Raw genomic sequence first — 72,089 nt, forward strand, 5'->3', positions numbered from 1 at the left:
TAGTGGTACAATTTTTAACACGCTTTTTTCTTCAAAAACTGTGTATACCATTTTAAAATAATTTGAAAGAAACAGCATCTGTTACTTTCCTCAGAAACTTATCTTTCCAAATTTATAGCATACATTGATTTTTTTTTTTTTTTTATGAACAGCCACTTTCTTTAGATTCCTGTAAGCTTTTATGAGCATCACCAATTCAGTTTCCTTGGGGTTCTGATCTAAATGTTTTCATTTCTGTGCTATACTGGATATGATAATCTCAACTTATGCAATGTGGGGTATATGTGTGTGATATCAAATGTATTACATCACAATTTCTATATATTTTGTGATGCCAAATAACACATTACCAAATCGAATGGCACATATATTTTAACATTAATCCAAAATTAACACTCTGGAAGGATTATTAGTGAATATTATACAGGAGACCTGTATTTTGTGGATAAACATGACATTTATCATGGCTCAAACAAATTTCTATGCCTATTTTGAGGAAATTAAATCCTTACTTCAGATTACCTGTAAATAAATTAACAAAAAATTTTCAAAATGTTCTCCATTTATTTGTCAGGGTTTCAATGAATAATGTCTCCTGGTTGTAATTTCAACATCATCAGACGTAAAACCTGTGAGGTATTGAAGAAAAGTAAAAGCTCATTTGGAGGCCAGGTATCGTGGCTCATGCCTGTAATCCCTGAACTTTGGGAGGCTGAGGTGGGCAGATCACCTGAGGTCAGGAGTTCAAGACCAGCCTGGCCAACATGGTGAAACCACAACTCTATTAAAAAAAAAAAAAAAGCACAAAAATTAGCTGGGCATGGTGGCAGGTGCCTGTAATCCCAGCTACCCAGGAGGCTGAGGCAGGAGAATCTCTTGCACCTGGGAGGAGGTTGCAGTGAGCCGAGATCACGCCATTGCACTCCAGCCTGGGCAACAAGAACGAAACTCCGTCTCAAACAAACAAACAAAACAAAACAAAATAAAATAAAACAAAACAAAAACTCATTTGGAAATATTTTATAGTAAGATTACAAAGAAATGTATTTTTTATGAAAGAAACTATTTTCTAGTATAAAAACTATTGAAGATGCTTAATGTCTCAACCTTGAATTTACATGATTTTTAAATATTCTTGAGTAATGATTTTTAAATTAAAAAACCTCTCAATTTTAAAAATATGATTGTTTAAAGAGCTACTAAAATTGACTGATTATATTATTTTTATGAAAGGGTATATTAGTCTGTTTTTATGCTGCCATTAAAGACATACACAAGACTGGGTAATTTGTGAAAAAAAGAGGTTTAATGGACTCACAGTTTCATGTGCCTGGGAAGGCCTCACAATCATGGCAGAAGGCAAAGAGGGAACAAAGGCATGTCTTACATGGCTGCAGGCAAGACAGCTTGTATAGGGGAACTCCCCTTTATAAAGCCATCAGATCTTGTGAGACTTATTCACTATCGTGAGAACAACAAGGGAAAGACCTGCTCCCATGCTTCAATTACCTCCCACCAGGTCCCTCCCATGACAGGTGGGAATTATGGGAGCTACAATTCAAGATGAGATTTGGGTGGGGACACAGTCAAACCATATCAAGGGTCATGAAATCTTGTGAGTGTTTTGTTTAAATAACCATCATTTTAATGCTGTGCCATTGATGCTACATATAGAAAAGAAAGATCTGGATTTTATAACAGTAGAAATTTTGTACCTAAATTACTATTCTATTTTAAAGTATTATTTCCAATATACAAGCATAAAAACTGAGAATTTAAATGCAATTAGTAGGAAAAAAACATTAAAGCCGTGCAACTAAATAGTATGAACTTTTTGGTATCATCTCAATGTGTTAGGGTGTGACAATGGCAAATATGTAGAATCTTTATATTTACAAATTCTATATTTGCAAACCAAGAAATAGTTCTTGAGTAATGCATTCATTAATTTTATATGTCAACTTGAAGGGTGGGTAAAGCAAATTGCCTCCATAATATTTGTGGGTGTTATCCAATCCACCGAAGGCCTACATGGTACAAAAAGGCGCTTCTTCCCCAAGCAAAAGGGAATTCTCCAGCAGACTTCATCTGCATCATCAGCTTTCCTGAGTCTCCAGCCTTCTAGCCTTCGGACCAGAGCTAAAATGACAGCTTTTCTGGGTCTCTAGGCTGCTGGTCCACACTGCAGATTTGGGACTCCAGACTCCTTCATCATGTGAGTCAATTCTGCAGAGATAGATGATAGATGATAGATAGATAGATGATAGACAGATGATAGATAGATAGATAGATAGATAGACAGACAGACAGACAGACAGACAGATATTCCATTGGTTCTGTTTCTCTGGAGAACATGGACTAAAACAGCCATTTATTCCATCCAACACTATTTTAAGTGCTATTAGGTATCCTAGAAGATTGGTCAGGGAGAGACTTGAGAAGCAACATCCTGCCTATGCTTTGAATATGGCATACACTGTTGTGATTTTTTAATGAAAGAAAAATTTTATTGCTAGACTCAGACACAAAGAAAGAATCTGAGAAACTGTTAGAAACATATGTCAGCCCTGCTTTTTTTTTTTTTTTTTATCTACAACCATTGTTAACAGTGAGTAGAATATTCTCTTCCACCCTCCAGCACTTTTCTCCTTTAGATATGATTCCTGTGAGCCTTTCAGGGCTTCTGGGTCAGTAGAACTCTGCTAATCAAAGGGCTACTGAAGCCTCCATTGTGAAGATGAGCACAAAATTACAGCAGAAACCCATCTCTCTATTACTCTTGAATGTGGCAGCTCCGGAATCCCAGTGCCCAGAGCTCATATTTGGAGTACCTTTGGACATATTTTAGTTCATCAGAAGTCTTCGTTTGTAATGTTAGTTTAGATGAATTGGTAAAACTGAAAGTGTATGAAATTGTAATATTTTGCTTCTCATACCATCATTTATCTTCATCCCCAAATTCTAAAACACTTATCTTTCATGGGAAAAGTAGACTTTCATGCTAATGATTTTGAGATGTAAATGTGCAAGAGCACATGGGATCAAGTATTATATCCTAAGAGAGGTGTTCCTTGATTCCTAGTAGGTAAAAGTCATACTTCTCTTGCACATGTTCATCCCCATTCTGCTTTATTTTTGTTTTTAGCATTCCCTGTTCATTGAATTACATATTTATCTATTTGTTTAATAGATAAGAGGGTTTAATTGTACCCTCCTTCACTATACTCCCTGTTTTAAAATGAAAGAGACTTTACTTGTTTTCTATCAAATTCTACTTCCTGCACAGCAGACAGTAGATGATCAATAAAAAGGTCTTCAATATTCCTGAATGGAGAAGTTAATTATTAAATGAATTAACTGGAAATTTTTGCCTAAATTTTTTTCTCCTGTTGACTACCTCAATTTCCAAGTGCAATTCCTCAGACAGCCGTAAAAGAAGAATCTTCTTACATTTTTATTCAGATTAAAATAAGGTACATTTGTCTTAATTAATGGATGTTCCAGTTTCCTTGTGAAATGGTCTCAGATAAATTGTAAATAATAAAATATGCTAAAATTTCAAGTAAAGAACATTTTCCATATAGTTATTTTAAATATAATTTTCTTATTCTGGTATCATCATTGTGTAATACACCAACAGTATATGTGCCTAGGATCATTTATCACAGACTGTTCTTAGGAAAGCCTTATGTGTCTGACAATTAGATATAATTAATCAACAAGAATTGAAGAATAGCTGCAGCTTAATCACTTAGAGCTGAACCAGTCAAAATCCAAAAAGAAGTGACCATCTTCCTTCCACATAAGGTCTTTTCTACTTCATAAATAACCCTGACCCTCTTGTAATTCATCATCATTCATAATCTCAGCAATGAGCAATGGGTATTGTGTTCAGTGCACAGGATGATACAAAGATGTATGAAATGTGTTTCCTGGTTTTAGAAGATTAAAATTTGCCTTATATATTTAAAGCATTAAAATAGTCATAGTGTATATAATAGCAAAAGATGCAAATAACTTTATTGATCTTAAAACACAGGCGTACTTAGAAATAGCTCAATGCATGGCTTGTCAAACCATTTCTGACTCTCCTTGATGTTGTTCCAAAGCGTTGAAGTTCATTTGGGGATTTCTTTTACATCAGTGCTGAATTTCTGCTCCAGATATATCATGTGTGACTTATCACTGTTAATGTATGAGTAATCTCAGGCTTTTGCTCTCCCTATTCATGAAAGAGGAATTGTTTTTTCCTGCTGAGTTTGTTTCCATTCCCCTAATTTTTGAGAAAATACACTGCCAGACTAATTATTTTTTAGTTTTAGTTTTGTTGGTTTTTTTTTTTTTTTTTTTGCTTCTTTGTGGGATTTAAAACTTGGATAAAACAGAAATGAAGATAGGAAGGAATTGGTTGGGTTCGGAGTTAAGGAGAAAAAATCTGAAAGCAGCTGAGAGAAACGGAACAGCCATATGTACACTTCACAGTGTTTGAGAAATGCACACAATAAATTTGGGAGTATCTTTAAATTTTATTATGCACCGTGTTTCTTTTGTTATGACACTGCTCTGAGTTTAGAACATGTTCAGGAAAGCATATAGCCATTGCTATGTTTATTTTTCCTTTCCATAAGTATTTATTCAATGTTCATTCTCTTGGAAGTACAGTCTAATTGCATGTTCATTTATATGTAAGAAGCCAAGTGAAAACCTCAGCCATCCTTGAGCTTATGTTCTAGGAATAGAAGACCGGCCAGAAGAACATGTTTATGTACATACTTGTTTTATAATTACATATATACACATATATTTACATCTTATATGTATATATAACATTTTATATATGTGTGTGTTATTTATATAGTGATAATTGTGAAGAAAACAAATGATCAGGAAAGAATACTTGGACAAGAGTAGCTATCCCTGGGATATGAAAAAAATATATGATCAACAATATTCCAGGCAGATAGACCTCTTAATGCAAAGGATTTCAGGCCAAAACAAGCATGGTGCATTAAAGCCTTAGGAAGTAGGCCAATTCAGGAAGCAGAGGCATGGAGTGTAAGGAGAACCTGTTTAAGGTAAAAGAAGTAAGGAGAGACATATTGTCTAGAAATTTGTGGGTCACAGGAAAAATCAAGGTTTGTTTATATGTTTGTTAATTTGGTTGATTGTTTCCTGGAAGTCATGTAAAACCTTTAGATTTCAGGGATGGTCTATCCAGGAGAGTCAAGTTTTAGCTGAGGCCAGAATGGTAAGATTGCACCACTTATAAAGATATGGGGAAGAAAATTCCTGGAAAATATCCTGATGTAGAAATGATCTCTGTTTTTTGAGGGTCACAAAAATTAAATCTTTACAGCTTGGATTTCAGTGGACTTGAAAGAGATAGGGACTTATAAACAAACACAGAAGCCAAAACCTTTGGAGGGATCTAAGCATGGTATTATAAATTTTTGGAAATTACTTGCCCAACTGTAGGTTAGTGTTAAGTGTTCTAAACATGTTTAAGGTAGGCCAGCCTAAGTTGTGATATTCAGTAGGTTAATTATATTGAATTCATTTCACTAATGAATCAGCAGACAACCTCATCATAAGTTGAGCAGCATCTGTATGGTATGCCACTGAATGTATGCATCACAAAGTACGTATCCATTCTAATGTTGTTGAAGGATATTTGGATTGTTTTAAGTTTCTGGCTGTTAATTATAATGCCACTGTGAAAATCTATGTACCTGTTGGTCTTTATATGTACAGTTTCATGCTTCGTGTATACCTTGAGGTGAAACTGCTGGGTCATAGAGAATGCAGATATACAGCAAAGCAGATATGGAAAAATGGCTATCCAAATAGTTGTATCATTTTACCTACCCAAAAGTAGCATATGAAAATTTTCTTTCTTCATACGTTTCCAACACTTAAAATTGTCCATCTTCTAAAGTTTAGCCATGCTGGATGTGAAACAGCATAGTTTCATTTGTACAGCCTTAAAAAATGTTATTGGTCACTCTAGCTATTCATTTTGTGAAATGCCTGCTCAAATTATATTGCCCATTTTTAGAGTGGGGAAGGGGGGTTAAGTGTATTTCCATTATTAATTTGAGTGAGTTCATTTTATATATTCTGGATATTAGTACTCTAGATAAAACAATTGCAATTTTTTAGAAGTGTCATCATTTTATATTTAGATAAATAATCCACCTGCGATTGATTTTTGGGAATGCTTTGAGGTAAGAGTCAAATTCAGTCCTCCTCCCATTGGTATGTCCAACTGGCCCACAATTTATCCAGCTTAATTTACTGAAAACTTTTTCCCACTTCTCTGCCACATCATATTTTACTGATTTAGTATAACATTGCTTTTTCTGCAACGTAGGAAATGAATGGTAGGTGAGCCAAGAGTGGGGAAATGGGAAAATGTTGGGGAAGATAAGAACAAATGTTTAAACGTGACAGAGTTTTAGCAATAGAGATGGAGAGAATGAAATTCAAAAAATGTTTTGGAAGTTAAAGATTTCCTGACATACTGAATATGGGTTTCTGGGGAAAGAGACAAATCAAGGATAACTGTGGTTTTGGCTTAAGTAACGGAAAATACGGTGTGCCATTTTGAGTTGAGGAGTGTAAACAATGCTTCATATGGATTTCAGCTTCACAATTGGGGATCTTAGTAAAGTTTTCCCACAAGAAAAATAAAGTTATGATTTTCAAAACTTCAAAGATTTTTCCATACTTTTAAACATCTAAATTAAAACTAATTAATTCTGTCTTTCTAGGGAAAACAGTTTTCTAGGTATTTGGAAAGCATTTGATTGCATGGGTAGTATAGTAATAACACCAAAGTACTTAGAAGGAAAGACACATCAGTTGCAATTTTAATAATGTAGAAAATACTAAATGTTAAGTCAATATTATAATTTATCTTAAGAATGCTCTATTTTCTAAGGATTACATTTATATTGTTTGAACCTACATCATTTTCATATTATAAAGAAAAAAATACATGTATAATGATAATATTTTGAGTAATTATTTTCACCTATTCAATACATTGCTTAAAGTCAAATTGAATTACATATTTTCTTAAGTGTCTCTATCTGTATTTAAAATTATCCTTTCACTTTTGTTTCTAATTTAACTGTAGTTGTGTAAAGACAAACACACAAAAGTTTAGAAAAATCTCTTGAGAAAAATCATAGAAATTTGAATACTGTCCTCTTTTATTTTGATTACAAAGTGCTTTCCAGCCATGATAATTGACCTTTACTCATAAAATTGATCCCTGGCACAGTAAATTGAGTCATTTATGTAAGAGTAGCTGTTTAAGTTAAGTAGGCTTTTAAGTCCACATATTTTCTAAATACCAGCCTGAGTTCAAGGTGCTTTAGAAGAATAAAAAAAGTATTTTCTTAAAAAAAGGAGGTTCTTTGACCATTTTAGTGCTTAAGAAAGCAAAACACACTACAATTTCGACTTTGTGCACCAAAAGTTCCTTTTGCAAGAAGCTTTTAAAAGAAATGAATTGGAAAATAAAGTTCCATCTGCTAACTCATCCCTTTGACATATAGAGTATTTGGTAGAATCCTGAAAAATAGATTCAAAACAGCTTATGTATAAACTGAAGGCAATAATATGAAACCAATTCTGTTTTTATTTCAAGAAAGATCAAAAGAAAGGAAGCATGTATCTTACACTGCAAAAAATCAGGATATAAGATGACTGCTGTTTATAAATTTGATCATTTTGGGGAGACATTTAGTCAAAGAAAGTAGTAATCTACTCTCTTTAAGAAGTGGTCATTAGTGTATGCTTGGATTGCTTTCCCCTTGATATATGGAGGTTTTCATGAAAATGATTCAGAAGCTAAAGCATTATATAGATAGTAAAGATATGACTAAGAAAGTGATAAAAAATGTTTTTTTTTTTAAATTATGAAAGCTCTCTTTACCCCAAGTAACATGAATACTAACCAAAGATGTCTTTGTGGTATCTATTTTCTGTTTTGGTTTTTATTTATTCTTCTTTTTATTATTTAGTCAAGTGCATTTATTTATTTGTTGTTATTTTTTAATGAAACAGAAACCTAAATTTCTTGAGACTCAACATTTTCTCATTGTAGAGCTTCAAACATGTGAAACATAATAGGTAAAGGATTAACAGAATGATTGTAGTATCAAAATAATGAATATTTTCATTGTGATCTACCAGAGAGGAGTGAGTGGCACACATATTCAGAAAGCATTTTGATTTTTAGTTCAGGATAATTGCTAAAAGCAAAAATACTATTATAGGTGGGCATGGCAAAATACTCCAACATTCCAGGTCACAGGTTTATTTTACAGAATTAATCTAAATATTAAAATATGGGCACAATTCATGATGATTATCAATAAACAGCCATCACCACCTTATTTATAAATATTTATTTGACTTTGTAACTCAGTCAAACCATTAAATTTAGCATCTTAAATCTAGCGCAAACTTGGCTCCAAGGGAGGGTTACTAACTTGGGAATCATATAAAGTCACTATTCCCCTCTCCAAGTGATTCTGGCACCCCTTCTTGTGAAGGCTGAATGTAACTTTTCCATCTTTCTCCATGAAGCACCCTGTCAATCTGAGTTGGTAGACAAGGTGAAGGTGTATGCCATCCAGGAGCAGAGCAATGCCTCCACGTCATCATCTCAAATAACTGCAAAATTAGTCTTCCAGAAATTCTTTCTCTGGCTGGTTTCTACTAGTCATCCTTTTTTTTTTCTTTTTCTTTTTCTTTCTTTTTTTTCTTTTTTTTTTTTTTGAGACAGAGTCTCGCTCTGTCGCCGAGGCTGGAGTGCAGTGGCGTGATCTTGGCTCACTGCAAGCTCCACCTCCTGGGTTCACGCCATTCCCCTGCCTCAGGCTCCCCAGTAGCTGGGGCTACAGGCACCAGCCACCACGCCCAGCTAATTTTTTGTATTTTTAGTAAAGATGGGGTTTCACCGTGTTAGCCAGATTGGTCTCGATCTCCTGACCTTGTGATCCACCGGCCTCGGCCTCCCAAAGTGTTGGGATTACAGGCGTGAGCCACCGCACCTGGCTACTAGTCATCCTTAAGGTTATTATCTTGTCTCTCCTCATCTTCACAGTATGAACTCATAATTTTTCCATGTGGTTGATGCTCCTTTTGATACAACTAAAGAGGAAACAACAAGCTTATTTTGTCACATATAAAACATCTAACAATACTGTCCTATTTCGCAGAGAGAAACTTCTTGCTCTCACTTAGATAATGATAAATATTCTTTACCACAACAACACAAAGCAACAACAATAACAAAAAATTAGTGGTCCAGGTTTAGTAGTGTCCAAATGTAAATATAATGAGCCTTTTCTTGAAAGTGATTAGCATGTGGTCTCCACTGCAGAGAAAGCTCTCATTTGTACAAACCCATGTCTAAAATACACCTTCTCTCACTTGTATAAACATGAATTTTGTTACTAAGTTTTTAGTTTTAGGTAGTTTTTAGTTTTAGTTTCTGGTTAAAATCTACATGAGAATATTTTTCATTAAAAAAAGAAGTTTCGAGTTAAGTGCTGCAAGAATTTTCAACAAAGATTTAAACAAATCAGCAGACATTGTGTGTATTTTTGACAGAGTGTTTTATCCTCAAAGTTATTTTATATTATATGCTAAAATTTAAATAGACATCCTTAAGATACCAATGCTTATTCATGATTTTTGGTATTGCAGTGAGCCGAGATCGCGCCACCGCATGCCAGCCTGGGTGACAGAGCGAGACTCCGTCTCAAAAAAAAAAAAATGGAGGTCTGAACCACATTCGAGGAAGCAGTGGGTCTGGTCAATTAAATGTAGAGTAAAGCTTCAGGTCATTTCTAATTCACTAGTATTCTAAGCAATCCTGAAAACACATTTAATCTTCCACGTAGCATGATGTTTATTACACCCACATTTTTTAAAAAAATGTGAATCACTCTAACTGTGAGTGATGATGGCTTTAAAATACACCAGGTAAACTTCTGCATTGTAGTTACTTCCATACTTTTCAATTTACTATTAAAATCACTTTTTCATATCCTAAATATACATTAAATAGTGCAGGCAGACAGAGGGACCAGAAATTCATGGAAGAAGCTTTCCCAGAATGAAAACCAGTTTAAAATAGATCATTGCAGCCAAATCCTCTCATGGTTAATTAAGAATGGACAGAACGTAAGCACACAGTAAAGAAAATTTACAAAAGAAACTATGGACATTTGAATGCATTGGTGTTTTCTCTCCTAATCGAAGGCAATAATGACGATGACAGTAATGCTAATAGTAGTAATTATTCTATTAATGGCAACTACTACTAAACTGAATGATTACTATGTGCCAGATGTTAAGTGTCCCATTTTACAAATATTATCCCTTAATTCTCAGAAGCCTACATGGATGTATTATAATACCTGTTCAAGATTAGAAAAATTCGTTCTTAGGAATATTCTGATATGATTTTCCTGTATAATACATTTAGTGTATGGTATAGCTGGTATTCATACATGAGGTTCTCTGAGTCCAGAGTTCATACATTCAGTGACCTTACAGAAATAAGTGATGTTGAAATCCAGGGTTTTTGACAGCCTTTGGGTGATTTTTGCTATTATTGTTTGTTCCTCTGTGTATAACGCTGCAGAAGTAATGCTGCATCTCTAGCAACTAAGGACTAAAATTTTAAAGTATTTTTTCCAATTACCTCAGTGAGATGACATTTGTAAAGATGCTGTATTATTTCATTTTAGCCTCTCAGAAAGGTACTAATCAAAAGATATTGCATAAGTCCATATTGATGTTGAATTCATTCCCCTCATTCTCACTTATGAGTGAAGATGGGGATATGAGCAAGCTGTCATGGGTCAGGAATGGCAGACAGAATTATTCCAGTCAAGCATAAGCTACTCTGGAGTGACATCAATCTTAAATACACATTTACTGGTGCCTGAATCTGTGGAAATTCTTAGAGTTTGGTCAATAACTAGGATATCTGGCAATGTTCTACTCTGACTTGCATTTACTTTGAAAACTGTTTTCTTAAACATACAATGATATACTATTTGTATAATTCATATAGCATAAATAGGTACTATAGACATTTGGTACAGCAGGAGTGACGTTTCTAAAATATAGAAGTGATTGTATTAAACCTCTGGTTAAAATACTTAAATGGCTTCTATCAGTTGGAAAATACAATTGAAGACTGTTAGCAATGAAAATGTGGCCTTTGGATTTGTTTAACAATTATTTATTGATACCTATGGGGTCAACTGTGGTAGTTTAAGGAGCAACTATTTATTGATTTCATATAAGTCCAGAACTACACTGCTGAGAGGCAGCTGCAATGGTTTGATGACATCACAAGACACAAGTCCAGGTGCTTTTCATCTTTCAGCCCTGTTTTTCAGTGTGCAGTCCTTCATCCCCAAGCTTATCACCTCATGGTGACAAGATAACTGTACTTCTCCTGGCTCGTGTCTTTGTAACAGTCATAAAGAAGAAAAAGGAAAATAAGACAAAAGCTGATTAGGGAAACAATATAGCAGACTATATAGAAGAATCAAGATTATTTCATTAGCCATCTCTAGTGTTAGGGGGTCTGGAAATAGATCTTTAGCTGGGCACCCTAGGAACCAAAAAATAACCAAAGTTCTACCTTTAAGGAAGATTAGGAAAACAGATATTCGCTTAGCATCTAGCAGTGCCTACCTAATAGCAAAAAAATCGGTTGGTCATTGGGGTTACAAATGATAACAATTGCCGTTGCCTAAAGTACTTTATGCAATCTAGACTATATCAACTATCCTATCTCTTGTCCTGACATGCCACTATATTTATTCTGTACTTCAGTGTAACTGAACAATTAATTCCCTGAAAATTCTGTATACTTTCTCAATCGTCTTGCCTTCACAGTTGTAACTTTTACTTGCAATGCCCTGTGTTCTTGATATGCTTGCATAGTTTCTCCTTTTCAAACATTTTCTCCTCTAACAAATATTCCTCTGTGCCACATTATATTGTCAACATTCATATATACTTATATTATGGTGAGCGAGTGATTACTATAACTGGGAATTTAAGACATATACAATTTGTGGCCACAAGGAAAGTGTTGATAAAAGTTGCTTTCAATGTTTAAGTAATATGTGACCAAAAAACTATATAATGATGTACAATGTGGTACGTGAAAATAAAATCTTTGTCTTGGTTAAATTATTATTACTTCAGTCACCATAGGAAATGTAATAGTGAACATTTGAATATGTAGTCTTTTAAATGTCACATGCTTTCAATGATGACATGAAGTTACCAAGTGATGCTGGATAATTTTCTGTGATTTTGAGTATATTAATACAAGCCTATAAGCAACATTAGTGTAACACTTCAGTGTTTCCAATTTGCTGTTATGCACTATCTTACTCAATCTTCAAAAGAATCAATTACGGCAATATGATAAAAATCATTATCCCTCCTTTACAGACGAGAAATATGTGTAGTTCAGAGAAGATCGTGTATGTGGCAAGGGCCAAACAATTAGCGAGTGGTAAATTAAGTATAGATCATTTGATTTTGAATACAATGTTCAGTTTACTAAATAATTCTCACTTTTGTTATGACTATCTCGATTTTTCTATAAATTTTTTTTTCTCCTGAGTGTTTTGGCTCCTTTTGTTTACTAACAAAGTGTTCATGAGTTACAATTACTCTTAAATGGCATGTAAACCCTAAATATCATTAACATAATTTGTTTACTATGTACTACTCATTATTGAGGTCAAAATTGCTTATTCCTAAGTTGGATAACCAAATTGTTTTAGTTTGTGTAAGACTTTCTCGCTTTTAAAACTGAAGCTCCCATGTTTTAGGAGGCTCTCAGTCCTGAGAAAATCAGAGTATTTGATCATCCTGCCCATATTGTGAGAAACAGAACATGTTAAGCTTTATGTTTTTTTGTCTACTCTTAGTTTTGAATTAGTTAGAAATACAGATGCCTCAATCAGCAACTTAAGAATCTTGAAAGAATAGAAACTTGTTGACACATTTTAAGAGAGAGCACAATTATTCATTTTATGTCATTAGACACATAAAATTTAACAAATATTTATATTCCAGGAACTGTTGGACTTTAATTTTATGTATCTTCTATATCAAAGTATCATCAAATTAGTTTGCATTTATAGTGCTTATACAAAGGATAAAAAGGTTTCCTATGATTTTGAAAGAATTGTTATGACAGTTACAAGTACCACTGATGTCTAAACTTGAGAATAAAAGTATTTGGATTTAAGTGTTTTTGAAAGAACCTGTATGTGTTGAAGTGTTTACCACTTTATCATTTAAAGTGATAAACTGTGTTTAATACAAGAAGTAAATTCTACTCAACACTATGAAATGATAAAGAATCATCACCTCACTTATAGAATTATTTTGAGCATAACAACACAAAACAAGACAGAACTGTAAAATAAACCTCATAAATAAAACCCAAAGTAATATTTTATTATAATAAATTGGACTATTTTGTTAGCATTTTTATTAACACATAGTAAAGACAGAACTTTGCTTTTGGACAAGATGTAATAGATCACAGTAGACCAGCGTTTCCTCTACAATAGCTAGAAAAATATTTTGAAAGAAATGAAATAGCTATGGAAGCAATAAGAATAAAGTAAAATTCCAAAAAGAAGAAAATCCTCCTATTTTGAGTAAAAGATGGTCAGGCATTTCCTTCTTGGATTCAGATGCTGATTTTGTATGGAGACTGGGTACCAGACCTGACCCAGGAAAACTCTAAGACAGAAATAGAAATCAGCAGAAGATTGGTGGTGGAGTGGAGGTGAATTCTCGAATGATAGGTTGAAACTAGAGAATCCCGAAACAAAGAGCTGTGTCCATGGAGTATTTGCTTCATTCTGAGCTGCAATGGATTTTCTAAGTGGAGAATTAAAATGAACCAATCTCGTGACTTATGAAACAAAGTCCTGATGGAATACTGGGGCATATCTCAAAAATGTGGCCAGTTTCCCCTCAAATCATTTGCTGAATATTGAAAAGACGGGATGCAAGAAAGATAAAGACATAAGATGAAAACATCCCAGGGGAAGCACTAAATGTCTCACAGGTTTCTGGGGCTAAGATGGTAGGGGACCACCAAATTTTCCATTGAATCCACGACAATGCCACATATCTGGCATGACGAAGAACCAGCAGTGGATTATCCCTAAGCTGCATCCCAGTTTAACTGAGCACAGCTTTTGGTTGAACCGATGATATTAAACAGCCATCCATAATTTGACTCACACAGGGAAGGGGGATTCTTTCTGGTGGAATAAACCATATCTGGATCTATAAGGTAGATTCATGCATAAATGCAATTTAAAAATACATAAGTTATTTGAAGACATAAGAAAATGTGACTGGGCAGGAGCACTGATAAGAACAAATACACAGGTAAATGTAAAAGAACACTGTTAAAACGGCAAAAAAAAAAAAAATCTTGTGGAGTTATGTGCTTAGAACACAGGCAAAAATAAAGTACATGACAAGAAAGGTACAGATACGGGAAGGTGCAAATGGAGTTTTCAATTTCCAGCAGTATATCCTTTAGTAACGCATTTAAATAGAAGAACTGGTTATAACCTTTCTGAGTACGTTTATGATCACAATTGACTGACTTTATCTTCATAATTACTTGACAGTTTGGCAATGTATAGCTACATACATAGATAATAATTTCTTGAACCTTAAAAACATGAATCTAGACTTTTAATCAGAAATAAAAATATGATCCCTATGTAAATTTCTTTATACTGTGGATAATAATTTCTTAATTGTAAAATGTTTATGAAGTCCTCTTCATAAGTTATGGTATGTCCTTGCATGTGTATATATATTTCTATATAGTTGTGGATCTATTTTTATACATCTATCATTCCCAAGGAGGTAGGACTTCATATCTGAAAACAAATGTCTGTATTTAAATTTCAGAAATGTCTCAGTGTTCACTTTCTTGTCCATGTAGAAGATAATTAATTGAAATGCATTTTAAAGATGGGGATCCTTAGCAACTTTCTAGCAACATGCCACTTTAAAATCTACTGCATGATTGAATTATTTGCCTCGTGCATGTTGTGGTATTAACCAAATTCCAACTCGTGTCATAGTTATTTTCCGGTTTTGTTTTGTTTTGTTTCTTGCTAATATATAGTCAACCTCTTAGGGACAAGGATTGTTTTTACTTCAGCTTGTGTCATCCCTGTAGGGTCTTCATCCAAATAATTACTCAACAAATACTTGCTGAATAAATGAAATTGTTTTCAAAAGGATAATATATCCCTAACTAGTGTAAACTATAAGCCAAATTGTAGTTATCTGATGATTGGGATAAAAGAACACGCCACAAAATGTAGATAAAAGAAAGAGAACAAATGTGTTTGTACAAATGCTATTCTTATGGCAAGATCATGTGATCTATTTTGGCTGAACATAGAGACTTAGTTAAGAAGCCTTTGTTAATCTGCAATTATGAATTAATTCTGGAATTCTAGTAATTTAATGCACAAAAAAAGTGTTTTATGTCTTGTTTACAGTACATAGCTAATGTTGGTCAGGGTGAGAGGCAAGGTTTCTCACCATACAGTCATTCATGGAATCAGACTAATGAAGCCTTTAACATCTGATAACACCATGTGGCCTTGTGACCTTCTCTTTCATTATAGCAAATGAAAAGAGGGCATAGTACACCTATTGTTCTATATGCAGTCCAAATATGACTGTGCTCTTTCTGCTTAGAGCTCATTGGCCAAAAGAAGCTGCATTGCCTCTCCTGAATGCATAGGCTGGAAAGTACAGGAGGATGTATAGCAATTTAGATAATAGCAATTATCATTTCTATTGGAGTTGTGACTATGGCCCAGAAATCACTTATTGGGTACAATGTACATTATTCACACAATAGAGACCTTAAAATCTCTGACTTCATCACTATGAAATTGATGTATGTAACACAATTGCACTTGTACTCCATAAATGTATACAAATAAAAATAAATAAAGCTAAAGTTGGGAAAAACAATAAATGCATTTTTATGATGTGTGTATATTGTTGTGGAGGGAATATGTGCATCAAAAAATATGTTCTGGAAATATTGTGTGATCTGATTAGGAATATAGTAGATACTAAAATATATAAGGTGAGCTGCCTGCCTTCAAGGGATTTTAACTCTAATTGTAAAAAAAGTAAAGTTGTTTAATACTATATCTTTGTTAATTACCTTGTCATTTAAGTAGTTCAGGATATTTGAGGGTCAAAAGTAACTTTGTTTAGATTATATTAATTGTGCTAAATGTGTTAATTTGCAGATAATTTGTATTTTATGGTATTATTTCCTCCCCATATAAGAACACAGGATTACTTAAGTTCAGATTCCGATTTGTCTTTGATGTGCTCTCATTTTCATTATATATGGTCTCTACTTTCCTGTTAAATTTATATATACATATTTCATTAAGTTGCTTAATTTTATTTTGTTCTTGCTTGTTATTTTGAATACAATAATTTTCTCATATCTTTTTCTAGGCATTTACTACTAAATTTGAGACAATTTGTGATTTCTTTGTTATTTTTATTTTCAGTCACTTTATCACGTTATCTTACTTGTTTCAGTAGTTTAGATGAGAAGGTGGGGATTGTAGTTACAAATCGTACCATCAATAAGAAAAATAATTTTATCTCTTTTTCCAATGTTTATTTATTTATTTCTTGAGTTTCTACATTTGTTAACTACCCAAGAAAATGTTACATAATATAGTAAGAGTTCAGCTTCCATTGACTTCCTTATTTTAAATGGTTTTTAGAATTTTGTTCTGTAGAATAATGTTTATTCAAGGTTTTGGTAAATTGTGTTATTCATTTTCTTTATATTTCTCTGACACTCATACTTTTCACTGGGAACTAATTTTGATATTACCAAATGTTTTATTGGAACCTACCAATAGAATTTTTTACTTTTTTCTCCTCAAATGTCTGAAGGAAAAAAGTGATAAAATTTCTAATATTAAGTGATGCTTTGATTAATAAAATAATCCCTGCTCAGTAATTCTACATTAATCAGAGGGAAAGAAGCTGTGTACATATTGTCGTTTTCCTCTTCACAGTTTCTCACATCTACATAACTTCTTGATACACTTCTTCTCATCCTTCTGCATGGCCCTTTTAATTTACAGATCTCCATTTCTTTTGGGTTGGTTATTGGAATATGATTGTGTTCTTTTTGTGGTATCATTTTTCCTTGTTTTTTTTTTGTGTGTGTACATGTGTGTTTCTTATTCTCTTGCACTGCTATATTTGTATTTGAAGAAGCAGTCACCTCCTCCAGTCTTTACTGATTGGCTTTGAGAGAGAAATACCTTCACCAATCATCCCAGCTAGGGAACCTGAATTCTTTTCTATGAATTCTTCTTCCCTCCAGGATGAAGGAGGAGCTTTTAAAATTTTATGTATTCCCTTGATCCTACAAAGCCAGGCTGGACACTGAAAGCCTCCCATTTGTTTTCCCTAGGGTGATGCCCTAAAATGCTAGTTTGTGTGCCTTCATTCAATTCTGCAGAGTCAAGCTGCCTGTTTGCACAAGACACAAGGTTGCCAGCATGGAGGAAGGAGTGGGTCAGCATGGGGACCATTAGACTTATCATTATATCAGTTAGTGGGGAATCCAAAGGCAAGACATTCCATGCAGCGCATGGGGGGTTCCTGATGAAGTCTGCAGAGTATTTAGCATAGTATGTCCTTTCTTCCCTGTTCCCAGCTCTCCCAATAACTCAGCCATGGTGATCAGCTTAGTCTTCTGAGTGGAGCAAAAGACAAGTGGGCCCCTAGGGCAGGATCCTGCATGGTGGGGGAGCCAGGCGTTCACTTACTACATTGTCCTTTTCACATGTCAGATAAGGTGTGGCTGAAGGTGGTCTCTCTTGTTACTTAGCTGTGCCACCTTGTGAGAGAAAGGGTAATAAGGTAAAGTAAAACTGTTCTTCTCACGCTCTTCAATGCATGTGTTCTTAAAATTTTGCTCCAATGATGAGTTGGAACTTCTTCCCTGGACTTCTATGTTCCCACAAAACTACTCTTGTTCGTGGATTGTTGTCAAAGTAAATTCTTCTATAGGAGGAAAAGATGGTAGAAAGTTTGTATCCTGTCATCTTGTTGATGTCATTCTACCATGGCGGACTTAAGAAAATGGTTGTTAATTTCTGGAAGTTAAAACAATGTTTTAATCTGTGTGCTTATATTAAAAACAGGGCAACAAAATTATTTTTAATATTTTATGCATTTATTTTAATTAGTTCAATTTTCCATATTGGTAAGGATGATTTTTAAATGAAAAAGATGAGGATTATTTTCAGACATATCCTAACAAAAAATACTTTATTTCTCCAGTCTGGGTAAAAGCTACCTTACACCATCATTGAGAGGACTAAAAGAACATTTAAACATTTTTAAAAAATACATTGTATCATAAATTTGTTATTATATTCATATTAATCTTGTGCAAACATGCTATTAAAATCATGTCTTTATATTATTCCTCATCATATTTCAACTAAACATGCACAAAAAACTGTTGCTTCTACTTCTAAAATTGTTTTATTGGCCAGGTGTGATGGCTCACACCTATAATCCCAGAACTTTGGGAGGCTGGGGTGGGCAGATCACTAGAGGCCTATTATTCCCATTGGAAAAACGAAAGTAATGAATTAATTATCAATTAGTTATATCTTATTCTTTGAAACAATGTTTTAAAAGCCCTATGTATTAAAATATTAATTATTAAAGTTATTCATTATGAGATAAACTAAAATATGCAAGGCATTCTAATGATATGAAATTCAAGTCCAACTTTAATATATTCATTTCCAAAATATGGAAGGTTGTCAGAGAAAGCTAGAAATTAATCAAAGCAGTCTTTGAGCTTTTAAACTTCATCAAATACAATATGAAATCAAAACATACTATTTCTGCACATTTTCTCAGTAAAAAAATGAATTATTTGGCTTTCACTTACAATCATGCATACATAATTTCAATCTGCTTATTGTTTTTATTTAGCGCTTTGCACAAGAAAAGTAAAGATGTTGCTGAGCTCTAAGAAGCATGTCAGCACAGCTATCCATTTGCTCTTAGGACTACACTGCTATGCTAAGTTGATTTTTACTACTTTTGCATTTTAGAATATAAAAAACAATACTGCATTCCTAGTCTCAAAGCAACATTTAGCTGAAATAAGCAGCATGTTGAGACACTTGATCTGCACTTATTTAAAAAAGTAAAAATGCAGAATTATAAAAATCCAATGAATACTAATACAATTGCTGTCAGGAATGAGAAGGAAAATATTGCAAACATTCTTATAAGAAGCTTGAATGGCAAGACAAATACCACCAAAAAAGAAGAAAATGTATTTAAACACACGCTAAATGGTTTATTGGATGATAAACAGATAGAAAAATTATTTTGTGTAAAACAAAATCTAAAGAATGTTTAATATCAAAGTGCATAGAATTATATACAAATATTCTAAGATACTGTGTAAAACTTTTGTGGTTTTGATTTCCATATCCAGAGGTATCATATGATGAAGCTGCAAGATAATAGATCCTTGCATCCAATTTAGTTGTATTGAACTGCAAAAAAAAATGCATTCAATTTTAGGCACCTCATTTCTAACAAAATATAAAAAGCCAGACAGATTTCTGAGAAGGCCAACAATAATGTTCAGGGATCCGGAGAGGGTATATTTAATGAGATAATGTTCACAGTAGTCTCTCTCACATCTCCAGAACATGATTAGATGTATACTCATCATAGATTCTGTATAAGCATACAGCTTTTTGATTTGTTTTTTAAAAAAAGGAAGTTTGCTTAAAATAAGATGGTTTTCTTAGAATTTTCTAACCAGAAGGAAACAATAATCACCTTAACCAACACCCTCATTTAAAAATGAGGCTTCAGGTCTGAAGTTGTCATCCTAATCTGGTCCCTGGAGCCCGTCAGTGTCAGAGCCAATATTAGAACACACATTCTTGACAATAAAAGCCTTTTTTCCAATTTGCCACACACTTCAAGTATCTGTAGCTAGTATCATTTTACAGAATTGGAAGTACCACATTAAAATTTCCCACTATATTTAGGATATTCTTACTATTAATGTACACGGGTTTTGTGTAAAACAAGCTGATTTTACTTTTTGCCCTATAACTTAGATGTTTGACCTTGGACTAATTATTTAAGCTTTCATTTTCTGTAAAATGAGATTATTAATAGTAGCAACTTCTTGGGGCTGTCTTGAGTATCACATGAGAAAATTAAAGTAACTTGTTTAACTCAGAACCTGGAGCATGGCATAGGTTTTATCATGGACTATAATTATGAGTTGTGAAGGAGAAGCATACACAGGAGGGTAAAAAGTACTTTTTACCTTCCAGAAATTCTCCTCACTGAATAACTTTACAAAATAAACCACAACTGGGCAATTCACAGCAAAGTCACTAAAAACCATGAATAAAAAATAATTTTATTAAATACTTTGCCTTCAAATGAGTGACAAGAAGAAGACTAGCAACTGGTTTCTCAAGAGACTCCATGGAAGCCAGTTGACACTGAGATGACATTTTCAAATAACAAAGGAATGGCTAGTTATTAGAATTCTACATCCAATAAAATATTATTCAAAATAAAATTAAGTGTATTCATTTGCAAAAAAGCAAAAACAAACACAGTAACCATTGGCAAACAAATAAATGGCAGGGGTGAGTAATAGGGTTGCAGAGGGCTTTTCAGTCAGAAAGAAAATAATCCCAGAAGGATGAAATGTAAGTAATAAAGTATAACAGAATACTCAATTATTTTGCTTCATGTAAATTACTATTTACCTTTTAAATTTATAATAGTAATAATTTTGTGATTTAAAATATATTGTAAATTGAAATGCATTACAATATTAAATATAAGTGAAGAAAAATAAATAAGGTTATTAATGTTTTATAGACTATGTGAGAAAAGAGGTATTCAAAAAAGTATCTTGTAATATCCACACAATCACTAAAGGAATAATAAAAGTATGCATGCCTAGAAATTTGATGGAAAGGTAAAGAGAATAAAAGAAATAAAAAGCAAGAAAACAGATAGCAAGCAATTAGTTAGATAAAAGATTTACAATCACCTAGAGCAATAATTAAATGTCAAGTATAAATAAACTAAAGAGTTCACGTAAAAAGCAAAAATTAGCAAACTGTATACATTAAGCAAAAGTCAAGGATACACTCTTTACAATAGGCAAAACTTAAATATGAGGACAGAACATTTGAAAGTAAAAGTAAGCAAAAATGGTAGCATGCAAAAGGCAATCAAGACAAAGTTATCATAAAAATATTTATATCAGAAAACTAGATTTAAAGGCAAGATTTATTACTCTCATTGTAGATGAATATTTTGTAAAAATACAAATTGATTTATTCACTAGAAGTTACATATAACCTAAATTCCTATACACATAAAAGGATAGCTTCAAAATATTTAAACACTGACATATCAAGAAGAGGTAGGCAAAACTATAGTGCAAACTGAAATTTTAACAGAATTTTCTCAGCAATGACAAAACAAACAAAGCTATCCGTAGAGACATAGAAATTTTGAACAGAATGATTAACCAATTTAGATGAACTGAGAGTCATTCATATTTCACCCATATTCTTTATAAGCAGACACAAATCATTTTCCAAATTAAACATATATTGAGTTGCAAAGTAAGTCCCAACAACTGTTAAGTGATTAAAAGTATTAAGAGTTTGTTCTCTGCCTACAGAAGAACTCAGCTAGAAACCAGTAATAAGAAGATAGGTAGAAAAATCTCAATGCTTGAAAATAAAGCATTACACTTCTCAATGGTCTATAATCAAAGTCAAAATAACAAAGTTTTTTTTGTACTAAATGATAATGAAAATAAATGATATCAAGACATATTCTACGAAAGGAAAGCAGTGCTTTAAAGGAAATTAATATCCATAAAAACCTATATTAGAAGAGTGGAAATCAGGGATCCAAGTATCCATCTTAATTAACTAGAATAATAAAGGAATTAATAAGAATGGAAATCAATGAAATAGAGGAAAAAAACAGAAAATCAATAAAGCTAGAAGTTGTTTGTTTCAAAAGATTAGGAAAAAATGCCTGTCATAACTGAATAAAAAAAATTACAAACTACCAATATGAATGTAAACAAGCAGCACTTCAGGGCCTATAGCTAGTATAAGGATACCAAAGAACACTTACTAACAACTTTAAAAACTGATTTGAAATCCTAGATGAAATGGACAAAGATTTTTAAAAGCACAACTTCATAAAACATACAAGAATAAATTAAAAAATCTGAATTCTTCTACATGTATTTAAAAAATTAAATTTGTAACTAAAAATCCAGTCAGAAAGAAATTTGTTGGCTCAAATAATTTCCCCTGTGAATTAGTTAAAACATTGCAGAAAAAATTTCAGTAATCTTAAATATTTCCAGTTATTCGGAAAAATTGGGAAAGTCACAACTCATTTTATGAGGCCAGCAGAAATTTAGTTTAAAAATCTGGCAATGAAAAACACAAGAAAATAATTTAAGGTATATCTATATGGGAAAAATAATATTTGAAGCATCCACATGACATGCATAAAATACCAATTTCATATTCATTGATGAAACAATGAAAGAGGAGAATATCTTCCTATCTTTAGAATTATTTGAGTTCTTAACCAAGGCTTCCGTGTGTTAAAGGATACACTAATAGAGTAAAAAGGCAGTCGATACATCAATGAAAAACATTGACCAGTTGCCAATGACAGACCCATAACCAGAACATAAAAAGAATTCAACGTATCTTAGACAAGATATGTAGACAACTTCATTGAAAAAATAAACGATAACTCAGTTAAAAAAAAAGTGGAGAAATACCTTCAACAGGTAAAAGAGAATGTTCAAATAGTCAACAAGCAAGTGATAAGGGAAATGGAAATTAAAAGCAATGTGATACAAATACACATCAGCATCAGCAAAATGGTTAACATAAAACATCTGCCATCACCTACACATAGTGAGAATGTAAGCAACTAGATTCCCATACACTTCTACAGAAAGTACCAATTGGCTTAACCATTTTGAAAGAAAGAAAATATGGCAGCATTTACTGAAAGGAGATAAGCATTTTCTGTGAATCAGAAATTCTCATATTTGCATCATGGGACACATACAGTAGGATTTATAGCAGTGTTATTCCTATAAGGTAGAAACTGAGAACATCTAAAAATGTCCAACAACAGCAGGGTGGATTGATTTTAATATATTTAATAAAATAGGATTATACACAAGAAAACACTAAACTCCTGCAACTGCAAAAACATGTTTGAATCACAGACATAATGATGAAAGAAAGAAGACAGACAGACACACGAAGAAATGCAAATAGTATCTTTTTTTTTGAGTGTGTGTGTGTGTGTGTGTGTGTGTGTATGTGTATGTGTGTGTTTAAGCTATAAAACAGGGACAATTCCTGAACAGGATTCAGGATCATAATTACCTTTAGAGTGAAATATCAGGGGGCTTCTAGCTGTTGGCACTGTTCTAATTTTTGGCATGGGTAGTGGTTGCACAGTTGTGTTCATGTTTGCTACACTTAAAAATTTTGCATTTTATAGTATTCATTTTATTATATGTAGGATACATTTTAACAAAAAACACTGTAAAAATGTGAATGTAAGTGCATGCTATTCTCTTCAATGTTCTCTGGATTCTTGCTTCCTAAAACATTTGTCATTTTCAGCTTCTTTTGACCTTTTGATACCCCACTTCTCATAGTTTATAGTTTGGAGTCTTTTTCTGCCAACTTTCCAGCAGGCACTTAAATTATCTGTTCGATGGCTACTGCCAGAGAATTTCTGCTCATGATATTCCCCTGAAAACATGACTCTTTTCATTTGCTTTGAAGAACACATCTCTCATCTCTTCTGCTCAAAAGCTTTTTAAAAATGCTTTTCCAAGAAATTCATGACTACCATCATTATTTTGATGTGAAACAGCTAACATCTGTGGCTTGGGAAAAATAATGAAACATGCTTCTGAAAGAGCTTCTTCCATGTGTTATATAAGTTGTTATCTCAGTGCTTGTACTTAGAAATAATATGTTCTAATTATTTTCTTCTGATTTATGCCAAAAACAGAGAGAAAGAAGGAAGCATTAACCTCCTTTTTCATAGTTCACTCTTGTTAATGATGTCAACTGAACTTCAAAAATTGGATATTGGTTTATTTGGGACTATTACATTTTTTTTAGGGTTTATGAAGCATCTGAGGTTTTCTTCAGCAAAATGTGAAACTCAAATCTTCCATATATTCTTTAGATGGATGGATAATTTAGTCTATTATCTTCTAAGATATATTCAATAGTCATTCAGCAACTGTTTTAAACATTCCTGCTAAAAAATTTTAGCTATTTTGGAAGTACTATTAATAATTCAGAAAATTAGTAATTAGAAATTTCTTTCCTACATTGAGCCCTAAATTTCTGCCTTTTCAGTGTTAAAAGATAAGCTCCAAATTACAGAATTTTCCTTCATTGATGTTCACTGATATATTCCAAATACCTAGATAGTCTTTGCCATATAGTAGGTCCTAAATAAATATTTTTGAATGAATAAATGTATCTTCCATAGACCTGCAAGTATTTGAGCACAGCTCTATGTTCTTTTTTAGTGTTTGTGTGTATTTCATTGCAAATTTTAGATTTTTCAATCTTTTCTTCGAAAACATTCTTTTCATATCTCTCACCATCTTGTTCACTGTAATAGTACATATTTATGTCAACTTGGAGGGTGTTTTTAGAAGATATTAATATTTAAATTGGTGAATTTTAAGTAAGAACATTGCCCTCCATAATGGGGTGAGCTTTATCAATCAGTTGAAGGCCGAAATAGAACAAAAGTCTAGCCTCCCAGAGAAAGAGGAAGTTCTTCATCAGACTGCCTTCAGATTTCATCTGCACCACTGGCTCTCCTGGTCTTGAGCCTGTTGGCGAAAACTACAGATTCAGACTTGCCAGGCTCCATAATTGTGTGAGCCAACTCTTTATAATAAATATCCCTCTTTCTCTCTCTCCTGCTTGCCCTCTTTCCCCATCCTTCTCTTTCTCTTCCCATGCTCTCTCTCTCTCTCTCTCTCTCTCTCCAGCAATAACTCCAGGTTGCACATCTGCAGGTCTTGCATCCATTGTTTGAATCCAGATGCAGAAGCTGTGGACATGGAAGTCTGACTGTATATAACTATTGATCTCATCACTTCCTATTTATGCTGTCATTTTTTTGTTCTTGTACAAGTTCCAAATATGTGCTGAGCATTGTTTTAGGGGTTAAAGAAACAAAAGCTACCCTGATGTACCTTACATTCCAGAAACTCATATCAAGTGGCATATTCTTTATGCCTAGGTATCAAGGTCACCACCTAGACAAATACTAGTTCCATTCTTTAATTTTCCATCATTTTCTGGTTTTATATGTCATTAAAATTCTAGGGACCTCCCTGACCTCTGAAACTCTAGAGTAAATATCTATAACCTGAGAAAATCATCAAGTCTCCGAATTGATTCTGCTCATTATGAGGAGGCTTAAGGTTTTCTGATCCTGCTTCCCTGTTAAGTATTGACATCTTCATATGCCATTTCAGTTAAAAATTTGATGTAACTCAGCACCTTCTTTCTTTTCCCAAAGTACAATAATGTAGCCAAATGTTTAATATATTAATGTTTTGAAGAATCCCAGTTTCACATAACGCAGCTTATTGCCTTCTACTGTTTCTTTCTTCTCCATATCATCCCTTCCAGATTACCAATGGAAGCTCCATTTTTAAAAATTTGTCTCCCTATCATGCACTTTGACATATCCCCTCAAGAAACTTCTTGAAATTTGCTGTACCAAGAGCTTCTTAGGAGCAAAAGATCAGGATAGCTTTCAAAAATTATAGAGGTATTTTTCCCAATAAAGACTATTTTCTCCTTTAAATAAACTCAGGTTCAAATTACATAATTTACTCAGCTCATTAAATGCATACTTATGCTTTTTTTGTTTTTAAAGCTCTTACTAGGTTGAGGGCACTGTGAGTGTATAATCTATATTTTAAACTACATTGAAGCAATAATGTTTAATAGAAGATAAGTAGTAACACTATTAAACTGTTATAACTGAATTAATAACATTAAATTCTTAAAATTTCATTTTATTGTTTTTATGTTTACTCTATGACATTTGATAACGACTTTGAATATATATGCAGTTTTTAAATTTTTTTAAATTTTAAAACTTCCTTAAGAAACTATTATTTCTTCCAAAGTTCATTTGAAGTCACTCTATTTTAATTATGTGTTGGGATTTGAGGGTACTATTTTATAAATAGAGATTATTTATATTACAGAATCTTATAAATGAATTATTTCAATTTTATTTTACTGCATAGATGGTATAAACATTATACTTTAGTTTGGTTAATTAATCCACCATGGCATAAGCCCTATAAGCATTTTGCAGTTCAGCAAGTAGACACATCTGAAATTCAAATGGCTGTTTCTGTTTGCCAAGAACAATATTTACTACAGTTACAAGACAATCACTTAAATTTTACCTAAATTATTTACAGCTGTTAATAACCCATCTACCAAATATACTGAATAAAATGTATTCATAGTCTTAAATATTATCATGTAAGCCACACTTTGCTTCCTGGGAGGTATGTAAGAAAGAAGGCAGAATTAAGTAAGATGAACATTATTCCCCCTCAAAAAAACGCCTCAAAAAATGTGAAGAGAAAATTATTAAGAAGCTTTTCCTGTCCTGTTAAATGAAGACGCTTCATCAAATGTAGGAGCCTAGAATGTCATGTCTTTTGACTGAACAGAGATCATTCTAATAAGATAGAATAGGATTGCAGAAAATAATGAGAAGCCTCTCAGTGAGGATCATGCTGGAAAAAGCTGACACGAAATCACTTGCCAGAGGACATGTATGGGAGACTAATTTCTATGGCACCCTCATTAAGGGAATAAAACCAGAAAGGAATCATATACACAGAAATATTTCAACTTTTAACGGTCTCTTCAAATTCAAATCAAAATTATTTCAAAATTGAAATTTCAGATAGTCCAGTAAATTCACCAATAGATGAATAACTATGCTTTTATTGGCCATGTCAGAGAATATGTAGTTTTAGTTTTGAGTAGGTTCAAATACAAAGAAAGTCTTCACATCAAAGAATCCTATTCTATTTATTTGTTAATAAATGACCGTTGAATAATCTTTATTAGTTATTTGGTCTCCTAGACACCAGGGATACAAAGGAATGTAAACAGTGGTCACTGCAGCCAGAGACCTTGGAGTAAATTAGGAAAAAGGGGCAAAACATTACTTATGACAGCACGGCAGGATAAGGGAGATAATAAGGATGCACAGAATACAATGGGGAATGGCAGGGGAAAAAGCTATTTGATTAATTTAATAACAATTAGTTTTTTTAGATGAAGAAAAAAATGCCATATAGAGGAAAAGCTATATGCAAGAATAGCAAGATGGTAAACATCGTTTTACAGAATTATAGACACATCAATCAACTGAGCATGTGTTACACGGGAAAATGTGAAAGATGGATTTTGAAAAGGAATTAAAGAGGACATAAAAGATCTTTATAAGTACAGTAAGAAGCATGGATTTAATCCTGTTTGTAAAAGAAGGAGCCTTTGAAGAAATTCGGGAAGAGTGATTCATGCCAGCTTTTACATTAGTAAGATCACTTGGGCCACAATGCAGAACATGAACTGGATGACAATAGGAACAGGGTCGTAAGGCAGCTCAAGTGAGAAATCACCAAAGCCTGGACTAAAGTAGTGGTAATGGGAATAGAGAGAAATATGATGATTGCTCACAGTAAACAATTAGAATGGCAGGATTTAGTAATTATTTGGATACGTGTGGAAGGGGAGAGACAGAAGCTATGGATAACCCTAAGTTAATAGCATTGACAACCCAGTTGAAGTGTAATGCTAACGTCCAAAAGAAAGAAAAATTACAATAAGGAATGTATTGGGAGAAAAATATAAAGTTACTTTGGACATGCTGAGATTGAGATGCAAGTGGCAATGTTCAGTAGACACTGGCCATAGTTTCTGGAACTCAAAAAAACGATGTGGACTAGAGATAATAATTTACGAGTTCTCCATACATTGCTCATTGTTGACATCATTGAAGTTAGGGACTTTTATTAGAGGAAGAGGTAGAAATGAAAGCATTTTAGAACCTTGGTGAATGCTACAATTTAAGAGATGTGAACTGGAAAAAAAATTATAAGAGATCTAAAGAAAAATGTGGAATGAAAACATAATGGTATCGTAGAATTCAGGGAAGGCCGGGCGCGGTGGCTCACGCTTGTAATCCCAGCACTTTGGGAGGCCGAGGCGGGCGGATCACGAGGTCAGGAGATCGAGACCACGGTGAAACCCCGTCTCTACTAAAAAAATACAAAAAATTAGCCGGGCGCGGTGGCGGGCGCCTGTAGTCCCAGCTACTCGGAGGCTGAGGCAGGAGAATGGCGTGAACCCGGGAGGCGGAGCTTGCAGTGAGCCGAGATTGCGCCACTGCACTCCAGCCCGGGCGACAGAGCGAGACTCTGTCTAAAAAAAAAAAAAAAAAAAAAACATTCAATAAAATCATGCTGCATCTCAATGAATAAGATATGGGCTAAAATGTCTCTATTGAATTTAACCATAATCAGTTTTTGATGAAGTTCATGAACCAATTTTATTGCCGAGGAAGTATTAAAAGCCAGACTGTGACGGGATTATGAAAAATAGTGAATATTTAGAAGTAACACATATAAATTGCATTTTTCAAAACATGTCAGGGAAAGAAATTCATAGGATAATAAAATAGCGGTCAAAATATGCTGAGTTATGCTGCAATAACAAAGAACCCTGTTATCACTCTGCTTAAAACAACTAAAGTTTATTTCTTCTTTAGGTTTCATGTCCCTCTCAGGTCACCATAGGATTCTGATCTATATAGTTCTCCCCCAGAATTGTCTTCCTCCACTCCAACAGAATCTTCAAAATTTGGAATTCTATATGGAAGAAAAAAGAACATAAAAACTGTGTACTAAATATTAAAGGCTTCTGCCCAGAAGTGACAAACGTCACTTCTACTCTTGTATCATGACGAAAGTCGGTCATATGTTCATGCCTGCATTTGAAGAGATCGAAGTGCAGTTTACACACTTCCGAGAATGAAATTAAAAATTGGAACATTTATGAAAACTACAGAAACTATTGTGGTTTATTCTGGTAGGAAAAAATATTTTATTTACTCTCTTTCCTTAATTTATGAGGCCTAATTACTTTACAAGTCCAATTTAATCATGGCATCAAAATAAACACTAGTTTTCCGGATGAAAGATCTTTTTTCTTAAAATGATAAATGAGAGCATTTAGAGCGGCCACGGCTGTGTCTACGCTTGTTTTGGAGATCTATGAATTTAGAAAGACATGTTATTTGCCCCAGAAACATAACCCAATAAATAATGGAGGAACAGAACTTGAATAACCACAATAAACAATAAACTACAAACTCATTTGGAAAAGGGAAGAATGCAACATGCATCGGAAATCAATTCTTCTTTGCCACTGTCTTCCATAGCCACAACTGAAATGGGCATCAGAAAATATTCTTTCCTTAGATACTGAAAATCGTTCTCAGATTACTTTCTATTCATAGATAGTTGGGGCCAAGAGTGATTGTACGTCTCAAACAGCAATAGTCATTTATAGTCCAGGCTGATTGTTCTTTTGACAGTACGTTCTCTTTACAAACTTAGTTGGCTTCTTATCAATTTGATTCAGTCAAATTTATGTGTTAATATTCACAAATACCTTGAGCTTATCAGACTCTGTAGGTGCACATTCTTATTCTCTGTGCCCTGAGGCATGATTCCCATTTGAAATATTCACTGGATGTCATAATCTTCCTTGGACTTTTTTTTTTTCATGATATACTTCATCCAGTTAGTAATTTGAAGTAGGACTGTCAATGTCATTTTTAAAATTTTTATTTTTGTCCTGAGGCAATACAATGGATTGAAAATGGTTAGTATTTTCTTAACCTGTAAGTCTTAGTTTCATTTACATTTCATTTGTTTTTTTTTTTTAAGTCTCTCAATATTTTCCCCTACTGTTTAGTATCTCAAAACAGTTGTCTTTTTAACATTGCAAAGCTCCACATTTCTGGATATGGTTTATTTCTTTTTATTTGTGCTTGAAAACTGGCCAACGTATTTTGAGGTCTTACATTTTTTGTAATACATTGCTAAATGTAGTGAACAGTAACCGACACACTCTATTTCCTTCTGTTTTCAACCTTTTACTTTAGCACTACACATCAATTAGATATATGGTCTGCCTTCCAAGTTACAACTAGCAATGTTTTATCAAAAGTTTTGCCACTATGTAATGTGGAACATATCTTTTTAGTCTTAAATAACAGCTTTCTCTTTGCTGACCATAGGATAATGAGACAGTATATAGTATGTTAAAGTTTTATTATTTAGCACCCAAATTCTAAAACTTCACTTTTATATTAAACAAGATGAAAGAAGTTAGGCTTTGTAAAAGCAAACCCAAAACTTCAGAGCTTAAAAATAAAGACATATTTTCCATTCACATCACATTATTTTCATCTCAAGTCAGCAGTGATGTCTATTCAATATCTTCAAGGCTAATGGATCCAGGCTGGCAAACATCTACTTTTTAGACTACCTGTTGCATTGCAGCAGTATCAAAAACGGGAAAGTCTGTGCTGGTGCACACAGGCTTCTGTACAAAAGTGAGATACATCATATTCCTCATTTTTCTTCTTTTTAAAAAAGACTTTTTGTTTGAATTAATTTTAGATTTATAAAATTGTTGCAAAAATAGTACAGAGTTTCCATATCCCTTACCTAACGTCTCCTAATAGTAACATATTACATAATTACAGTGCAATGATAAAAAAAGATACATTATATTTTATTGGCAATACTACTGCATGCCTGGAATGAGGAGAATCTTAGCATTGGTGAACTGCCCTATTGGCTACCACAGGCAATATCTAGAGGCATTGGTGGATTAGAACATCATTTTTACTGTTATTCTTAAGATAGAAGCGACTGAATATGTCTGTTTCCTGAGGAGAATTATCCACAAGTGTGAGAAATTATAAACACCAGGAAGAATGATATTAATTTTGTTGGAGCATTGTTGCTGAGGCGAATAAAGAAGATAGAACCTATGCAGAGGCAAAGCCATTATCCCTGAAAAATAAATGGGATATTTTTATCTCTTTTGTCAAGGGAAAAATAAAGTCATACTGGTATAGATAAGGTTAAATTTGAAAGTGAGGAATATCATATCTGAGAACCAGGACTTTCTCAGGGAAGCTGAAAGTCATTGCAAAGATACTAGGGTACACACAATATATTCAAAATACCTTCTGCAGTTTAGGTTAACCCAAAATTATAATAGGAGAAACTATTACTTGAAATCATTTATATTTTATAACACAAGCAGTTGTTTCATCTCACAGCGAAAACTGAGAAGGTAAAAATACATATAGTATAAAAGCTTTTAGCCAAAACAGACTTCAATTTTTCAGAGAATCTGTTTACAAAGTGTTTTTCACTTTACTGCTAGACTCCCTGAGAGAGATACCACTATAGTTATTCTAAGTTTTATATTAAAGATTGAGGAAAAGAGAAGAAAATGGCAAACAAAAGAGAGAACAAAATTTGCACTGAGCGAAAGAATTCCTGAGTGATTCTTCTCCACTGTTACGAGTATAGTGCTTAGGAAAAATTTTACAAATCCACAGAGCAGCAAAAATTGCATAGTATTTTTATTATTTATTATATTTTAGGTGATGGATAACTTTTATTTTCTAAACATTTTCTGCTTAGTTTTTATTTTAGTGAGGAAAATGATCATCTTGGATCACTTTAAAGTTTCATAGCACGTAAACGTTTTATAAGATTTGCAAGATCCGAATGATAATGATTAAAAGCTTGGAAGTCACTTCCTACTTTATTTATCATTTACAATGTCACTTTCTTGACAAGTGTTTTTAAGTGCCAAATATGGGACTTTGGTAAAACGCTGGTCTTCTTTGTAGCATTTACACTCCGGAAGGGAGGATAAAGCATGCACTTATATACTTTATCACTTGCACCTCAAATTTGGAATATAGAAACACAGTTATATATCTCACATACATATTTTACATGTCTGGAGTAGCAGAAGTTCAATACATCTCTTCCTGAATATCCTACCCATTTTCCCTCCTCCTGCAAATAAGTTATCCAAAAAACAACTTGGATTATTCAATCCAAGATATTCATTTTTGCTTTCAAGTTCTCCCCAAAAATAAATAAATAAAATAAACAAAAAAACATGAAAGATCTGCTGACTTCACTAGGTGGCTTTCATTCTACTGCACTTTTTCTGCCACTCACATGGTTTCTAAGTTGCAAGCAGATAATTTCTATTTCTTGGAATGATGAGCTTCCTTCTGGAATAGTAATACACTCTTTGAATATAGTGAAGAGAGGCAAAGAGCTTTCATCTTGGTATTCTCAGCTGTTGTCACTTTCAATAGTTCCATCAGCTACAACTATTTAATCACTGGTGATAGTACAATCACCTATTATAATTTGTGAGAATTATCTCACTCATTCAGTCAAAAGAACTTCCTAGGTACTCTTTAGCTTACACACTTATATGTTCAGAAATTATTCAGAAGCACACATTCTTCCATGGCCACAGCCTTTATTTAGAACTATTTCAAACTATCAGGATGGTTCTGATCACACTAAAGCTCAAAGAGAAATAGGTCATCAGTTTAAATTGAATTTGCTCCCAGGAAACTTTTTGGCTCCAAATGTCCCACAGCTTCCTCTGAGGGAAAGCTCATATTTCAAGTCTTACCAGAAACGGAATTCTTCAGTAGGCCACCAACAATAAATGTGTTACTCTATTTTTTCAGTAAAATGGGTGACTACTTATAAATACACGATGAGGATTCAATTAAATGATTCTTCCAAGAACAAAAATATCTTTCAAGGTTATTTATTATGGTTTTCACCTACTCAATTTTAAAATGGAAACTGAGCTAGTAAAATAAATACATTAGAAGATGACGATGATGATAAAGATAGAGACATAGATAGATAGATAGATAGATGATAGATAGATAGATAGATAGATAGATAGATAGATAGATAGATAGACAGATAGATAATAGAGTAATAGAGAGCATGGCTCAATTTTTTTACGTTCTACTAGTGACAACTTTTAAGTCTCACCTCTCTTCCCTTCTGTCTCACATCCAGGCAAACTAATAAGAAAAGCCAGGTGATCCCTCCTTTCTTAGGTCCAAATCACACAAGCCCCTTCCCACATGTGAGAACTTTCACCTTTGCCCCACTTAACCCTAATAAAAAATGCCAAGCAATGTCTTTTTTGTGTGTGCTCTGTCAAACCATTTTCATACCCACTTGCTAGCTTCTCTGCTCTTCCCAGAAAGTCTCATTACATGAGTAATCAATCTTTTTATACCTTATTGGTGTTTGTGTCAGCATCAGTCTTGACATTTAAGTCAAATTTGCGGTGGGAGTCCACCCTGCTCTGCAGAGTGACCCCAACAGTTGGTACTGTGAGCAGGATCTCTAAAAGATAATCACCACCCAAGAAGAAATCTTTCTTTTCTTGCTTTTGTTTGCTAACTGACCCTGCTGTGTGCAGGTTAGCTTGTACTTTGAACTGTGCAGCTTAGAGCTGCATTTGCTAAATTCTGCTAAGCATTGCTTATAGATGTCACTGACCTGTGTTTTAATAGTTGGCATTTAAGGACAAGAGTATGAGAATAGGGCCCTCCTTAAAGTGGCCTCAGTTCATGTGTCTTGGCCTGCTAAAGCTTCAGTATAAGGCCTCATCAAGACATTCCTTATCTGATTCAGAGTACTAGATATCACTGATAGTATCCAAAGCAACCACTTATTTCACTTCTCAGAATACACAATACTGGGCCCTTGCTCAAGGTATTCAACAGAAATTTCACTTCTCTTACTTGCCTCAGGCTGCTTCCCTTACAAAGCACCACAATCGCTTACTTAACTTCAAATTCAATTAAATGGAAAAAAAAAAAAGGCAAACTTAGGTCACCAAACATGAGAAGTAAATTGTAATAAAGAGTAACTCCATCTTTTGACATTTGTTTGTCGATAGCTTTTAAGCCTCACCCTTCCCTTTTCCGCTTCTGCCCCACATTTAGGAAAGCTGACAAGAAAAACCCTGGTATGCCCTCCTTTGGTGCCAGTGGGAGGCTCAAAGCTCAAAAGCTCCTTCCGTTGCTTGGGGTCCCTCACTCCAGCCCATCCCCCGACCACAGTGAAAACCCCAAACCTGCTCTCTCAAGCTATTTTCAGATCTATCTGGGAACTCCCCTGCTTTCCCTAGAAAGTTTCATTATGTGACTCATAAAACTTTTCATAGCCTCCAGGTGTGTGTGGTGGGGGGCGTTGTCAGTCTCAAAATCTAAGCCAGTTTTCAGTAGGGTTCCATACTGCTTTTGAAGGATGGTCACTAAATATATATATATATATATATTTATTACACATACACACACACGTGGTTAGGGGGTCAGATAGACAGATTGATGACAGAGACTAAAGTCAAAGAAAATCCGCACCTCTTTAAAGATTATGAGAATACCAGCCTGAACTTCACAACATTTGTTATATAATTTAGGAAATATAATATATTGGTGTACTCTAGACCAATGTCAATGTTAATGTGCCTATGAATCGCCTTGGAATCTTGTTAAAATGCAGATTTTAAATCAGGAGATCTATGGTCGGGACTAAAATTCTGCATACAAGATTATAGTGGGTTTTCTTACCTTGATTAAGGAGGGTTCATGGGAGGTGTCTGATTCACAGCCTGATCAATATCACATACACTGGCAGAAAAGTAACTTCCTCCTAAAAGGTTGGGAATTGAAAGAAGGTTAAAAAAAATGAGGTGGGTGGGGAGATATAAGAATAAATGCTGTGCACAAAATAACTAATGCACATTCCACTTGGAGAGTAAATGTCTTCAGCTGAATAATACCTTGGTGAACTGATTTATTTCTTGCTGAAACTTCATTTTCCTCACACACTAGCAGTTATCTTTCCAAAAACTCAAAGCCCATGCTTATGACTACTATCATCGAGAAAAACTACGCCATAATATCCAGACTGTCCAATGTGAGAAAGCTTTTTGGGATCTTCTGTCATGCCACACAGCCAAGCCAAGAAATAATGTCTGCAAGCTGGGAGCACAAACCTGTGGGTGATTGTTTTGGTGTCTGTCAGCTTTAGTCTTCCTTTCATTGTGATGTCTCCTTAAAAATTTCAGTTCCTATTTGCCTCAGCCTACGTTTCTTGTCAAACTCTTCAATATCCCAAAGTTGGTAAGATCTTCCTGAAAATGATCACGGATATATGACAGCATAGATGTATAGGATCTATTTTATTTGCAACCTTATGTGCAACCAGCATACAAACCATATGATTTTGCTGATGTTCACGTAATTTTTGCTTGTAGTATTAGCTTACGAAACTTCTGCAACATTGTGTGGGGTCTTTTCCCAATGTTTATCTCTATGCAACTCACCACATTATTTTTTCTGCTATTGTTAGTGCTCTCATTATTGTTTGCTTAGGTTTCCCATTTTAATCCACAGTAAGAACAAGTTGTCGATTCCTAGATTGGGTTTTTGCTCTCTGCTGTGCACAGATTGGGAGTGTAGAATTTCTAATGAAGTCTCTTCATGTTTACTTTTACTGTATGCCAAATGATGGGGCTTTATTATAGCAATTCCCTTGCTCGCTTTAAATCCTGTCATCCTGCATAGCTCAAATATCTGTTGGACTACAAGGCCTTCACCAATTGCTACAAATTTGAAGTTAGATGGTTTGTTTATTAAAGGCATTGGGTCACAGCTAATCATTGAAGCTGTTTCTGGGTATTTACATTATTTATTCTGTTGGAGCTCTTCATATACACATATTTTTAAGTGTATGTTTCTGGGATTATCCTTAACACAATGATATTGAGTAAACATTATTCCGATTTCCTTTACTCACCTTCATTTTCTCATTTAAGCATATCTTCTCTCTGCTGCACGAGGTTCATGTAGAACAAGTCAGTCTTACTTGATGACGTAACTGGATGTGGACATACTGGGAGGCTTGCTATTATTTAGACTTGGCTAAGTGCCTATAACTCTGTCACTTCAAAATTACATGCATACTTAATGGCACTGATTTTCTTATTGTACCCATTACAAAGGATCCTTGTAATTTTTCTATCATTAAAGAGGGAGCTCTTTGTTGTATACAAACATAAGAGATATGGTATTTCATTGATAATCCCGTCTTAACTGAACATTATGCATTTGCCTATAGATATTTCCTTAATAATATTCTTCGTATTAAATATTCTTTCCAAGTCATCAGAACTCATGCTGTACAATAAAAACACCCTAGTCTAGGATTTTATCTTTGTTTCTTTAACACATTTTTATTCCTGGCATTTAATTTACTTCTATTGCATTTTAGAAGCCTATTTTATGTTAAAACTTATCAGTGAAGCAAATGAAATCAGAGTACAGAGATGTGGCTTGAGAATAGATATTGGTTATATAATGTTATCTTTCCATTCTGATGCCATAAGTGATCGTAGAGCTTTCCTTGCTATATGTCTTCAGAGAAGAGACAATACAATAGAAGAATGTGAGGGAAAATAGTCTTTCAAGCAATGTCCTCCTGATAGTCCTTTTCTCTAATCAAAAGAGAAGAAATCTCTAAATTTTTAAGTTAGAAAGAAAATTGACTACAGCAACTTGACTTTTCCCAATGGCCCCATTTGTGGAAATATAGTGAATATTTCTCATAGCTATGATTCCAAATTGAGGCCTCAGACATTAAAAAAAAAAAGTTAAAAGTTTTGGATGTCTTCTCTTCAAGGATCTAACTGTTGTAAAATTCAAATACAGAGCCACATAATCAAAATATCAGCCTGATTAATAGCATCCGATTAGTAGCCAATATTTAGACCTCCCTGAAAATGTTTGGATGGAAGAACACTGTTTAGCCCCTCATCTCTCGCACTATACTGAATACAGCCAGGAATCCAAGAGTCGATCTCATTTTACCTACGTCAAGTAAAGCAGGAAAGTTTCTCCTGCTTAAATAATACCTGTCTCATGTGCTTTTTACAGAATTTGCAAGCATTCATAGCTCTTGGGCTCAGGCAGGTCTAGCACAAAACAAGGGTAAGGCAGTAGAGGGTTAAAGTCAATACAGCTTGTCAGTGCGTGAATACTGACCTTTCCCTTATAAACCAAGCTGAGTAGAGAAAGACAGCCAAGAATGTGTCAGTTTTCCAACAATTAGAAAAAAAAATCATTACTTTTCCCTTTATGACCTATAAAAATATAGGCGGGTCAAATATTGAAAAATGTTTTATTCTCTCTTCATTAGGTGAAAGACATCAGTGGAGAAAGAGAATAGTTCACCCTAATAACACTCTTTTCTCTGTATCTAAGGGTAAAACTCAAAGATTATTTTCCATTGAAGTTTTTTCTTATAGTTTCAATTGCAACTGCACAAAGCTCACTATGCCAAAGACACTATCTTAGGTGGTGTTAGGGCTCCAGATCAGAAAAATATAAAGGTTGTGATATCAGAAATTATCAAATACAATTATTTAATTTAAAATATAAAGAAACCAGGCCATAAGCCACTAGTTGAGTGCTTTCTTCTGTTCAATTTCTTTTTAATTGTTGTTTATTCTAAAAGTCTGGCAACTTCAAGGACTTTGGTACTGAGTCTTTATTCTGCAAAATCCCCAAGGCAGTCAGTAGCAGCTCAGAGTACACTAATTATATTCATGTAAGAGTGGTATGAACCAGCTTTCCAATCCAAATGGAATTATCTCTTAGGTCATGTCATTACTGTTAGTTCTTGGACCCACTTTAAGTACTAACAAGACTTTCAAGCTCAAATAAAGGCATTGGTCTTTCATAGGAAGAAGAATATTGTGGGATGAAGAAAGAGGAAAAAGCTAGATACAGATGAAATCCGGACCATAGATTTGGTGATGGAAAGAAGGAGAATTTCTAATTCTGGAATTTGTCTTGTAATTTGTCAATACATGTGACACAGAACCACATGTAAGGAGAAAGACAGTGAAGATTTAAGACTGGGGTTAGTGGGAAAGTTAGCAGATAAGAGACAGTGTGTTTTCTAGGCAGAATATTCCATTTGCAGTTGATTTTCACTAATTTTCAGTACAGTCCATCAGCCTCAGTTGTGTGATTTTCTCCAACAGTTTTCTAGCGCTTTCTTTCAGGAAAGGAGAAGTGGATTCTTATTTTAAATGAGTTAAGTTCTTCCAAGTGTACGTGATACAAGAAGAAAGAGGATAGTGAGGGAATACCATTAGGAAAAGAATAAATAATAATAATGAATCGTGGAATCCAAGTGGCATATGGAAGCAAATGTAGACAAGTGGGCTACAGGGTTCTCAAGAAGTCATATAATTGAGGGAGTGAAAGTACTATAGCAATAAAACAGTAAGAATAAAAGTTTGAGGCAAAAACTGTGTTTTACTTTGGACACTTATCTATTGTTTATGGCATACTGCAAAGTATTTAGAAGATTTTTTAAATGCTACATATCAACAAATATTTTTTCGAATAAAAAGCTTAATAATTGTGAATCCTAAATCACATCTATATTATTATTATAAACAGTTTATGGGCACAAATTACTACTTCTACTACTATTATTACACTACTGAAAATAGCTAATTTATGATAATTAGTCAATGTTCTCCAGGGAGGTAGAATCAATGGGATACAGATAGATATATACAAAGAGATTTCTTATAAGGGATTGGCCCACAATATTACGGAGGCTGAGAAGTCCCACAACCTGCCATCTGCAAGGTGGAGGCTCAAGAATGCTGGTGGTATAATTCCAGTCCAAGCCCAAAGCCCGAACAATGAAGGAAGCCAATAGTTTAAGTCCCAGCCCAAGTCCAAAAGTACAAGAGCCAGGACCACCAATGTCCAAGGGCAGGAGAAATCGGTGCCAGATCAAGCAGAGAGCAAATTCACCCTTCCTCCACCTTTTGTTCTATTCACACCATTAACAGGTTGAATGATGCCTGTTTACATTGGTAAGAGTGATCTGCTTTACACAGTCTACAGATTCAAAAGCTAACCTCTTCCAGAAACAGCCTCACAGATATATTCAGACATAATGTTTTGCCAACTATAGGAGTATTTCCTTGCCCAGTCAGATTGACACATAACATTAACCATCACATGTAGTAACAGCTAATAGTTTATAAGTATCTGATTTGGGGATTCCTGACTCAATACATCATCTTATTTAGTTATATATATTCATTAAAAAACAAATATTTATCAAGTGTCTAATCTGTCAGATACAGTTGTTGACACTAGCATTATAATCTCATTTTATTTTTGTATAAAAACAGAAACCCAGAGGATTTTAAGTTTTGATTTGAAGTACATATTCATGTGGTTTTTATCATACCATGCAGAGCCACTGGAGAGCAACAATTGTTTCTCAGGATATTAATGTGCTTGCCATAACTCAGGTAGTTCATGCATTTATGTATTCTATGGTCTTTATTCTTTAAAAAAATGTTGCTTGAGCATTTTCATGTACACCTTATTTTGCTTTATATCATAGACAAATGTACTAACGTGAAGGAGATATAAGTAAAATAATAAAGTGGTCTTCTTTCTTTGTGATAAGACTTCAGCAATACACACCATTCTTTAAAGTATGTGCTTATAGTCTTATTTTTCCTGCCTATGTTTCTACTTCAGATTTCTCCTTCATAGACTCTGAGGTGGAAAGAAGCAAGCTACACCAAAATCAGCTCATTTGAATTACAAACATGCTAAGGGAGTAAAAGTCTGGTCAAAAAAATTGTGCAAATAGTTCTGAGCAAAAGTGCTAGCATTCTTCAATAATGATATATGAACCAAGGTTTTGTTACCACAGTATTTGCAATAACCAAAAAATCTGGAAGTATTCATTAATAAATGATGGTTTGAATTAAAATGTTATATTCAAATAGGAAAAACTATTAGAATTTAAAAATAATCAGGTATAGTTCTATATGTTATTAGCGGATAATTCGTATGACAGGTAATTAATTGGAGAAAAAAACAAGATACAAAATAAAATGTATTTGTGTACAGGTCAAGTGTTAGTTATGGTGGGTAGAGTGAAGGAGAAATCCTTCTGTCAGTCATTCTGTCAGTCAATAAATAAATATCATATTCTGAGTTCCTGGTGCTACTGTTTAAAGTGCATACATTGTTATCAAGGAACAATTTAGGCTAAAAAACAAACAAAAAGAAAAACACATACACAACAATAACTTCCCAAACTGTGTCTGTGGATAACCTTTAATTTAAACACGATCATATTGTTTACATACATTGCTTATATAAATCATGTCACTGAAGTGGTCTACAGGACCCATGTGTATGTAGTTCAATCACATTGATTGATCACATTCATCGTAAAGCTACGTGCCTAACTTAAATTAACGGGAGTAACAGAAGATGACACATGGCAAAGAATACAAAGTTGAATATCTCTTCATATGCCCAGATTAGAGTCTTAAAACAATTGACTCTAGAAATAATTCCAGTAATGTGTCTTTGATGGGGTTACATTTAGCTAATTTCAGAGAAATTTTGGTTTACAGATTTTAGTTTTCAAATTGAACCAAAATGATGTATACTTTACAGTAGCAAAATGTTTTAAATGGAAAGGCCTCCTCGATATCTGTTCCTTATCATTTTTCCTCTTCAAAACACCAGCAGCTAAGGAAACACTTTTTTCTCAGTAAAGTCAAAACTACTGAATAAAATTCAATTAATATGCCATGTCTGATGATATAACTTTGATCTGCTACACCTCATTGGTTAAGTGACAATCAACGGCATGTCAGAGGTTTAACTTGGTGAATTATTTGAGAAATTAGATATCAAGGTTATTGTGATCAAGTGGCAAGTTGATTTTCAAATTGATAGGATGTGTGTTGAGTTAGTGTGTTCCCTAGGAAAGCAGATGAAATCATTTCAGAAAATAGCATTCTTTTAAAAATTTATTTTTCTAGAACCTCTAAAAGAAAGAAATGCTTATCAAGTAAAGCCTTAAACTATAGATATCATGGGAAGGAATTTAATATTTACTGGGGTGTTACACCCCAGTAATAATTCCATGCTTCTTTTAGCGTAATTTGGAACATTGTATATAGTGGAATTATTGTTTAATCTTAGAATACAGTAAAAAATATTTTGTTCTATTGATCAGAAAATTACTGAGTTCAAAAGAAAAGAGTGAGGGCTTATTGTTTTTAAAAAGTATAGTCACAAAACCCAAAATGCTCACATTTGAAATCAGGCAGTCTATGATCTGAATTTAGATTCTACCTCTATTCTAATGATGGTGTGACTTTGCCCAAATCACTTAACTGGCTTCAGCTTTGATTCCCTCATCTGTAAAATGAGTAGATTAAAGTACATGAGATTAAATATGTAATGTACTTAGGGTGAAGTCTGAAACATAGTAATAAAAATCACTAACAAATACAGATTGCTGACTTGTGCCAAGCAACAAGGATTTTGTATGTGTTGCCCTGGGAATAGATATAATTATGATTCCTATTTTACAGTTGTGGAAACCCAGACATAGATTAGTTAAATAATTTAGCCAAGGTTACAAAACTAAGAAATAGAAAAATCGGTATTGACTTTATGGTGCCAGGCAATAAGAACTCAATGATCAGCAAAGAAAACAATCAACAAAATAAAAAGGTAACCTATAGAATGGGAGAAAATATTTGTAAATAATATATTTGATAACAGGTTAATATTTAAAATATATAAGGAACTCACACAACTCAATATCAAAACAAATGAAGATAAAACATGTGCAAAGGATCCAAATAGACATTTCTCAAAAGAAGACATACAAATGGCCATCAGGCATATGAAAATGTGCTCAATATCACTAATCATTCAGCAAATGCAAATCAAAACTGAAATAAGGTGTCACCTCACACCTATTAGGATGACTATTATCAAAAAGATGAAAGATAACAAGTGTTGATGAGGGTGTAGAGAAAAGGAAACATGTAAACACTATTTTGGGGAATATAAATTAGTACAGCCATTATGAAAAATCATATAGAGGTAAAGGAAAAACATAAACACTGTTTTGGGGAATATAAATTAGTACAGCCATTATGAAAAATCATATAGAGGTTCCTCAAAAAATAGAAATGGAACTATCATATGATCCAGCAATCCCACTTCTGGGCATATATCCAAAGGAGTATAGATGTAGATATCTGCACCCCCATGTTCATTGCAGTATTATCCGCAATAACCAAGATATGAATAAAACCTAAGTGTCCTAAGTGTAGAATATATGTACAATGAAACAATATTCAGCTGTGAAAAATAAAAAAGTTCCTGCCATTTGTGACAAAATGGGTGAACATGAAGGACATTATGCTAAGTGAAATAAGCCAGACACAGAAAGATAAATATTGTATAATCTCTCACTTATATGTGAAATACAAAATAGGTGGACGCATAGAAACAGAGTAGAAGGGTAGTTGCCAGAGGGTAGGGGCTGGGAGAGAAGGGGAATTTTGATCAGAGTGCACACACTTTCAGTGTATAAAATGAACAAGTTCTATATATTTAACATACAGCATAGGTAGTAATGGAGGTGTTAATTAATTTGTGATAATCATTATACAATGCATATGTATATCATTACACTTTGTATATGTATATCGAATCATCACATTTTACCCCTTGAATATATACAATCTTTGTCTGTCAATTAAATATATTTAAATAACTCAATTATTAGTAGCTATTATCATTTACTTTGTTATACCAAAATAATGTTTTATGAATTAATCACAGAATTGTCATATTAAAGATCCATTTCTGACTTTCTTTGTTAGATAACACAATCCTGGGTATATAGAGATGTCAAATCCAGACTTTTGTTTTAAATCCCCAACACAGAAACCAGTACTGGGCAGTTGTTCGCGAAAATTCTGAAACACAAGGTGGAAGGAGGGAAAAACAAAGTAGATACTAATAATTTCTTTGAATACCTTTATTTTATTAATCCTCAAGTTCACCACCATCTTTTATTTGTAGAATGCTAACACTTTCATACCTTTCAAAATGCCACTTTAATTAACATTACTAACACTATTTTCTACTCAGCACAAAGAACTATTTTCCTAATTCTAGTGTCTGAACCCATAAAGACCATTAATTAACTACCCTACAGCCTTCTCTTTTTCAAAGTCTCTAATTCCTCTTACTTCTATCTTTTCTCCAACTCCCATTATAAGGGCATTTAATTAATTTCATGCCATTCCTTTGATTCTTTTCCAAGTCATTTCCAGTTTTCATTATTGGTTATGCTCCAGAATGGATGGTGAACAACGGAAAAGAATGCCCTTGATGCAGATAATCAAGGGATGATTTCAAGAAGCAAATTTGATTTAATTATTAAAAGATAAAAGCTTCTCTGAACTACAAATGTCCTCATCTCCATCTATCATCTCTGCCACAATGTTTCAAGCTTCAAATTTTTGACATTTAACAAATATTTATTCATAGATGTATCTATTCACTAACATATTACTCAGAGCAGATAGAGATTACTTACTGTATATCTAGCACTGTATTAGATCTGGAGTGACAAATAAGTAACTGAAGAGATTCTTGACTTTGAGAGAATTAGAAGTCATTGGAAGAAAAAGATGGGTTAAAAACTGTGTTTTGCTCGATAACATATAAGCCTACATGTCCCCATCTATAATACCCCAAGGGAGTTCATATTTGTTTTCTAATTGCAAATACTCAATGCAAAATAAAGTAAGGTATAAACAAACACCAACAGGAAAAAAATAAAACAGTCATCTCAAAGGAGTTCACATTGAATTCATCAAAATGCTTTCTGATCCTCTCTCATAGAGCAGTTTATAGTGATATTGCTATTCTGTTGATGGTATTTTTTGTTGTCCTATTAAATTGAAGTATATGGCTATTTTTTAAAAAATCACTCCAAATAATATATTTATTTTCTATTATTTGCCTTAATATTTACGATAAACAGGTTTATGACATAAATTTTGATAACTTCATTATATATGAAATTTATAATTGTTTGCTTTTCTTTTTTGAGTTATAAATATTGTGAACAAAATATTATAATTTATATAAATTTGCCAAGCAAAGTTTTAGAAATTAGAATATCTGGGTATGTTTTTAAAAACAAATAATTTACCTTTATTCTGACTAAAAGATAAAATTTTCTCAGTGAGAATAACATGGAAATGTAATATAATATAAATTTAAATCCATATCCCCGCCATCTAAAACCAAATTACTGAACTCTGCATTTTTAATCCTAAAAAAGTCCATGAATATACACACATAGTCCCTTTTAAAATATAAATGTGAACATACTCTGAACACTTTTAAATTAACTTGCTTTTTTCATTAAACTATATATAATTGATATATTTTCATTAATAATGAAATATCAATAGTAAAAATAAATGTTTTATTATGTAATATCCTATAATACAGATATATGTAATTTACTTAACCAATCCTCAAATGATTTGCAATTGATTTATTTTCAGAGGTTTCCTGCGCATAAATAACACCATGATAAATATTTTCCAAAAGGGCAACTAACTCCTAATATTATAATTGCTTTTGAAATCATTATTATGCATATTGATAAATTGTTCTCTTAAACAGTCATATCAATTTATAGTTAAAACTGTAGGTTTCTTATTGTTCTTTTGTGGGACTAATTAATAACTATGAATAGATATATAGATATATCAGCAGATATAGATACACATGCTTATGTATTCAGGGATTACATATAAAAGTGTTTATTTTAATGAGTAATAAAATCTTCTAGCACCATATTTAATAAGCAATATTTTTTTCTTGGTTGATAGTATAAAGTCTACACTAGACAACAGAATAAAATGCATAAGGTATGTGAAGTTATTAAAAATGTGTGTTGCTTTTAAAAACCTGTGTCATACTATTGATCTGAAATTTAAACAAAACATAAGTAGAAATATAAGAATTCCAATGCAAGATTTTCTTGTTTTTGTATCAAATAGCATTCAATAACTCTTTAATGTGTCTTTCAGACGCCCCAATTTTTAAAAAAATCTATTTGTTTTTCTACAGGAAAATGGAAATTAACGTGCCCATCATAAGTTCGCTGTTTGATCTAAAACATAGACACTATTTCAAATCCCTTTTTATCCATATATTCTATGTAATTTTATTCATGGTTGCAAGAACATATAGAAAGTCCTTGTAAACAAAAACAAATTCATTAAAGTTGCCAACAGTGTAGGTACTGTTGTTAGGGCAACTGAACTCCTTAAAAATTCATGAGAGAAAAGGATAGTACCTTAAGTGATGAATTAAGTAGTCATAGCAACTACTATTTTAAAACCAACTATTGGTGCCCAGTATATTTTTTTCTCCTTCCTGACTTAAGATTTGTAAAATATTGTTGCCCTCTTTCTACAAGTTTTATTTTTATATCTCAAAAATAAAAATTTCAGATGTACCAAGCTGTCTTCAGTAGTTTTTTTTTTTTCTGTCAGTAGATAGATATCAGCAAATGTGAGGATAGTGTTGATTGCATTATTTCCTCACAGACTTTGCAACCATTATCTTTGGTATCTATCTGAAACTGAAAGGATGCTTTGGAAACATCAGCAGCAATAGATATAGTAAAGTATCTTTCAGAAGCTCAAAATGGTTCACAGTTAGATCTTGGTTTTTTAAAAGCTAAATTTATCTCTAGTAATAGCAATTTCATTCTTTGCTTTTCTGAAATTTCATTTATATTTCTTCTCTTCTTTTTTTTCTTTTTTCCAGCTTGGCCTTAAATAAAATATTTTAGGTCTTTTCTAGGTTTTTATTTCTAGTCTTGAAACAATAGTTGTCTTTTATTTGCACACTGTATTCTCTCTAGGGAAATCTTAGTCCCATTCCTTACTTCTGACTCAACACACCACTTTAAGAAATGAAGTCCAGGACTAAAGGTATAATTTCAATACTCTAAAATGAAAACTTAAAGGGAAGAGGTAAAAAAAAAAAAAAGTTAAAATATATTTTGTCATTTCTTTGTCTCTGTACTTTCGATATCTTCTTTGGTTAGCATTTCGCTGGCCTTATCTCCTAAAGCTCTATGCTTTTCGATCTTGGGTCTCCTTCATCTCTCATAGGACCATGAGGAACAGGGTAATTTCTGGGAGAAAAAGGACATGAAGTAGATAAATCAGTGTAAATCTTCTAGGCATTAGGGAGAGGGATTTTCCCATAATGCCCTCTCCGAAGATGTGTATTTGTATATACACTGTAAGTGTAACAGAGTGAATAAGAAGGATGCTTTTCACACAGAAACAGATTCCCTTTCTTCCATAGCCTCCTCTTTTTTGCAGTGGGTTACGATATAAGTATTGTAAAGAGACGTTCCCATGTATACACTGTACTGTGCCTCAGCAAAGTCATAGGACATAGACATCCCTCTTGTTAGAAAACCACTGGATGATGACATCGAAAGGGGACAAGCAGTATTCATTGTACACACAGAAGGCTACAGATGGCCTGAGGCATTGGCTGAGTCCCTTTCCTGATTCCTAGTAGTAACATCAACTATGTCAGGCACAGTTCACAGCACAGCGCTGTGTCCAGGCAACTGAATATGGTTCCCTAAGACTAAATAGGATCTCATGTCAGATCCCAGTGAACTAATTTTGGGTTCTAAAAACTACTCTATTAAACTCTTTTCCTCTATTTTCCCAGGTAAAGTCATCCTCTCTAGTCTTCCCTGGGGATGAGATAATCTGGATCTTTCTCTATGTGATTGCAATGATTGCAGTAGTTCGTTGTGACATGAACTCCATTCTCTACTTCATCGAGGGCTTTGCCTTTTTTTTTTTTTTTGAGCCTTTTATTTTCACTCAAAGTTTAATACAAAGCAAATATTTTAGCTTTAAACAATTCTGTGTCTGGAGAGGGATTCAAGAGGCTATTGTAGAAATATCCTCATTCTTCATGATGTAATACAGATGCCTTCATCTGACAAGGGGAACAGTCACTTACAGGGATATGAGAAAAGAAAACAAATAAATATAATAATTTGAAATATTATCAGTATATTGTCGCTGAGGTGACAGGAGTCAAGAAGCCTCTTTGTTGAGAGAGGTAAGTGCAATCTTTGCAACTGAGTTAATCTAGCTCCATTCATTGAGATGGGACAGCACTGAGTTCAAAGACCTAGGTTAGTGCTTTCTCAAACACTTGTTCCTCAGAATATTGATGCAATTTTCAAGTAAAATGAAATAAAATAAAAAGGGAAGGCATTGTTTTATGAACCAACATTTAAGAAACGCAATGTTAGCGGGGCGCAGTGGCTCACGCCTGTAATCCCAGCACTTTGGGAGGCCGAGGCTGGCGGATCATTAAGGTCAGGAGTTCAGGACCTGGCCAACATGGTGAAACCTCATCTCTACTAAAAATACAAAAATTAGCTGTGAGTGGTGGTGGGTGCCTGTTGTCCCAGCTACTTAGGAGGCTGAGCCAGGAGAATCATGTGAGCCCAGGAGTCAGAGGTTGCAGTGAGCCGAGATCGTACCACTACACCCTAGCTTGGGTGACAGATCAAGACTCCATCTTAAACCAAAACCAAAACCAAACCAAAACAAAATAAATACAATGTTAAACAGGCCTTAACACATTCCAGTATCTAAGGACAATTAAGATTTTAATACAATTACATGCAATGTAAATGTCCATTTATATCAGAGATTTAATGGGATTTCCCAAATGTATGATTTCAAAGAACTCTATTGTTCAGGATCTGTGCTTCTACTGTAACCACCACTAACTTCATACTTACGTTGAAGAAAATTTAGACATTAGAGTTAAAAAAAAAACTGTCAATTTAAGACATTTTGCTAAAAACTAATAAATGAAGGATCATTTCTAGATCATTTCTCTCTGCATGTCCCCCTCAGTAATTTGTATTCAAGATCTCTTGGTCAAGGTTACAGAGATGTGGAATCTCTGCCATCTCTTAATCTCTCTAGTTATCCCACCACCAATTACTTAATGCTTATGTGGGAGAAAAATTTTGGTATTATATGGTGATAAACTTGCAACATTGAGTAATTTTAATTGTTATTTAACCTGACAGTTACATGAAAATTATATAAATGATGTATAAGTTTAATTTATCTGTCTTGATAAGCTAAACCAAAATCTATAGTCTAGCATATAATAAGCACTATCTGAATAAGCTATACAAAATATTCCATTCTCATTCTCCACCTTCTTAAAGGCAATGGTTTTTCTGTTTAATATGAGTCTTTTATTTGTATGCATTATTGTAAAATGGTTATGTGTATACACACTTTTTATATATATAACATATAATATATGTAATAGATACATAATTTCATATCTTAATTCCAAAATTGTTCTTCTATCTGAAAAGAGTTGCCTGATTTGGACTATCTCTTAAAATATTTTAAGCTTTTCTTATTTCCTCTTTTGTAAATTGCCTATTCTCAACCATTTCGATTTATCCATTGAGGCTGATGTATTTTTACATTTTATTTGAAGGAATAAACTAAAGATTTTAGATATTAACTCTTTCTTGGCTTCAAACATTGCAAATATTTTTTCTTGTTCTTTAATCTACCTATTACCTCTGACCATTGTTTTCTTCATTTTACAAAATTTAGATATTAACTCTTTCTTGGCTTCAAACATTGCAAATATTTTTTCTTGTTCTTTAATCTACCTATTACCTCTGACCATTGTTTTCTTCATTTTACAAAAACGCTTAATTTTATGAGATAGAATTTAATCATTTTTTGCTTTATGGTATTTGAGAATTTAAAAAATATTTTCACGCTTAGATCACAAAGATATTCTGTAACATTTCTTCTATTAAATAAGCATTTTATCTTTCACCTTATCTTTAATTCATCTAGACTCTACCTTTGTATAAAATATTATATAGTGATTAAAATAAAAAATTTGCATGTGAACCCGGGAGGTGGAACTTGCAGTGAGCCTACATCGCACCACTGCACTCCAGCCTGGGTGACAGAGCAAGACTCCACCTAAAAAAAAAAAAAAAAAAAAAAATTTTCATTTAACTGACACCAAGGTTCCATTATAAAGTGGTGTTTCTCTCTGCACCTTTTTAATTTCATTCATAGCCTTGAGACAATACAGTGTGTTTTGTATATTTGACACCCAGAGATCATTTTTAAAATCCCTTTCTTTCAAATAATAAAGTTATTTTCTCTAATATACTGATCAAGAGCAATAACAATTTTCTTGATTCATTTATTAATTTAAACAATAATTTTAAAAGATAAATCCCAATTTAATGATGTTATTCAAATTTTATAAAATAATTCATACAAGAACTACAATCTGACTGTCAAACAAAAATACTATACTTTACATTTTGTACTCCATTTCTGAGTTAAAATTGAAACACAAATAAAAACTCCAATTGGTCACACAGAACAACAGAAGTGAAGGATATAATCTTCTGTTTCTTCATCATAACATTCACTGTGATATCACCATTTATTTTGAATTTGCTGTTTAAACACAGGATTTGGAATAGCACAGGGACCAGAGACAAGAGCTGTACTGGAAGCAAGCATGAAGCATTACAAGTTGTTACTTAGTTTTCAAATAAACGTATGTAGCTGCGTCCAAGTGTGTCAGGAGCCAACTCTATAACTGAAGTTTCCCTGAATTAATGTCCATGGATGGCACAATGTTGATTAGAGTAAGTAATTAAACATAGGCTAATTCAATGTTTACATATATATATATTAACATTCACAATAACCAAAGCAATGTTTAAAATTCAGATCAAGAAAAATATCTTTTAGAAGACATAGTTAGCACTGATATTATTTAGAATTGCTGGTACATGGTGATGATGAAAACCTTTAGAGACTTTGACTCTGGTTCAGGAATTCTCTATAGATAATGCACCTACGTGTTTTCGTCCTTTATGATCCATATCTCTGCCATGCTTTGAAATAAGAACCTAAAGATCTAGTTCCAGCCAAAGTATCCTGCATATGTTTGCATTGTCTCTAAGTTAGATCACATGTCTCTTGTGGCAGTGTTTGATCAATAGTAATTTCTATCTGTGACTCCATTGGGAAGCTCCCTACTTCAGGGGACTGTGACATCAGATGATCTGTACATTGGGAAGAGTCAGGGAAAGTGAACACTCCATTCATCTTCTTCTGGACAGTTGAAATATACACCCGAAAGCAGAAGTGTCCTTTTGACTCGTGATGATACTGAAGCCTGTATTTGCTGCCAAATAGTTGAAGTGCCCCCTAGAGTTTGGTAGGATTTCACAAGTTACAAAGCAACAACCCATCGGCATTGGCTTGGGCATGAACAAGCAAAGGGAGCCCTGTCTAATGGAATGATTAAAAGTTGAAAATGTTGTTTTAATTCAATCAATTAAAAGCATAAACAGCAGGGTTTGATTGAATCAATTTAAAGAATTACACAGTAGTCAATGTGATTGTCAGCAGGAGTGAAATATTCATGTATCACCTACACACAGCTTGAAATCTGTATCCTTTAATTAGATATAACAAACAACATTTACCACATCACAGAAAGGTGACTTCTTTTGCAGAAGAAAGAACATTGCTACACTAGAGACATATGCTATTAGTGACAACAAATACATCTGACATCCAGTTTGAAATATTTAACAAATACCATATCTTGGTTATGAATAATTTTGTATCTTCTATATTACTCCAGGTTTGGTCCTAAGTGTGAAAATTTACTTTTCCTTTCCTTTATTACAAAAATTGTTTGAATATTATTACGATGTAGTCTTAAAATACAATAGTATTAAATGATAAGTGAGTTAAAAGCAATGATGGTTTAAGATAATCATGAAGCTATTGTGGTAATTATTGTGTGTCTGTATATCACAGTAAGAAGTTACTAAGATAGACATTTACTGCTGCAGCCAAATGAAGCTAATGAAAGTAGTGATACACTTTAACTTGCTTAGAAAGTTAATAAATATCCCCAAATTTCTACCGTACTCCCTTTCTATCATTTCTGGAGACTGACTATAATAAAATTGTTTTGAGGAGAATGGATTTTCTATACAATTTCCACCATTGTAATTGAGCCAAAAAAATCGTATATTGGGGGAGAGAAGGAGGTAAATCAATATAGCAAGTATATTATTATGAAATAAAACATAAAAATAAATAAATACCATTAACCTGAGTGTTTCCATTTTACCATCATAAAGCTTTACACATTTTGATTCCGAAAATTATAAGTCTGTGTTCCATTTACCACACGGGCTCAAAAAGCTTTAGAATTTAGGTATAAATAAAACAAATGTTGGATTCTTCTCTCTCTATGTCATCTAAAGTGGCATTATTTCAGTCTTCACTCTCATATCTATTCAGAATATGTATAGAAACCACAGTCCCATAGGCTAGGTTGCCATGAAAGGAGACTGACCTAGAATAAGTGCTTGGCAAATGTTAGAATAGTATCTTCTTGACTTTTGCCTAATTAAAATAGGATCATTAATTTGATTATTGTAAATTCACAATAATTTATTCCAAACTCCAGGGCTCTGGATTTTAGAAATTTTAGATTTTAGAAAGGAGATATATACATATATACAAGCACACACACATATGTATGTATATGTGCGTATGTGTATATATATGTGCATCTGTGTATATATATATACACATTCACACCCACACATATACTATGTATATACACTCAGAGAGAGAGAGAGAGAGAGAAAGAGAGAGAGTGAACCATAATGCCAATGCCTTATGCAAGGGTGGGGAGTGACAGCTTGTAATTAAACATGATGATACTTCTGAAATAAGACATGTTAATAGTCATGCCACTTAAAAGGAATGAATTTAGTTTTTGTCACCAAGTAACTTAAAATATATATATATTCTAATTTTGAGAGCTTTTCGGATTCTAGAGACGTTATCTATATTTATGACACCTCTTTAAGTTACAGCTATTTTACACCTGTTTGAGATAGAGAAAGAAGTCTGCAGGGATTAAGTAACTTACCTATTATAAAATCACAAAGATAAAAAGTAATAAAGCCAGGATACAAGTCTACTCCAACTGACTTCAAAGCCCACATATTTATCCCTTCTCTATCCTTCCCTCTGTGTTTACAGTAAACAATTCATATTGTGAAGAGTTTCATTTTATATTCACCAAACCTCAGGGTTTTCTAACCCCAAAAGGAGGAAATGTTTCACAAGATAAGAAATAAACAATAAAAAGTTTTGCATTGTTTCATATGTTTGTTGGCTACTTGTAATGTCTTCTTTTGAGAAGTGTCTGTTCATATGCATCTGCCAATGTTTTAAATTGAATTATTATTTTTTTTTTGCTTGTTGTTTTAGTTTCGTATACATTCTGGAAGTTATACCTTTGTCAGATGCATAATATGTAAATATTTCTCCCATTTTTTAGGCTGTCTATACTGTTGGTATTTTTTTTCTGTACAGCAGCTTTTTAGTTTAATCAGGTTCCACTAATTAATTGTTGTTGTCATTGCAGTTGCTCTTGGGGACCTAGCCATAAATTATTTGCCAAAACTAATATTGAGAAGGGTATTTCTTAGTTTTTTTTTCTAGTATTTTTATAGTTTGAGGTCTTACATTTAAATATTTACTCCATCTTGAGTTAATTTTTGTTTATAGTAAGAGGTAGGGATCCAGTTCCAGTCTTCTACATATGGCTAGCCAGTTATCTCAGTACAATTGATTGAATAGGGAGTCATTTTCCTCAAAGCTTTTTTTTCTATTTTGTCAAAGATCAAATGGTTTTAGGTGTGTGGGTTTACATCTGGGTTCTCCATTATGTTCCATTGATCTGTGTGTCTATTTCTGTGCCAGTACCATGCTGTTTCTGTTACTGTAGCCTTATAGTATAGCTTAAGTCAGATAATGTGAGGCTTCCAGACTTGTTCTTTTTGCTTTAAATTGCTTTGGCTATTTGTACTCTTTTTTGGTTCCATTTGAGCACAAATCATCAGAGAAATGCACATCAAAACCACAGTGAGATATCATCTCACACCAGTCAGAATGACTATTATTAAAAAGTCAAAAAATAACAGATGCTGGCAAAACTGCAAAGAAAAGGCAATATACTGTTGGTGAGAATGCAAACGAGTTCAGCCATTGTAGAAAGCAGTTTGCTTATTTCTCAAAAAAACTTAAATCAGAGCTACCATTTGATGCACCAACCCCTTTACTGGGTATATACCCAAAGGAATATAAAATGTTTCACCATAAAGACACATGCATGTGCATGTTAATTGCAGCACTATTCACAATAACTAAGTTATGGAATCAAATTCAATGCCCATCAATGGTAGACTGGATAAAGAAAACAGGGTACATATACACCACAGAATACGATGCTGCCATAAGAAAGAATTAAATCATGTCCTTTGCGCAACATGGATGGAGCTGGAGGCCATTATCCTAAGTGAATTAATGCCAGAACAGAAAACCAAATACTGCGTGTTCTCACTTACAAGTGGGAGACAACTATTGAATGCACATAGGCACAAAGATGGGAACAGTAGACACTGGGGACTACTAGTCAGGGGAAGGAGAGAGGGGGACAGGTCTGCAAAACCAGCTATTGGGAGCTATGCTGACTACCAGGGTGATGGGAACAGTTTTATCCCTTCTCTATCCTTCCCTCTGGGTTTGCAGTAAACAATTAGTATTCTGAAGAGTTTCATTTTATATTCACCAAATCTCAGGGTTTTCTAACCCCAAGAGGAGGAAATGTTTCACAAGATAAGAAATAAACAATAAAAAGTTTTGCATTGTTTTATATGTTTGTTGGCTACTTGTAATGTCTGCTTTTGAGAAATGTCTGTTCACGTGCATTTGCCAATGTTTTAAATGGAATTACTTGTTTTTGCTTGTTGGTTTAAGTTTCTTATAAGTTCTGGAAGTTATACCTTTGTCAGATGCATAATTTGCAAATATTTCCCCCATTCTTCAGGCTGTCTTTTAACACTGTTGGTATTTATTTTTGGCTGTACAGAAGCTTTTTAGTTTAATGACGTTCTGACTTATTAGTACAATGTGAAATAATTAAATCAAACTAACTAATATATCCATCGCCTCAAACCTGCACAGGTATGTAACAAACCTGCACATGTATCCCTTACTCTATAATAAAAGTTGAAATTATATAAAAATAAGTTTTGCATATGTTTGCATCGTGTTCCAGAACAGTGCTTAGCCTTAGCACTGATGCTTCTGGTTTAAAGGGGTTTTTATATGGATCTGTAACCTTCACCTCCCACAGATGCTTTACCACAGCTGCAACCAATTAATAACTATGGATTAAATTTGTTATTTGTGCCAGAAATGAATGTCATATTTAAAACACAGATGCTAGGTTAATGTGTTCGTGTCCCACTTAAATCAACAGCCATTGACCTGTATGGGCCCAGGACACACACTAAAGGGTACATGTGGGTGCATACCAATCAACAGTAAGAGGGGCTGGGTGTGGTGGCTCATGGCTGTAATCCCAGCTACTTGGGAGGCTGAGACAGGAGAATCACTTGAACCTGGGAGGCAGAGGTTGCAGTGAGCCGAGATCATGCCATTACACTCCAGCCTGGGCAACAGAGCAAAACTTCTTCGTCTCAAAAAAAAAAAAAAAAAAAACCAGTAAGAGGTAAGTAGGTGAGCTCTATCAATCCATGACTTTGCTATGTAAAGTTGTTTATTTGTGTGATCTACTCACAAATCAGTTCTCCTAGTAGAAATATTTCTTCTTATTATTAATAGTTTAGAAAGTTTCAGCTTTGCAATTTATTGCTAATAAGAGGAATTCCAGGGGAAACTCTTTCAACTTTCATACATGAGCTATAACGTTTAGAAGAGTTTTCCAAAGTTCATCTTTTGGCTTCATGATTTTTTAAAACTTGTGTCTTCTCACCTATTCACATACTCCCAGTTAAATGGCAATGTGAATCCAGTTTCTACATTTCTGTGTGCAGGTACCAATTGAGCTGACGTAATGAATCGTAGGAAAATTCCAGATGTTACACTTTCACTCAGATAGACAACAATAATTTAACTATATACCTGAAGTCACTCTGGAGCCACAGAAATATATATCTTACTAAGCATAAACTAAATGTATGCTTAACTCAATTCCCATTCACATGCTCTCAGAAATGCTGGTGTTGCAGAAAGAAAAGCTGGAACAAAAATAGGCTAGGCTCTGAATTAATTATACTTAAAGTATCTTACTTTTTCAAATTGTGAAAAATACTATGACCCTATGAACACTCTGCATGGCCTTCTTTGAGGTCCTTAAAAGGTTTCTGTGAAAATGAACGACATTGAATCCTCAGCTTCCTAAGCTTCACTACTGGTCCTATCATGCCAGCAGAACTTTTAAGAATATAAAACTATTCCCCCTTAATAAAAAATCAGCTACTGTTTCTTTAAAAGTCTGCTGAGTTTAATATGATTGGGACAGGGTAGGATGGATTGTCGGACATGTTGGAAATCCTACCATAAGATAATGTCGTCCAAAGATAATTTCATCTCTCCACAGTGGAACACAGTATTTCCATGTTATTTCTTGAAGATAATAACAATAAATCCCTCAAAATATCAATACAATATGTCTTGGAGCCTTTAACACCAAAACTTCTTAAAGAATACCAGTAAAAATTTAAAAAGTCACTATCTATGCATGCTTGTTAGCATGGAAAGATCAATAGGGATTAATAGGTTTTTCTGGTCAAGCACACATAAACACTCGTCTAGGTTTGCAGTAATTGCTCACTACTACAAAGACTGTTTATGAATACAACCACACCAGGACAAAAGAGTGCATAAAAAGTACATGTATGAATATATACATATAATAGAGACAGAGAGAGAGAAAGAGAACATTTGTTCACTTCTTTATTAAATAATTATTAATTTAGCAAACATGATTCACCATAGTACTTTTCCAAAAACTGGAGATAAAGTAATGAAATTCAATAAAATTATTGACATTATATTTAATGGAGGATACTATAAAAAGTGAACACATATATGGAAAATTTACTGCATGTAATATCTTTTTGCTTTATGAATTGTGAATGGCAGTTCGTAAGACTTATCTCCACAATAAACTATATCCCTTGAATACAAGGTTCTATGCATAGGAGTCTGTACATTTAATATTTAATGACTCTTTGATGATTGCACTGATAAAATATATTAATTTTATATTCCAAGCTAGATTATAAGCTTTTTTTATTACCACTATGTTGGACATTTCATATACTTACTGGTTAATTGATTATTGAATGAGATTATATTTTCAGCATAGATGACTTTTTGCTCAATAATCTGCCATAACATCGAAGAATGGAAAGCTAGGCTATTCAAGGATAATTAAGAACTTACTATAAATTGAATACAGTATATAATTACACATGGGGCTATGAAACTTTTTACACTGCAGCATAGAATGATCAGAATGAATTAACTTGTTTGCTGAAGTGTATTTCTTTATCACTTACATAAAATCCAACACGAAGAAGTTTTATTTTCAGCTTGGGGTATATTTATTTTATTTTGTAATCAAAGGGAATTATTATTATTATTATTATCATTATTATTATTATTTGAGACAGAATCTTGCTGTGTTGCCCAGGCTGGCGTACAGTGGCATGATCTCAGCTCACCACAACCCCTGCCTCCCAGGTTCAAGTGATTCTCCTGCCTCAGCCTCCCAAGTAGCTGGGACTACAGGCATTTGCCACCGTGCCTGGCAAATTTTTTGTATTTTTAGTAGAGACAGGGTTTCACTATGTTGGCCAGGCTGGTTTCGAACACCTGATCTCGCCCACCTTGGCTTCCCAAAATGCTAGGATTACAGGCATGAGCCACCATTATATCATGATATATTCAGAGGCCTGTAGACAGGTTCATTGAATAAATTAATAAATTAATTATTGTCTTCATTTACTATTGCTGCAAACTGACCTAAACCTATTTATTCATGATAGCTCTTAGTTTTTATAGATAACTATCAAAGAAGTGTTAGATAGATAATGACAATTACCAACTTTTCTCAATTTTAACACCATAATATAACGAAAGCACAATCATATTACGTGATATTTAGCATGCAAAATACTGAAGTATTAGTAGTTATTGGATATATGCATAACAGGAGGATTTTTAGTAGCTGCTGGTGAACTGGTGCCTTTCTGATAGGATGTCCACTGGCAACCATTTGACTGTTTCTTCTTGATTGAGACTAAGTTTTAACTTAACATAAGTAATGCACATAATATTTTACTTTATATACTAAAGTAATTTAAAGAAAATTGCAGTCAAGGCAACATCCTCATTTTATTCTCTTTAATAAAGCCTTAATATGTACCTAAATAGGTGAAATGCTTCCGCATGATGTTGTGAAGTATTCCATGAACTGCTCCCCAGCAAATCAATCACTACTCAAGATAAATATAAAAATCAACCATTTAAAGTCTCTGGTAACCACCCTAAGGGCATACAGCAAAGAAACATTTATTCAGGAGATCTACTAATCTCTGTAGAAATAATGACAGTTCACAGCATTTGAGCTATTACTCACTCCTTCCACCATCCGTCTCAGCTTAGTGTGGTGAAAGTTCTACTTTGGGCAGTGAGGCCAAGTAGATGGGGGTTCCTCTCCTCCACTCCCAGCCTAAAGTGACAGTTGTCACTCCAAGAAAAGCAGGCCTTTGTTCAGTCCTCCAAGTCTAGAAAATTGGCACAGAGTGTCTGTCCAGGGAAAGAAACAAGTAGTAAGAACAGAGAACTTTATAGCCCTTCCTAAGGGGACTGACTTCATTTGGACCAGAGAATGGAAAGTTTCAGCCTAAGGGATCTCTCAAAAACAATGGAGATTTGGGTGGTGAACAATTAAGAGGAGACTGTTGGTTCCAAGATAGTAAGAAGTAAAAATAGTAGCCCAAAAAGAAGTTTAATAGAAGCAGGAAAAGATATAGCTAAAGACAAACCTTCTGTTGTCAGAGAAAGCTTCAAAGACTAGCCTCAAGGTCCACTCCTGCAAAGGTCCCTGACTCATTGGATCATATTGTGGAGCAGTTGATGCCCCAGCTCATTGCTGAAAACAATAAAGCAATCGGCTATTAATTAGTGTATAATATCCCTTAAGGCTGACAAGCCATAAATGTAGTAGACAAGTAGGAGAAAGAGAAAATCAGAGAGCTCATCTGAAATCTCTCACTCTTGGAGTAAGGGTGAGGAGAGGTGGTCAGGCTGACTGTGTCCAGGCCCAGGGAAATGCTCTCTGAAACAGAAGCTTCACACTGGCAGGGAAATTGACTGCACTGAAAAATTCTGGCCAAGTCACTAAACAAAAGACAAGAAAGTGAACAAACAACAACAAATTCAAGCCCCAGCAGGGGAACCAATATCCAGAGTTGATATAATATCTCAAATGTCCATTTTTAAACAAAATTATAAATGTAGGGGTAAAAAAGAAATGAGGAACCCATAAACAAGAAGAAAAACATGCAACAGAAACCGTCTAAATGTAAGATGAACCCAGTATAAACTGATCAAATAAAGACTTCAAATTAGCTACTATAATTGTGTTCAAATAACTAACAGAAATAATGTTTAAAAATTAAAAAGAGGTATAATAACAGGATCTCATCACATAAAGAATATGAATAAAATAAAATTAATCATTTATAAAAGCAAATACAATTCTGGAAATGAAAAGTAAATAAATGAAATGAAAAACTAGGGAGAGGGGCTCAACAGTGGATTCAAATTGGTAGATAAAAATTGGCAAAGTTTAAAATAGAGTTAATACAGATGATGCAATATCATAAACAAAGAAGAAGAAAAACAAGACTCAGAGAATTGTGGGACACAATTAACTGCACAAACATATATGTAAGGGGATTAGTAGAAGAAGAGAAAGGAAAATAAGTAGAAAATATATTTTTGAAAATGATTGCCCAAAAATTTCCCAAATTTGATTAAAAAGTACATTAGTCTAAACATCCAAACAACACAATCAACTCCAAGTAGGCTAAATATGAGGAGATCCATACCCAGCCACCTCATAGTCAAAATGTTGAAAGACAAAGTCGAACATAAAATCTTGACAGCAGCAAGAGGACAATGACTCAGTCTTTTAATTTAAAAGTAAAAAGATGGCAAAAGATTCACCATGCAAACTGGAACCATAACGTTGGAGTAGCTACACTAATATCAAACAAAATAGAATGTAAAACAAAGTATGTTAGTACAGATAAAGAGAAACATCTATAATGAAAAAAGGATCAATCCATCAGACAGATAGAACAACTATAAACATACATACACCTAGCTACAAAATTCCAAAATATGTGAAGCAAAACTTATAGAATTAAAAAGAGAAGTAGACAATTCAAAATAATAGCCAGGCCAGGCACATTGGCTCACGCCTGTAATCCCAGCACTTTGAGAGGCTGAGGCAGATGGATCACTTGAGGTCAGGAGTTTGAGAAGAGCCTGACCAACATAGTGAAACTCCGTCTCTTCTGAAAAAATAGAAAAATTAGCTGGGCATGGTGGCATGCACCTGTAATCCCAGCTACTGAGGAGGCTGGGGTGGGAGAATCTCTTGAACCTGGGAGCCGGAGGTTGCAGTGAGCCGATACTGTGCCATTGCACTCCAGCCTGGGCAAAAGAGAGAGACTTTGTCTCAAAAAAAAAAAAAAAAAAGATTTATGGTACTTTTATTTAATAGAATTTTTTTTTAGCAGTTTTAATTTTATGGAAAGATTGAGTAAAAAGAAGGTTTCCATATACCTGCTCTTCCCCAGAACAGTTTGTTCTATTAATAACATCTTGCATTCGTGTGGTATGTTTGTTACAATTGTTAAGCCAACACTGATACATTATTCTTAACTAAAGTCCACAGCTTTTTTTGTATTGCACATTCTATGTGTTTTGATAAATGTATACTAATATCCATTATCATAATATCACGCAGAATAGTTTCACTGCCTTAAAAATCACCTGTGCCGTACTTATTCACCTTTCTCTCCCTCTCTCCAGATCTCTAGCAACCACTGACATTTTTACTGTCTCCATAGTTTTGCCTTTTCTAGAATGTTATGTAGTTGAAATCATAGTCTGTAGCCTTCACAGACTGGCTATTTTCACTAAACAGTACGATTCATGGCACTTCCATATCTTCTTATGGCTTGAAAACTTATTTTTGTGGTTGAATAACATTTCATTATATGGATGTTCCACACTTGGTTCATCCAGCAACCCACTGACAACATCTGGGTTGCTTCTAACTTCTGGATATTATGAATGAAGCTGCTATAAACAAACATGTACAGGTTTTTGTGTAAATATAAGTGTTTACTCATTTGGGTAAAATACCAGTGAGTGCAATCCCTGGGTCTTATGATAAGTGTATGCTTAAGTTTGTAAGAAATCATCAAACTGTCTTCCAAATTGACTCTATCCTTTTGCATTCCCACCAGCAATAAATGAGAGTTTGTGTTGTCCCATATAATCTTCAGCATTTGCTGTTGTCAATGTTTTGAATTTAGTCATTCTAATAAGTGTGTCCATATGAGCTTTGTATCTTCACCATTTGGTTTCTATGTCTTATTAGGCAGAAAATTCTAAAATTCTAGGGGAATGTAATTACTTGGTCTTTTTTTTTTAACCACTCAATTATTCCCAGGTCCTAGTTTACGTGTTGAATAAATGAGAGTCTTTGCAGAATGTATCTGAAATTTTCCATGGTATTTTTTTCAGATGTTTATCAACACATTACAAGAAAAAATATTGGTATACAAAAATCTTGAAAATTTTTGTTTAAAGCAATGTTTTCTTCTCACACCTAAAGAAACAAAAGTATTGGTTTTATTCTTATTTTCCATGTGTTTTCTATGTTTAAAACCATTGAAGAGAATCTATAATATGAAAGTTGAGTATCTTCCACTCTACTATTTTTTTGAAGTAAAATAAAGACAAATGACTCCATCTCTTCTCTGAATATTTGCATTCTTAAATATGCTTTTCTTGGGACAAATCACAATTTGCATGGCCTTTCTAAAGGGTTTTTATGTGATACACAGATATTAGGTTGAGAAAAACCTCAGTCTGCAATTTCAAATTTACCACTGATAAATATGCAAGAATTTCTGGGGTATATATTCTTTCTCTTCCAAAGCAAAACTTTCTTAAGTAGAGGGCATCTGAAAGTCTACAAAACCAAACCTAATGATTACCTAGATTCCAAAAAGACTTTCTACCAATAAACCATGAAAATTAAAGCAAACTATGACCTACCTTGGCTTAAGCTATTGTTCTGCTCTAGTTCTGAGCAAAAGTAAAGGAATGCATATTTCAGGGCTTTTTTTCAGTTCTCTTGAAAACTACAATGTTCCATAAATGTGGCATTTTTTATTTACGGTCATGATAAAATGATTTTGTGACTTCTCTTACATAAGCATCATGCTTGTATTTTTCCTAGACAGCAATCAACACACAGCTATTTATTTATAAATGTGACAAGTCAATTCTTAGACATCTGGGATAAGGTGAGGTTCTTTTGGTTTTGGTTATTCTTTTTAAGCAAGCAGCTAGACAACAGATATTGTGATATATGTTTTTAATTAATCTGGAGATACTAATTGTTCATGTATAAAATTTTGTGTAACTGAAAATTATATATATTTACACAAGTGTATATATAAGTATTCACCAATATTAATATAGTCACATATCTAAGTTTATACATATACATATATAGGTATATTCATCAAAAATAAGATCTATATCTTCAACTTAATTGATTTTTAATTGCTATAAATTATAATTATCTATTTTAGTGAATGGTTTTGCTTGTTATATTGATGTGTCCAATTGATCTGTAAAAAGATCTGTAATGAGTTTACAGCTCCTGTCCTGAAAGGTGAGAGTTTGAGTACAAATGAAGAGATAGTCTTAAACTGATCAATTTAGTGATTAACTGAATTTTTAATACTGTAGTAAAATGAGAACAAGTATATTTTTAAACTTTTAAAATTAAAGTGCTAAACTATTCAAACTGTTAAACCTTAAAATACCAAACCAAACAACTTCATGTACCACATCCTAGGGCGAGGAAATTGACTCCGTCAGACTGTAGGAGCCACTTAAGATTACCAAATTAGATACGGACAGGTGTGAGCATGCCATTCTCACAGATGGAGGAATTCAGACACAGAAGGATTAAGGAACTTGTTCAGGATCCACAGCTGTTAAAGTCTGCGCAGCCATGACTGGAACCCAGTGTGAATGGGATCTTATCCTGGGGTTTGTTCACTTCATTGACCTACCTTTTATTAATTGCATTATATTCACATTTTTAATTTTTTTGTTACTACAGTGCTATAAACAATTTGGCACACTCGTGTAAGATTTTAATTACGTTAATAAGTCGAATACCTATAAAAATCAAAATCTTTACTACATTCATTTTTATATTCACACGAAACTGACTCCTAGGTTACAAGATCAATTAATCTGTTTAGATACAAAAAGGAAGAGTGCTTTTCTTTTTTATGTATGAATCCTCCCCACATTACTCTGGTTATACAGCCAGTCCTGGAGTTGCTGTCTCCCAGATCCTGCCTCCCACCAACTCTCAGGTGAACAGAAAGAGTATTTGAGGACCAGGAGAAGAGCATTTTTCTAATCCTGGCCGAGGACCCTGATCTTATGGTTCACAATGTAGCAGTTTCCCCTGTTTCTCCTCCTTCTTCGCCTTAGCTTATTATAAATCTAATTACTATATTGTAATTTGTTTAATAAATGCCCCTTCTGTTAAATGGACTAGCAAGATCTGGGTCTTTGTCCAACAACTGACACAATACTTGGCATTAAGTTAACTGAAGTTTATTAGCTGAAGATGACCAGAATCTCCTTATACCACCACTTTGTGCATCCATGCTGTTTCTATTTTGCCTCTCTCCAACTCCAACTGGAATAACTTAGGTTTTGTTTTAAAGGATTTATTAATGGTGGGGAAGGGAATAGTAAAATTAAACTGAGATTGGGGATTTATTCCAAGAAATATAATGCTATTTATCAATTAGTTACATGAGCCTTGCCAGGAGCTTCCTGAGAATAATAGATATCTGGACTAAGGCACAATGGAATACTTTTGTGAATAAAAACTTGAACATTTTGAGCTTGTCTCTGAGTAAACTCTACAATAAAGTATAGATGACTTTACTGTCCTTTCACTACAAAATATACATTCCACTTATCTCCCAGAGATAAGCCAGTGTGAACTATTTCCTCCCTTTGGACTTGAGAAAAGTTTTTCTCAAGTATCAGGGAATTTGCTCCAAACTAATGTTGGCTTTTAATTTGGCTGGAATTTCCTTCAACCTGATTCAAAATATATATGATACTGAACTTAATTGAATGATAGGTTTAAAATTCTTCTGTGAGTATAACACAGCGACTCTTGCAACCTTTATTTTAATTGTGAAAATAAATTTATTGTTTTCATCCATGTTACTGTAAGGGATTTCTAATGAATCTCTTCTTTGGAATTTGGTATTTCTCTGAAAATGCTGTTTTATATCACTTAATATTGTAGTGTAAACAACAACAACATAAAATCAAAAGTATACCTCCAAAATAGCTGAAAGAACATTGAAAAGACTTATAAGATTGGTGATGAGTTGATGGGTGCAGCAAGCCAACATGGCACATGTACCTACATATCAAACCTGCATGTTGTTCACATGTACCCTAGAACTTAAGGTATAATAAAAACATAAAATAAAATTTTTTTAAAAAAAATTGGTCATATCTCTGGATAAGGAAATAGAATGGATAAATGTGGGGAAAGGGGATTTTTTTTGCTGATGTACTTTGATGTAAAACATTTTGAGTATTTGAAAATTCTAGATATATATGTGTTTATATATGTATGTATATGTTTGTGTGAGTATATACATATACACATATATACGTGTATGTGTGTATATATATGTACATGTATACATATATACTGTATTAGTCTACTTGGGCTGTGTATTAGTCAGTTTGTGCTGGTATTACAACTATGACATAAACTGAGTAGTTTAACAAATGTTCATTTCTCACAGTTCTGAAAGCTGAGAAGTCCAAAATCAAAATGCCAGCAAATATGGTGTCTTGTGCAGGCCGCTTCCTAATTTGCAGATGACCATCTTCTCCTTATATCCTCACATGAGGAGATCAAAGAGCAAGCATCTCTCTCATGCCACTTATCATAAGGGCACTAATTCCTTTTATGGGGGCTCGACCCTCATTAATTAATTACCTCCCAAAGTACCCACCTACAAATCCTGTCACACTGAGGATTTAGGCTTTAACATATGAATTCTGAGGAGTTATCAATATGCATTTCATAGCAGGCCACCCCATCCCCCTGAACCAGACATTCAGTTTCCTGGTGTCACCCCAGAATTTTGCTTACCCCTCCAGCAGGACCCCTGCTGTCTGGGAAAAGCTGTCCAGAATTCAGTTCCAGTTGACAGGGCATGGCTATGAATCCACCACTCAGTAAAATGGCAGACAGGTGGAGCCCTGCTGCCACTGCCACACCCATTTCTGAGAAAATTTGTATTGTAACTGATAAGTGTCATGGAGGAGTGTGCCAGGAAAATAAAGTGCCTTCTAATTTTAAGGTTCCTGGCTCCAATCACAGAATGGCTGAGCTAGAGAACTGCTTTCTGGTTTTGCAAACAATCATAGGACTGTACCTTACAACCTACCTCAGCAGTAAGTAATACTACCTATAAGCATTTTTGAGTAACTACTCTCTGGAGCTCTTTACGACAATTGAGCTCTCAGCATAAATGTGAATCTTGTCACAGAGTGATGTAATATCCAACTAAATTCTCTATTCTAAAAGTTCCTAGAATACCCAGTAGGCAGTATTTTGTTTTTGTTTTGTTAAACTTTGTTTTTCTGGCAAGATAAGAAAATAGAGAGAGAAAGAAGGGAAACAGCGTTTCCATGGCTAGTACAAAAATAATAAATCCTCTTTCCTAAACTGTTACTGAAGAAATTTGAAGATAGTGTGTTCTTGGGTTGAGAGGTAGGCTAGAAAGGCAATTGCATACACAGGACATCCCCTCAATTTCCAGAAGGGAGTAATTAAAGAGATTAAATATTTAAATAATTAGAAAGTAACAAAAACAGTTGCAAAGAGAAGTGATTATTTCAGGGAGAATGAGATTAAAAGATTCTCATCTCTTTTTCCATGAATATTTAACCCACACATTATAGTCACCAAATCCAAGGGGAATCAAATTCAGAATCATAAAATGTAATGATGGTCATATTAATTGTTTCCTTAGTAAATTTGATTTAAAAGTACACAAATTGATGTTCTATGTAAGTTTAACTGATTCTTAGTAAGATTTGAAAGAAAAAGTAGTAGACTTTGGCATATCAGCTGGGAAGAGAGTAGTTACAAAGACTGTTTCTGCTTTTACATACTATGACCTGCTTGCCATTAACCCTGCCAGCTCTGGATAAAAAGGAGCAGCTTAGAAATGGGAAAAAGAAAACATTCTGGCATAAAAACCTGCTTCTCTTTCAAGTCAGTCCATATGTCACCAGGCCTCTGCAGAGAAATTATCCATCACTATTTATCCTATTTAGGTAGGCTCAATAGCCCCACCCAATTCACAGAGGGGAAGGAACAGAAAAGTAAGTGGTTTCCCCATGAGGAGGAAATCTCATTAAGAAAAGTTCCTATTTATTTTTTGTCATCATTGTATAACTCCCACCTTAAGTAAGGCCTGCACATTGTAGGATCTCACTAAATATTTGTTGAATAGTTAATAGATTTATGTAAGTTGGTCATCCAGGTTTCCACAGTAGACTTGGATATGGGTGTCAGTGGTAGATCCTTTACTTACCAGGGTCCCTGGGTAACTCCTCTGCTTGTCAAGGCAGCAAAGCAAATGCTCCAGCTGCCACTTGGCTGACAGTGTCTGCCCCACCTCATTGGTTTGGCTGCAGCTCCTCTTGGCACTGGGTTTCTTGGCTATAAGGGTGGCTGAGGTTGAATTGATCCAGGCTCTCTCTATAGATGTTGTCACTACTCTCCTATACTATTGCCCATCAGAACCTATTACAAACGAAGTCCTCAGGAATTCAGAGACTAATATACTCACTATCCTCCTTTCCACCATGATTTGCACTTTGTACATGCCTTCTTAACAAAAAGATTTCACATCTCATTTACCACAGCCATGTGTTTCACATAATTGTCATTTTATAGATTAACAGCCTTTAGCGAAGTGATAACTAGTTAGTGAATAATTCCATTCCATAATTTCCAACTTCCAAATCCAGGGCTCTCTGTTATGTTATTACTAATGTCTTTGTACATCTCTAAAACTTGAGAATAAGAATAATCCAAAAATTTTTAATTAAATTTAAAAAATAGTCAATGTGACATTAGCAATAAATATGAAATAAGACTCCTACTTGGGAAATCAGGGAACCGGAAAAATTATACAGGCAGAAAGGGTGCCTAAATCCAGCAGTGAGAAGGAACAGTGGTGTGCATGAGCCTAAATGGCCAATGAGAAGCACCCAAGAGTGCTAGGAAGACTGAATTGTATCTTTAGCCTTGGGCTGACAAATGACATTTTAAAATACCCAATATTTTAAGAATAGAGATCATAGCTTCCGAAATTTCATTACCTAGCAAAATATTTGCCACAAAATCAATCCTAATGAAGGAGGGAGAAACTTTAATTTTGAAAACAAAAAATACAGGTTGGTGTAGTTCAACATTTATGGAACCATCTGAGTTTTATAGTGTTGCATTTTGAGTTCCTTGGGAAGCAAATTCCAAAACAGAAATTAGTATGCAAGATTGCTGCTAGGATTAATACTTGAGGGAGAGGGTACAACAACCAGGATTGGACAGATGGGATTGTCTAATTGCAGTGCAGTCACAATAAGGCCTCAGTTGTTCCTGCAGAAGAAGCTGTAATGGCCCTGTAGAATTGTCTCAAGTTGGAGTGACAGGACTAGGCTTATATACCCTTGCATGGCCAAGACTTTTGATGCAGTAATCCTGTGGAAAGGACACAGGGCTAATAAAAACCCAGTTAATGCTATGACCCATGGCTGCTTGACAAAATCTTGTTTGTTTTTTTCTATTATGTGTCTCTACTATTTAAGAGATTTTAAGACATAAAATTTTACTGAAATAGGTCACATAAAATTTTTGCAAAACAGCCAAATATTCCAGCCAAATGTACAAAGATTTGGAACATAGACTGTGCCCAGCTGAGATTAATGGCACATACCAAGCAGAAACACAGATAGAAGATATTAAGGTAAAGTGTTCGTTGTTTCAACAGTCTGTCTTCCTCACACTCTGCTGTATCCTTTAAAAGGAATTCTGTTGTACCAACTGTTTCTTTTTCTCTTCTTGACCTTCAATAAATATTCTTTCTGTGTCACCTTTGTTTGCCGAGTGTGATGGTTAATTTCATGTGTCAATTTGAGAGGGCCACAGGGTACCGAGATTAAATATTGCTTCTGCATATGTCAGATGAGATTCACATTTGAATCAATAGACTCAGTAAACTAGATTGTCCTACACAATGTGATTGCGCACCATCCAATCCATTCAGGTCATGAATAGAGTAAAAAGCAGGAAAAAGAGAAATTTTCCCTCCCACTCCCCACCCTTGCTTCACTGCATAAATTGGGACATGCCATTTCATCTTCCCCTGCCCTCAGACTGATTTGACATCATCGGCTCCCCTGGTTCTCAGGACAAGATTACAACACTAGTTTCCTGAGTCTCTAGCAACTTACAGACTGAAAACTGCAGATCTCAACCTCCATAATCCATGAGCCAATTTCTCATATTTATATATTCCACTGGTTCTGTTTATCCAGAGAACCTTTACTAATAAATATTTTGGTAGCAAAAATGGATCTTGAGAAACAGACTTTAAGGATGAGTTTTCTGAATTGGTTCTTGGGTTTCTGGAACTGGCTTCTAATATGATAAGATTTAAAGACACTAATGACTCTAATTCTAGTTGTAAGAGAGTATTGATAGTCCATGGTATTATGAACTGTTTACAGAGATATACAAAATATCTGTATTGCTTTCTCCTAATCAACCTCTTATAAGAATGACTTATAAGAAGACAGGAGCTAGGTGACTGTGCATATGCCTTTAAACATTTTTGGAACACTAACAAATACAATGGAATTGGTTGGTTGCTCCTAATGTCCCTGGACAAAGTGGGGAAATAAAAAGAAGAGCTCAGGGATTCAAATTCCCAGCTGAAGAGCCAGCCCCATAAATGACACAAGAGATTCTCTGTATGCCCTGAAGGAGACCTTTATCTCCTGTAGCTGCAGAGCTAAAATTCCTGAAAATGAAACACAGAACATCATCTTGTGACTGGCTGAATTACAATGCAAATGGAACTTCCAGCCTCTCAGAGTGTCTGTTAATATGAGAGCATTGACTGGAAGGGAATGGGATTCTATCAGTTGAAATGGGGACATTTGGGAAGACCATGATGAAGTTGAGGGCATTGAGCCCCCAAACTTGGATGAGTCTTCTTCACCAGTAAAGAAGCCTCCCTACCCCAGTGGAGTGACTCTCCCACCCTCAGCAGAATTGACCTACCTATTCATCCCCAGCAGAAGTCTCCACCCACAGTAGTATCAGCCTTTCCACCTTATCTGAGAAGATTAATCCTGCATGCCTGAGAAAAAATTTAATACCTTCCCAACAGAGGTAGCTGCCATGCAAGACAATGCTAATTCTCCTCAGGACTCACACCCCACACTACTTTGTTTCTAGACTTATGACTAGACTCAAATCTTAGCAGGTCTTTAAAGGGGAGGTATGATGTTTGACCCATAAGAAAGTGCATTACACTCCGAAAGAACAAATTGAGTTTTCTAACTAATACAGATAGAAATCTAGGGGACATGTGTAGAAATGGATAGTAAATGTGTGCAATAATGGTCGAAAAGTCATAAAGTTGGATCAGATCTAACTTTATTGTCATGGGCTCACTATGCAGGTTCTGCACTTAATGTTATAGCTTGGAAGTTACCAAGAGCTGGAGTAGTTTTATTTGTTGGTCTGTTAGTTAGCTGAAACATGGACCAAAAGATGGCCAACAGTGAGTAAACCAAATATTCAGGACATACCTTTGTTTAATATAGAGGGAGAAATTAAAAGCTTATGGAGATTGGAATGTTAGGGTAGATTTGTCATTTAGGACATACTCAGTCATACTGGGAAGGTCTAGAAAACATATCTTTTACCAATAACATGAGAAATAAATTAGTGAGGGGAGCCCCAGTATCCTTGAAGAACTCTGCGATTACTCTTCTCTGAAGGGCAGACCTTATAGTGAGAACTATAGTCACTGAATTAGGAAACCTAAATGGAATGGAAGTAATTGGATCTGTGGGTGGCAGAGGCTTAGCGGTAGCATTCAAATACAAATAGTAAGATGGGTGTGGTTACCATAATACATCATAGAGTCAAAGTATCAATTAGAACAATCAGACTCTTACAAACTCATGGCATTGGCTAATCGATTATGGTGTTCCTTAAAATGAAATACATAGGAAACCTAATAAACACTTAACCTGATCTGTATAAGCAAAATTTCTAGATCAAGTGAACAAAAGTCTAACTTAAAGTAAAAAAACTGTCATGGTCCCTCATTCAATTCTCAGACTTGAGTCAGTTTATAAACTCAGAGCTCTTTGAATGAAGATGAGGTCATATCCCTTTGAGGAAGAAGTCTCCAGGGCATGTCATAGATCTTCATGGCAGCCACTCCTATCACAGACTCAGAAGCCTAGGAGGAAAAAATGGTTTCACAGGCTGGGCCCAGGGTCCCCATGCTGTGTGCAGCCTAGGGACTTGGTGCCCTTCACCCCAGCCACTCCAGCCATTGTTAAAAGGGGCCAAGGAACAGCTTGGCCCATGGTTTCAGAGGGTGCAAGCCCCAAACCTTGGCAGCTTCCATGTGGTTGAGCCTGTGGGTGCACAGAAGTCAAGGACTGAGGTTTGGGAACCTTGGCCTAGCATTTCAGAAGATGTATGGAAACGCATGGATGTCCAGGAGGAAGTTTGCTGCAGGGGTGGGGCTTTCATGGATAACTTCCACTAAGGCAGTGCAGAAGGAAAATGTGGGGTCAGAGCCCCCATGCAGGGTCCCTACTGGGCACCACCTAGTGGAGCTATGAGAAGAGGGTCACCAACCTCCGGACCCCAGAATGGTATATCCACCAACAGCTTGCACCGTGCACCTGGAAAAACTGTAGACACCCAACGCCACTCTGTGAAAGCATCAGGGAGAGAGGCTGTACACTGCAATGCCACAGGGGCAAAGCTGCCTAAGCCCATGGAAACCTGCTTCTTGCATCAGTGTGACCTGAATGTGAGACACGAAGTCAAAAGAGATCATTTTGGAGTTTTAAGATCTCACTGCCCCGCTGGATTTTAGACTTGCATGGGGCCTATAGCCCCTTTGTTTTGGCCAATTTCTCCCATTAGGGATGGCTGTATTTAGCCAATGCCTGTACCCCCATTGTATCCAGGCAGTAATTAACTTGCTTTTGATTTTACACGCTCATAGGTGGAAGGGACTTGCCTTATCTAAGATGAGACTTTGGACTGTGGACTTTTGAGTTAATGCTGAAATGAGTGGAGACTTCGGGGGACGGTTTGGGAGGCATGGTTGGTTTTGAAATTAGAAGATATGAGATTTGGGAGGAGCCAGGGGAAGAATGATATGGTTTGTCTCTGTATCCCTAACCCAAATATCATCTTGTAGCTCTCGCAATTCTCACATGTTGTAGTAGGGACCTGGTGGAGGATGATTGAATCATGGGGGTGGGTCTTTCCCATTCTGTTTTCATGATAGTGAATGTGTCTCATGAAATCTGATGGTTTTAAAAATGGGAGTTTCTCTGCACAAGCTCTCTCTTTGCCTGCTCCCATCCATGTATGGTGTGACTTACTCCTCCCTGCCTTCTGCCATGATTGTGAGGCCTCCCCAGCCATGCAGAACTGTAAGTCCAACAAAGCTCTTTCTTTTTTAAATTGCCTAGTCTCAGGTATATCTTTATCAGCAGCATGAAAACAGACTAATACATATCCTTTGCCAATTTTTAATGAGGTTACTTGTTTTTTACTTGTTGATTTTTTTAAGTTTCTTATAGATTCCAGGTATTAGGCCTTTATCAAATGTATAGTTTGCAGATACTTTCTCCCATTTGTTAGGTTGTCTGTTTACTCTGTTGATAGTTTCTTTTGCTGTGCAGAAGCTCTTTAGTTTAATTAAATCACACTTGTCAATTATTGTTTATGTTGCAGTTGCTTTTGGGGACTTTGACAAAAATTATTTGCCAAGGCCAATGTCGAGAAGAGTACCTCAGGGGTTTTCTTGTTTTCTTCTAAGATGTTTATAGCTTCAGGCATTATATTTAAATCTGTAATCCATTTTGAGTTGATTTTTGTATATGGTGAAAAGTAAGGGTCAACTTTCATTCCTT

Source organism: Symphalangus syndactylus, chromosome 16 (genome assembly GCF_028878055.3).
Source record: "Symphalangus syndactylus isolate Jambi chromosome 16, NHGRI_mSymSyn1-v2.1_pri, whole genome shotgun sequence".
NCBI classification, from domain to species: Eukaryota; Metazoa; Chordata; class Mammalia; order Primates; family Hylobatidae; genus Symphalangus; species Symphalangus syndactylus.